This window comes from Chlorocebus sabaeus, chromosome 3 (genome assembly GCF_047675955.1).
Source record: "Chlorocebus sabaeus isolate Y175 chromosome 3, mChlSab1.0.hap1, whole genome shotgun sequence".
In the NCBI taxonomy this organism is placed as follows: domain Eukaryota; kingdom Metazoa; phylum Chordata; class Mammalia; order Primates; family Cercopithecidae; genus Chlorocebus; species Chlorocebus sabaeus.
In genome coordinates, this window is record NC_132906.1 from 31125904 (window position 1) to 31197992 (window position 72089).

The 72089-nt window shown below is 42.4% G+C and overlaps 1 protein-coding gene across 1 annotated transcript; it reads left to right on the forward strand.

The window, feature by feature from the left end:
- The first annotated feature begins 28915 nt into the window (after nucleotides 1-28915).
- OLFM4 (olfactomedin 4) lies at nucleotides 28916-51853 on the forward strand. The gene is made up of 5 exons (XM_007960506.3): nucleotides 28916-29149; nucleotides 34143-34295; nucleotides 41690-41902; nucleotides 42870-43029; nucleotides 49753-51853. Exons 1-5 carry the CDS (start codon nucleotides 28952-28954, stop codon nucleotides 50553-50555), a joined length of 1527 nt encoding a protein of 508 aa, XP_007958697.1. The 5' UTR covers nucleotides 28916-28951; the 3' UTR covers nucleotides 50556-51853.
- The last annotated feature ends 20236 nt before the right edge of the window (nucleotides 51854-72089 follow it).

Genomic DNA, 72089 nt, shown 5'->3' on the forward strand with positions numbered 1-72089 from the left:
TACTATATGTTAAGTGCATTCATAATGTCATAGCATTTTATCCTCTTAACTGATATGGTAGATTTTGTAATCTCCATTTTATGGAAAAAAAATAACTCAAGGTCACACTGCTCGTAAATGGCATAACTGGATTCTCAATATGACTCCAAGCCCATGCTAGTCCCATTTTACTCTGCTGCCCCTGCTTTGTTCAGCGCCCGGCTTGAGACCCGGCACAAAGGCTCTCTGCACCACTCCATGTCTAAGTCTGGCTCTAGGACCGGCGCTAAGATGAGGCTCTCTGGCCTGCAGATGGAGCAATGTCTGGCTGGAGCCTGCTGGTGCTGTTGGCATGCTGGCTTGAAGCCCTGCTCACGCACTCTCTCTGGAGCAGGAGGAGCAGGCACAGAGGCATCCAGGCAGCATGCATGGTTTATAAAAAGCCATCAGGAGCACCGTCCTGGGACTGCAGTCATTTATCTGCACTTTTTCCTTGTAAAATGTTACTGACTGTTTTACACCAAGGGCAGTTTATCCTGAATGGGATGTACAGGCATTCAATTCACCTCTACTTTTTGCCAACTCTGCTTTTTTCCCCCTTGCTTCTGAAGTTATATATGGTACTGAGAGAGGAAGCCATTTTCTATCTGAGGGAAAAAAAGAGCTGACGGCTTTAAAGAGAAACCTTCCATCATAGGAAAGAACATTTGGTTGAAGAGATAATGCCTTTTGTTTTTAAAAATGGAATCCTGCATCAGTGGTATTACAGTCTTCTAAAATTGGCCCCCTCTTCCGGTCAGATGCTAAGAGCTTTACCGAGATGATCAGTATCAGTGTACTTTTCTAGGGTAAAATGGAGGATAGATATGATCAGTTCCATTTTTCAAATGGGAAAATTGAAGCTCAAAGAGGTTAAATCTCTTGTTTAAGACCACAATGGAAGGCTGCTGGAGCAAGCAATTTGCCCCAGCCGCTAGGTTAATGGAAGGGGCAGGGGAAGAGAAAAACTCCTCTGAGCCAGGTGGCCCTGCTCTTCCACCTCTACCCGCCACTGTCTCATGTACTTCTTCCCTAGTTTGTGAAACTGATATTGTAGTGCTCAATTTGCACATGAGGCTTGAGTTTCTGTGACATTAAACAATTGGCTGAAAGTCACACTTAGTTATTGCAAAGCAGGTCTCAAACCTAAACCTTCTGAGTCTGAGCTTGTTGCCTCCCCAGACCTTCCAGCTGCCTTCATTAGTATCCGCCACTCGCCTGCCCTGGCTTTTGCAGAGAATCTAAATATAATGGATTGCTGCTGCAGAATGCCAGGATATTTTAATTTATAGAAAAGAATAATGGGGTTCAGGTGAATGCCCCTTTCTGTATATTCTCTTTGGAATGAGGCTTAGCTTTATTGTCCTTTCACTTCCCGTTAGTTCTAGCTAAAGTGATTCCATAATGACATATAAACCCAAACATGAGTAATTGATGGCAGCCTCAGGAGCTTGAGCAGGATAAAACCAGACTGACTAGAATCTCCAGGGTGAAGAATTAACATTTATTGGTTTAATGAAATGAATTTATGTCCCAATAAAGCCAGTTACGGACTAGACAGTGATTTAATGAGGTGCCTTTTGTAAAAAGAACAAATATGAACTTCTGGGCTTGGGTTAGATTATAACTAATATGTCGCCCACCAACCAACCAGTTTTCTAGATATGTTCAGAAAAATCTATGACATTCCCTTAATTCATTAAATTTGTGTTTTAACCCATTCTGTCTAGACAGTTGAAAGTTGAAGGGGAATAGAATCAGCATCTCTGGAACTGTGAATGGTACATTTGTTCATCACTCTGCAAGATCAGAACTCCAAGTGCTCCCGGAAGCTTGAAGAATAAAGATTAGGACAAATGCCACTATAAAAGAAAAATACTGAATCTAGATAGTAAGATGCCCTTTAGGTCTAAGGTGACCTAGGTCTGCAGAAAAGGGAAGAGGGGCAGAGGGAATAAAGATCTTTGGTACCTTTCCTGGGGTGGAGCTGTAGGCAGAAGAGGACATTCTTTCCTATGATCCCTTTGATCCCTTGGTCATTGGACAGCCCACAGCTGCCACTACAAGCCATGTCAATCCCTGCTGCCACTACTTTCTTTGCTTCTTCATGGAAAGAACTGAGGAATTGGTTGTCTTTTTTTTTTTTTTTTTCAAGACAGAGTTTCACTCTTGTTGCCCAGGCTGGAGTGCAATGGCATGATCTTCACTCACAGCAACCTCTGCCTCCCAGGTTCAAGTGATTCTCCTGCCTCAGCTTCCTGAGTAGCTAGGATTATAGGCATGCGCCACCATGCCCGGCTAATTTTGCATTTTTAGTGGAGGTAGGGTTTCTCCACGTTGGTCAGGCTGGTCTCAAACTCCTGACCTCAGGTTGTCCGCCTGCCATGGCCTCCCAAAGTGCTGGGACTACAGGCATGAGCCATCGGTTGTTTTTGATAATAAAATTCTCAGGCCAACAACCTCAGAGTCATCCTGGAGTCTTCACTTTCTTTTGTATCCCGTATCTAATTCATTAGAATATTCCATAGGCTCTACTATCAAAGTATTTCCAGAATCAGGCCACTTTTCACCATCTCTGCCATTATCTCCCTAGTTCAGACACTATCCTCTTTTTGCCCGGGTAAGTTCAGTGGCATCCTCATTGATCTTTCTGCTTCTGTTTCTGATTCTCCACCCAACCTACACATACATATATAATCTGGTCTTAACATAGCAGCCAGAGGGAGATGCTTTTAATATAAAGCCAGATCCTGCCTCTGGTCTGCTTCAATCTGCCAGTGGCTTCCCATTTCACACAGAGGAAGGCGAAAGCCTTTATAATGGCCAACAACACCCTACACTATCAGGCCCTCTGCCACCCACTCCCACCCTCTGACCTTAGCCCCTACTGCCCCTTCCCTGGCCCATTTGGTCTTGCTGTTTCTTGAAGGCAGCAAGCACACTAACCTTAGTGTTTCTGCCTGTATCACTCTTCTAGATATCCATGTGACACACTCCCTTACCAGGGGCAAGTGTTTTGCTCAGTCTCACATTCTTGATTAAGTTCACTCTGACTACCCTAGTTAAAACTGTAATCAGCACCCAACCTCCTAGTTATCTTGACCCCGTTATCCTGCTCTATTTTATTCAGAGCTCTTATTACTTTGCAACCTGCTGTGTAACTCACTGACTTATTATGTTTTTAACTGACCCCATCATTAGTATAGAAGCTCTGCAAGGATTCAAATCTGCCTGCTTTGTTTATGAATGCAGCCCAGGTGTCTATGATGGTGCTTGGCATATAGGAAGTGCTCAGTAAGTATTTGTTGAATGAATGAATGAATGAATGAATGAATGAACCTATGAGTAAGAAGTCTGCTGAAAGCCATCCTAAAATAGATTTAATTCTGAGGTAAGAAGCAGGACTAATTCAATTTTGTTCTCATACTCTGATCTTTTTCATACCCTGATTTTTAATATTTGTTTTGTTTTTAACTCTAGAAAGTAAGATATATCAAATTGAATGGAAGCTGTATAAAGTTTTGAGATCTGTGGAAAAAAAAATTCAACCAGATGAATAGGATTTTTAGGATTTTTATTTCAATAATTACTGTTGAGTTGTATCTCATTGGATCATATTAGAAATTTTGAAATTTGAAACTAAGTGAAACAGCATTAGGAAAAATGCAACCTTTTGAAATGTCACCATTGACACTGACAAAATATTTGAGCACACACTGGGTGCAGGGCACTGGGAAAAAACACAAAATCCATTAAATGTGTGGCACACACATCTGTGCTGCTGTGAGGCCAGATGTTCGAGTTGTGGAAGTTTTATGTTCCCAGTACTGCTAAAGAAGGATGTCGGATTTCATGCATTTAACTTAAGTTTGTGAGGAGTGGCTGGCAAGTGTAAAATGTGGTCAACAGCGAATACAGCGGAAAGCAGTTTGGTTCAAGTAGAAATATCCCATCGTACTTGGAATGGTTTTAAAAATTATACTTTATTAGGCAAAACCTAGACCATGGTTTATCACCCTAATTCACATTCCATAGCATTGTGCAGCTTACAAAACACTTGCTTATAATAGATAATCTCAAGTGTATAGTTTCTGAGAAAAAATTTGCCAAAATCATTATCTCTCCTGGCACAGTGAGTATGTAGAGTTTGGCTTTGTAGCTTGAGGCAAATGTTCAATGTAGCCTGGGTGAAGAAGAGCCACCAGGAGGAGCCTCCAATTGTGCAGCAGGCAGCAAGCCAGCCATGAGTGGCGCTGTGATTGAGAGCACAGACTCCACAGCCAGGCTGCTGGTTTCAAAGTCAGTCTTGCTTCCTACTTGCTGTGCTGCTGTGAGGTCAGATGTTCTTGGTGCCTCGGTTTCGTCATCTGTAAAATGGGGTTAGTAACAGTAACTCTTTGTAGGGTTATTAAGATAATTAAACGTGTTTATAAACAGGGTGTGCTTAGAACAATTTCTGGCACCTGCAAAGCCTCTTATACAAGTTAGCTGCTATTATTATTAAGGAACAGCAAAAGGACCTGCTTGTCCCTCACCTCTCCCATAATTTTCTGGTCAGAGGTCAGTGTGTTGGAAAATTTCTCTTTGGAGTCACTCCTTTGGAGATTATATACATTATATATATATAAAAAAAATATATAAAATATATTCTTGTAAAGTTCTCTCAAAAATGTTAAGAAATATATATAACATATGTAAACGTATATAAACATATATATATATTTCTTTACATTTTTGAGAGCTAGAACCTTACAAGAATCAGATGAAAACAGTGAACTCTTTCTTTAGAACAACATGCATATTCACATGTATAGTCAATTTTGCCCATAATTTCAGGGAATTTATAAATTCCTGAAGTGCACATCAAGAATCTCTAGGTTAGGATATTGTGTTTCCAGAAGACCCAGATTAAATGACCTCTTGTTGCGCCATCACATTAAGCTGTTGATGCCTAAGACCACATTCAGGTGAGTTATGTGACCTGTCACAGCTAGAACATGGAGCACTGGACGGGCAGACTGGAAGGCGTTCTGACATGTCCCCTGAGGGATATTCGGGAAGCAACTTGACGTAGAGAGACAAGATGCAGACAGTGGAACAGGTGTCTCCAGGGATCAGCTTTCCCAGCGTAATCCCTCTCCTGGGGCTCCTATCCACCCTACCTTCCAGCTGCTTAGCTCTCCGCAGAAGCCAGAGTAAATCTGATATGCTCTCCCCTTCTGCTTCCTCCCATGCTCTCAAAGTCATTTCTCTCTGGGGGTAGTGAGCTGCTGAGAAGGCTGGAAAGGGAGAGAGACTTCCCAGTGAAAATGAAGATGGTCTGCGTGGATCATAGCCAGGCCCGGAGAGTGATCTGACAAAGGAGCTATACCGCAGAAGCAGAGCTGCGTAATTGGTTGTCAATATATGTATTTCAAAACACAGTCTTCAGGTATCCCAGCTTCCCAGGGAGATAAAAAAGAATCTTTCAGTATGAAAGCTCGTTATATCTCACGGAGAGCACGCTGGTGCTTCCCAAGGACAGAGCGAGGAGGTAGAGTCACTAGAGCTGCAGGATGTGGGATTTTTTTGATGCCATCTTCCACCGCAGTTGGAGGGGTCTTTAGACTTCTGTTTTGTATCCTTTCCTCTTCTGCAGCTCCCCAGGTAGGGCAGGATGGCCCAATGATTGGTGTTTGGCTTGTGGACGTAGCAACCCCGTAGTTTGGGCACAGATCTGCTCTGTGAAGGAAAATGCTGATTCTCCATGTTTTCTCTGTGGCTAAAAGAGGATAATAAAATCTTCTTTCTTCCTCTTGGGGACTTGGAGAAGATTAATTTATGCTTCCTATGAAGTGTTTTAAGCTCTGGCACAGGAAGGTGCTAAGCATTATTTCTAAAGTTTGTTTCTTTAACCCATCCTGTGAAGTAGAGATCTTTATTAATTGGAGTCTCGTTCATCAGAGTCTGGTGGTACGCCTCCCATTCTCCAAAGTGAAATGGCTATAGGGTGGTGGTGGTAGTAGGGGGTTGAGGATGGGAATATCAATCAATTTAATTGGTTTACTTCAAATAGGAGGGCTTTCTATGAACCGTGGGTGAATTCATCTGAAGGAGAGAGCCAATGCTACCCAGGCCAGCGTGGACAGGGCGCCTCTGATGCCTCTCATCTAAGGAGCTGAGGAGGATGGAATCACGATTCAGATCCAGGCAACCAGAAACCCCAAGATGAGAGTTTCCACATGGCTTGGGGAAGGCATAGAGACAGACCTGGGCACTGGGCTTGGAATAGTCAGTTACCCTACTTGGCCAGGCCAATTGTTCAAATTCAGAAGTGGGCTCAGGAGTGGAGCACCTGTGCCTCCCAGGGTGTCCCAGCATGGGATGAAGGTCAGTGAGGGACTGTCTTTTCATGGGTTGCTTCTGGGACTGCTTTCCACACCTCCAGAGTGAAGTATAATCAGATATCCATCCTGAACAGAGAACAAAGTTAGTCTTAAATCAAGAAATGTTCTTTAGTTTATTCACTTAATAAATATTTGTTGGACATCTACAATGAGTCATAGTTTTAAGTATAGGGGATACAGCTGTGATCAAGACGGTCAAGGTCCCTGTTCCCAGGGAGCTTACATTCTAGCAGGAAAGACAGTCAATAAACAAGTAAACAAATTCCTCTATGTATGTACACCAGAATGCAAGCTCTGCAAGGGCAGGCTTTCAGAAAAATCTATTTTGTTCATTGTTGTATTCCCAGCACCCAAAATAGGCCCTGATCACTAGATATTAGGTGCTCAATAAGCATTTGCTTAATAAATAATAGAAATGATAATTTCAGATTGCAGGAAGTACAATGAAGGGAATGAATCAGAGTATGGGTGGGAGATGGAGATGGAGATGGAAAAATGAGTAAGAGCTGGACAAATATAAGGTCTTGCAGGCATTGGTAAGAGTTTGGGAAACAGCAATGAGTTCTAAGTATGAGAAATATGCAATGAAGCTTATATTTTACAAAGATCATCCTGACTACTGAGGGAGAACAGATGGGGAAGTGGAGCGAGTGGAAACAGGGGAGCCAGGGAGGAAGCTGTTTTATTGGTCCAGACCAGAGGTGCTGATGTTTTGTCCCAGGCAGGAAGCCAGGGAGTTGGTGATGGGAAGCGGGCCAGGTTCCAGTTGTGTTCTCAGGATAGCACTAGTGGTATTTGTTAATGGCTTGAATGTGGGGATCAGAGAGAGAGAGAAAAGTCCAAGATGACCCTGGGGGTTTTGGCTCGAGCCAATAGATATATGACAGAGTTGTTAACAGAGGGGTGAACACTGGAGCTTCTGGAAGGCTGGCCCCAGAGGTGGGTGAGATTGGTCAGGGAGGGAGGGTGAAGCCCTAAAGGTTGTTTTCCTGGGATGTGTCTTGAACACCTGGACATTTTGGCCAGACTTGTGGAGGGATTTGCACATGATAAGAATGAGAGAGATCAAAGCTTTAGAGTCATTGATTAAAAAAAAAAATTAGATACTAAAAGATTGTAAAAGTACCAAGTTGGTGGTTTTAACTGTTTTTCTCTACTTTTAAAGGCAAGGAATATTTTCTTCCATTTTGTTTTTCTTTCTTTCTTTCTTTCTCTTTCTCTCTCTCTCTCTGTCTCTTTCTTTCTTTTTCTTTCTTTCTTTCTTTCTTTCTTTCTTTCTTTCTTTCTTTCTTTCTTTCTTTCTTTTCTTTTCTTTTCTTTTCTTTTCTTTTCTTTTCTCTTCTTTTCTTTTCTTTCTTTTCTTATAAAGGGTCTTGTTCTATTGCAGGCTGGAGTGTAGTAATGTGATTCTAGTTCACTGCAGCCCTGAACTTCTGGGCCTCAAGCCATTATCCCACCTCTGCCTCCCAAAGCACTGGGACTACAGACGCATACCACCACACCTGGCTAAGTTTTACATTTTTTGTAGAGAACGGGGTCTTGCTATAATATGTTGCCCAGGCTGGTCCTGAACTCCTGGCCTCCTCCTGCCTTCGCCTTCCAAAGCTCTGGGATTATAGGCGTGAGTCACTGTGCCCAGCCAGGATTTTTTTTTTTTTTAAACTGGAAGTCCATAAGCAACCCAATATGTAAGATAATTTAATTGTTCTAACTATAAATCCAAGTCTTCTGTATTTGGCTGCCCTTCTTCATGCCTGTGCAGATGCTCTCTTAAAGGCAACAAAAATGTCTTGTTCCTACCCACTGGTGGATTGATGTTAGGAATTCCACAGGTAGAGATTAATTCTTTTGACTTAACATTTCATTCCCATAAAACACAAAGTCCATAAGGAAAAGCACAGTGGGACATTATTAAGCCTCATCAATCCTTTAAGACTTTAGTGAAACCAGATTTACATTCTTTCTTTGGAGTTGATGTTGATGGATTGAGGGAAGGCCGCTGGATCATGAAGCTTTTGCGTGTGAGGAAAGGGACAAAGTCTTGGAAGAAGTTCCAGCAGGAGAAGGGGCTCATTTGGTGGTCTTGCTGAGGCCTGTTGAATCTGTATTGTGTGGCCATTTTTGCCTTCTAGATTTGCCCCTCTCACACCATCTTCAGGAAACTTTCAGTGCCTTACTTGCTGTTGGTTTTGATAAATTTTGCTGAGACACTGTATCCCCTTTCTCTGTTCCTGAGCAATATTTTATGTTGCTATTCATGGCAGATAATTCAAAAAGGTCCTGGCCCCCTTTCAGGTGAGATACTCCTCAGGGCCAGCTAGACCACCCCATCCTGTTGTACTCCCATTTTCCAGCCACAGAGATAAGCCAGGGGATTACTGGCAAGAACAGATAAAGATTCATTTACTTGGTTAACTGTAACACCCCCTCCCACCACCCAGGGACCCTTCCGTGCCCTGCCAGATGGCTTTGCACGTTGTGGACTGGAGATAGATCTCCTCCAGGAAACAACTGCCAACCAGGTAGTTACCTCACACTGCTATTATATATTCCAAGAGAAGCTGATGAAACTACAGGCATTTCCCCCTGCATATGCACATCCACACAAAATTGTGTGCTATTCCAGGGGACCCATGGAACATTTGTAGCCTCATTTCTAGAACCTCTATAGGGGTATCTGGAGATCAGGTTAAAAATCCCTGAAGGAATCCAGACCCTAGAGGCCATCACTGCCTTGGAGACAGTCATTGGTGATTGCCACCAGTCATTGGTAATTGCCACTATTATCCAAACCCCACAAGCCAGGCTGACACAGATCGCAGAAAACTGAATAAAAATGGGAAAATCATTCACCTCTTCCCTGGGTTTCAGATTCTTCAACCATAAAGTTGAGATAATAATATTCCCCTGCTTAGCTCACAGGGTTATTGTGGGCAACAGATTAGTCTTAAACTGTTACATATTATTTGAGATTTAAAAACCTGTATGTTTCCAGCGGTAGGAATAGATGAGTAACAAGTCTGTTGATTAGGGCCAAGTGTAAGGTAATAGGGAATGGTGAGGTCTGTGGCAAACACAAACATGCATTTTGTAAAATTCAAAATTTATGAAACAAGTGGAGTCTTACAAAAACATCTGAGGGTTAAATCTAGCTTTGGCTCGCAAGTTGTAGATTCCTGAAAAATATAATGTTGGGCATTTTATTTATTAGTTATTGTTTGAGGAGTCCAGATGGGACGACCAAGGCCTAGTTTTTATGTGCCTAGAGTAGAAGACTATAAACGTAGTATAGTTTGGAGGGTCTTGTTCAAATATTACCCTTTTAGGCCTCCCAGGAACTGAAATGATAACCATTAGGACTTAGAGGAGAGTAGGGTCAGAGAGTGAGGTTTAAGGGATTAATGGTTTTCATTAAGATGCAAATGTGTTATCTATGGTGGAAAGCCTATTGATTCTGTTTGGTCATTAACATCTAAGCACTTTAAGACTATAATCAAAGACCTCTGTAAACTGTAATTATACCTTTTAGCTTTAATATTGCTGTTGGACTACTACTATGCATACAGTAGTAGTCCAATAGCATTATTGGCCCTTACTAGGGACCAGGATTATACAGATGAACACAATTTGGGCCCTGCCTTCAAAGGCATTTACAATCCATGGGAGACTGGCAGGGCCAACCTGGTGTCTTTTTGTTCACCACTCTACACCTGGGACCCCCACAGTACCCAGAACATGGTGGGAACTTAATAAATGGATGGGCCTAGGCATTGCCACAGCTCTCTGCGGAGTGTAAGTGCTAGAAGTGAGGAGTAGCAGGAACCTGAGTGAGTTTGTCAGATTAGCTCCAGAAAGGAGAAGAGACTGGGGAGATGGACATGGGTTGCAGGGAACTGGGGGTTGATAAGGAAAGAGTGGGTCTTGCTGAGACGCCTTCCTTGAACCTAGCATGTCTGGAGAGCTTAGTGGGTGGAGTTGCCAGGAAAGGAGAATGTCACAGGAGCAGGGGGAGCTGGAAAAGAGCTAGAACTTGAAGCATCGGCTGGAGCAGAGAAGGTGGCAGGATGACCTGAGGACCTGGTGGAACTGGGGGTGGCGGGCTGAGAAGGCATGGTCAGGTGGGCACTCAGCCCAGGCTGCTAGCAGGCTCCTAGCCTTGGAGGACTTCCCATGGGGTCCTGCCTATAGTTGCCCTCATGAGAACATTCTTTGGATGTGAGTCCCAGGCCTTTTCTTAAGCCCAGTGTTCTCATTCTTTCCCTGGCACCTGACAAAGTGGGTTATCTCACAATCCTCTCCCAGAGTTAAGTGATAATTTTAATAACTGCAGGATTTTATGTTGGTAATTGGTCCCTCAGAACAGAGCTGTTAATTGCAGCTCTTATCAATGCCTGTTAGAGCAAGCTGGTTTGAAGTGAGAACGATGCTTTCAGGTGTAGCTTGGACTCTTTCCCAGGTTTGGCAACTTGACTTAGTTCAAGGTCAGAATATCCTGTTAGAGTCTGGAGGCGAAGATCTGGAAGCCTGACTCATACACTTGTGGTCAACATCAGCAGTTTTTCGTGGTTCCCATAGTCTCACCCCCCCTTTTTTTTTTTTTTTTTTTGGACGCAGTCTTGCTCTGTCGCCCAGGCTGGAGTGCAATGGCGCGATCTCAGTTCGCTGCAACCTCTGCCTCCTGGGTTCAAGTGGTTCTCCTGCCTCAGCCTCCCAAGCAGCTGGGATTACAGGTGCCCACTACCATGCCTGGGTAATTTTTGCGTTTTCAGTAGAGATGGGGTTTCGCCATGTTGCCCAGGCTGGTCTTGAACTCCCGACCTCAGGTGATCCACCTGTCTTGGCCTTTCAAAGTGTTGGGATTACAGGCGTGATCCACCGGGCCCAGCTGACCTACAACATTTTAGCCTCATCTCCTGCCATGTAAACACTCAGTACAAGGACCCAGAGTATTTGCAGTTACTGGACATGCCTGATGTTTTCGTGTCTGGAAATAGCCTCTTCTTTCATCTCTGAAAGCCTTGATTTGCTCATCTTAAAAATGGGTCAATCATCCCATATGCATAAGACTGCTGTGTGAAAGTGTGGTATGGTTCAAAGAGAATGGATTTGGGGCTCAGATGAACAAAGTTTTAATTTCTTCTCTCCTGTTTACCACATTATTGTGTGGTCATGGATAATAACTTCTCAACTAATAAAATGCATATAATCATATTGATTTTATTTGACACATCAAGGCAATCTTAGGCAATATTTTCCTCCCTTTCTTCCTCACCCATGTGTCTTGTCCTGAAAGTCTTAACTCCCTTGTGGATATGTCATGGTGGCTCATTATGGAATTTTTATGCTCTCAGGCTCCTTGGGCTCTCAGAATACCTCTACTCCAGGCCACACTCAAGCAGTTCCACCATTCTCAGCCTACCATTCCCCTTTAATGCAAAATGACCACTCCTCTCTCCCTCATCCCACTCCCCCAAAGAGGCTGGCCTCAATTAGGTGTTGGGAGGAAAGCAATCTGTTTAGTGGAATTCATTATCAATATGCTAATGAACCATCGATCTTTAACCCTTACAGGAATATTTCCCCCATGGGAATATTTGCGTTTTCCAGCTGAATTCCTAATCCACGGAAGAATCACCCTGGTAGAACTTCTGGCTGGAGGATAAAGGAAAGTGTAGAATTGCAGGCATTATGGGAGAGACATTGGTAATAAAGTTGGAGAGGTAGTGTGATGTTCAGGTTGGTCAATTATGCCTTGCTCTGCAGCACCTCAGTTCCCTGCAATGCCTGTACCTAAAGCTATCCCTGGGCAGTGTGTGAACAGAGAACACAGGAATTCCAGATCAGAATCTACAGAGAGATGCTATCTATCTGCACCCCAATACTGTTCTTTCAAAGGTCTGAAGGATTAAGATCTGGCCTATTGTTAAAGTTATTGTTTAGAATTTGCATGACCCATTTTATTTTCAGAGTTCTTTTTATTCATTAATTAGTTATTCATTTATTTAATGCAGTTTTTAATTGTATGCTTATTCCATCTTGCAAAGGTGGAATTATTCAGAGGAACATTTAAAAGAAATTAACAGTATGACAGAGCTTATAATTGTGCTTTAATCTTAAATTAATATTCCTCCTGTTTTCACGTTACCAGAACAATTATCCCAAATGGTACCAGAAGCAGGAAATTATGTATTGTCCTATATATGGCATTCCCTCCCAGAGAGCATGCTGTTTATCACGGCTTTTTAATCTCCTCTGTGTGCAATGGAAGATAAAACATCTCAACAATATTTCAGTGTTTGGAGAAGATTAAAGCACCCGCAAACATTCGTGTTTGTTTCATCAACTTCCTCTGCTGTATCTAAATGGGTCAGAGTTTAGGTGGGTTCAGCAATGTGGCTGTTTATTTGGAGTTTCTGGGGACTCTCTGAAAAAGTCACATAAGCAACCCTAGCAGAAGAAACTGGAAATATGCAGGTTTCTCTCAATATTTCCTTTTCGCAGTACTTCCCCTTTTTCACACTGGTGCTAGCTAGAGTGTGCCTGGTGACATTAGCTGAAATAAGAGTAAAGAGGAAAAAGCCAGCATTTAGATCCCTGGACTGGCTGGGGATTTCTTTTCTCCTAAAGAAGAGCTCCTGACTTGAGGCTGCAGCCCTTAAACTGAAGTGCTTTCCCACCTTGTTTGCTTTCATGGGAGGCCTGAGAAAGATGATCTGGGCTTCTGGAGGAACAGCCTATTAGAAATTGTATTTGGGTTCTCCAGAGAAATAGAACCAACTGAATATATACATACAACACACGCACACATACATACACAAGGAATTGGCTCACGTAATTGTGGGTTCTGGTAAGTCCAAAATCTTTAGAGCAAGTTGGCAATTCTGTAAGAGTTGACGTTGCAGTATTGCCTCTGAAGGTTGAAAACTCAGGCAGAATGTCTGTGTTGCTATCTGGTGGTAGAATTTCTTCTTTTTTCAGGAAACTAAGGCCTTCAACTGACCCGTGTGTATTATGGAGGATAATCTGCTTTAAATTCAACTGGTTGTAAATGTTAATCACATTTTTAAAATGCCTTCACAGAAACACCCAGATTGTGTCTGACCAAACAAATGGACACCATGGTCTAGCCAAGTTGACACATGAAATTGACCGTTGCAGAGACCACTTGTCCTGCTTACTGTGGAGTCTGTGATGCTTTCTTCACATGACAAGCAGTGGGCTCTCAGGTGTGCCTGCCCCGCCACTGACAATGCATTGTGAGCTTGGTTAATTGGTGATTTCTTCTGTCAACCAGATTCCCTCCTTTGGAGAAAAGCTACATGTGGCCCTTGCAGGATGGCCGGGGTTTGGGTTTTTTTTCCCTGTGCTCTTCCTTTTCTCTCTCTCTTTTTTTTTTTTTTTTTTTTGAGACAGAGTCTCACCCTGTCACCCAGGCTGGAGTGCAATGGCATGATCTCGGCTCACTGCAACCTCTGCCTCTGGGTTCAAGCAGTTCTCCACCTCAGCCTCCTGAGTAGCTGGGACTACAGGCACCTACCACCACACCCGGCTAATTGTTTTTGGTATTTTTTTTAGTAGAGATGGGTTTTCACCATGTAGGCCAGGCTGGTCTTGAACTCCTGACTCAGGTGATCTACCCATCTCGGCCTCCCAAAGTGCTGGGATTATAGGCGTAAGCCACTGCACCCAGCGCCCCCCACCCACTTTTTTTTTTGGCCATCACTTCATGTCTTTCTATCCAGCTCTCCTGACCTCCCATGCAAATATGCAGGGCCCTCTCTTACAACAGCATTTAAAAGTACATTTTTTTAAAAAAAAATTTTTGTATTTATTTATTTATTTATTTATTTATTAGGGATGGAGTCTCACTCTGTTTCCCAGGCTGGAGTGCAATAGCACAATCTTGGCTCACTGCAACCTCTGCCTACTGGGTTCAAACCATTCTCCTGCCTCAGCCTCCTGAGTAGCTGGGATTACAGGTGTGCGCCATTACGCCCGACTAATTTTTGTATTTTTAGTAGAGATGGGGCTTCACCATGTTGGTCAGGCTGGTCTTGAACTCCTGACCTCGTGATCCACCCGCCTTGGCCTCCCAAAGTGCTGGGATTACAGGCGTGAGCCACTGTGCCTGGCCCACTTTTTAATAAAAGTATTACATACTTGCAGAAAAATGCACAAACTGTAAGACTGCAGTTCAGTGCGTTTTCACCAAATTCATTATGAGCCTCCTTACGTAACCAGCCCCAGCCTGGGACATAGAGCATCAGCACTCCCAGAAACCTCCCTCCTGTTGCTGCGCTGGTCCCCTCTCCCCAGCCCCAAGCCCCACCTCTATTCTAACTCCTAGCACCAGACACGTGTTTTGCATTTTCTTTTGTTGAATTTTATGTAATGGGACAATGCACTGTTTTTTTTCTTCCACTATGGCATAGTTTTGCATGTGGGAAAGATCATGCTGGAAATACTCTGAGCAACTTTGTCCCCTCCTTCCGTCTGTCTTTGCAAGCGTGGCTTCTCTGTTACACATGGGACATTGTGCCAGAGACTGTGGACATATGTCGTTGCCCAAGAGATGTTACAGAACAGCAATCAGAGGCTCTGTGGGGAAACTGGGAAGGGGCCCTGCCTCAGCCAGGCAGGCTCAGGGCAGTTCTCAAAACAGGCTGGCTTCAGCCCGCTCCTGCATCCTTTGAGGAAGCCCCTGTAAGGGAGAGCAGTCCTCCTGATTGACCCTGTGGAGAAGCAGTGCTGCAGGAACTTGCGGGAACTTGTCGTCCTTGGCAGAGTCCCAGCTAAGTTGCTGTCACCCTTGACCCACCTGTTTTCACCTCTTGGGGACCTCTTGTTCTCTGTGAGCTGCTGGTCCCTGATAGACTAGTTGTTGATAAGCATTGTGGTTATCAGTTTCCCACATTGCACCCTCTTGATAAGGCACCGTGAGCCAATGAAGCTCTCTGCTCCAGTGGGGCTGCCTGTGTCTTCATCTCCTTCAGTGCCTTCTTTCCTCTTCCAGACCCTAAGTAAGCTATCACCCAAGGTTGTATCCTCCTGTCCTTTATTACATTACTTTTCATCACAGATCTTAGTTCCTCCCATACCTCCTGCCATCCCATCGTTATCCCAGGCCCAACCTGCATTTCCACTGCCAGTGGGACCATTTCTCATAGGCTTCTGGCCGGTGCCTCAGACTCCTGCTCCTAAAAACATCCTCTTTTCTCCTGCCATCATTGTGCCACTGTCCTTGCCCAGCTCTCCCCAACCCACCAGTCGCCAGTCCTCTTTCTTCCGCCTGCAGAATCCCCATGTGCCGCCCCTCTTCCCAGGCCGCTCGCCACCACCCTTTTACTCTCCCTGCGTAGCTCTGTCTAGAGCGCTGACAGTGTTGACTGCCCTTCCTGCCTCATCCCTCTCCATCTCCAGATTCCCTTCCTCATCATCTGATGCCTTTTTAGGGTCAACCTTCAATTGCTGCTCAGTGCCTAGGGGACAAAGCATCATTAGCTGGCCTGCCATCCCAAGCCCTCCAGGACGTATCCCCAGCCACTCAGCTCAGTGGAGAATCCATGATTTTCCAGGCATCCTGAGTTGCACTTCTGCCTTTTCCATGCCTGCCACGTTTGCTGGTGCTGCTTCTGTGGGACATAGCGCCTTAGAGCTGGACAGACACAGGGGAATCACAGAGCTCCAGCCCCTCCTGTCACAGGGCATCCTGGTATTTCCTGCATGCCACCAGCCCATTGTCTTGCAGGGCTATTCCGGATGGATGATCCCAGCCGGAAGTGATCTTTCCCTTCTTGAACTCCACTGCACTTAACCATGTGGCTCTTACCTTGTACTAGAGTTAATTTTGTATCTGAATATTCAGCCTTCCTGTGGTAGACAGAATAGGGCCAATTCTCTCTCCTCCCCCAAGGACGTCCACTTCTGAGTCCCTGGAACCTGTGGCTATATTATGTTACATGCAAAGGGGAATTAAGTTGCAGATGGAATTGAGGCTGCTAATCAGCTGACTTTGAGATGAGGAGATAATCCTGGATTATCTATGTGGACCTGGTATCATCACAGTGGAGGAGGGAGGCAGAAGAGTCAGTGTCAGAGTGGTGTGATGTGAGAGGTGCTACCAGCCATACTGGCTGTGAAGACGGAGGAAGGGGTCACAAGCCAAGGAATGTGGGTGGTCTCTAGCTGGAAAAGGCATTGAATGGATGCTCCTTTAGAGACTCTTTCTCAGTGGGGAAGGAACGCAGCCATGGCAACACCTTGATTTTGGCCCACTGAGATCTGTGCCAGACTTCTGACCTCCCTAACTGTAAGATTAAAAATTTGCATTGATTTTAACCCCTAATTTTGTGGTGATTTGTTACAGTGGCAATGGAAAACTGATACTCTCCAGCTAGATTTTAAGCACTGAGACGGCAGAGACATTCCTTATGCTTCTTTATGTACCCCACAGGGTGTGCCATTGTGCCTTATATACCTTCAGCACTCAGTTAATGTTTGCTGTATGGTTCCAGGAAGCTTGGTAAAGAGGGCAAAGCTGGCTTTCTTGCCTCCTTCTGCCCTCAGAGCCCCTTAATGCCCTCCTGGGCTGCCATTCTGGCCCCTGGTCATCAACCTTTTCTGTGTTTCATTCCTGATTTTATTTAATCTCTATTAATGAATGATATCTCAAGGTTGGACCCTTCCTGGGAATATTTGCATATAAAAGGCTAGCCCTGTAGTTATAAACAGACCCACACTCAAAGGCACTAAGGGATAGTGGTGGAACAGCCAGGTGATGATGTGGATGGCATGGTCCTAACCCTCTGGAGGATAAGGAGACAGAAGACATGGACCCTAACCTTCGCTTAACCTAACATCCTGGGTGTCATTAGAGAAACCACATAACCTTTCTGACCCTGAGAAGAGCTCAAGAAGCTCTGCTCATCTCACAGGGCAGCCGAACGGAGCACCTCAGACTGGGGTAGTCTTACCCCACTGTGCTGAAGAGTGTGGAAAGCCACAGGATAAATGAGGTGCATCTTCCAGTTGTCTCTATTATAAATGATATTTTTATATTAAAACAAACATGAGTACGTTCCAGGCAAATTGCCTCATTTGCTGAATTTCTATGCAGGCTGCCCTATCCCCATTTCCAGAGGAGGCCTGGAGTTGCAGCCAGCAGGTCCCAGGCTGAGGGCCTTGCTCTTGCTTGCACTTTCCCTTCTCACCAGAGATGGGACTTCTCCCTTTAACCGCACCCTGGACTCAGGCAGGTGAGCAGAGCCCTGGCTGCTTGCTTGCCCTCTGGGACGACCACACTTCTCCCTTTTTTCCCCCCAAGGCTTAGTTCCTGATCCTCTTGCCTCACCTCCTGGTGTGATCAGCTGTGTTACCTCCATCTGTTGTGTGGAGCAATGGTGCTTCCCCTTCTGCTCTGACACAGTTAGCTTCCGGCACATGGGCAGTGGAAGGGCCTTGAGAGATCATGACCATGATCAGAGTTCTGGCCTCAGCTCTGCCACCAGCCAGCTGGAAATCCTACTTCTATGGAGCTCCATTCCTCACTTCTATGGGGCTCCATTTCTCACTGGGACAGACCGGGCTGGAGTAGACAGGCTTAGCAAAGCAGGCAACCAAGAACCCCGACTCAGAACTCTCTCAGGACTCCCAGCACCCTCAGGAGGAGACGCAGCCTTCTCATTATGGCTCACAATGCACTTCATGGTCCGGTCAAGCTTTACCTTGAGGCCTTTGTTTTTATTCACATCTTGAAACTCTGTGGTCTGGCAAAAATGAATGCCTTGAAGCTCCCAGAACATACCCTATTCTCCCTTATTCCCAGGACTGCTCCTCTGTTGCCATGGCTTTCCTGAGCCCTTTCTGCCTCTCAATCCCTTAGACTCTTACTTACTTTTGGGGGGCTCTGCTAAGTCTTCACTTCCTGAAGCAGCCCTTCGGACCCCCTCCTGCTCAGAATTGGTTGGGGGCTACTTTCTTGCAGAGTATGAACTTGATTTGGGTGCGATTCTTATGCCCTGTTTACTTGTCTGAGTCGTCTTTACCTCATAGGGTCTGTCCACTTTTAGAAGGCAAGACATGTGGTTTGTTCCTGTGGAATCCTCGTGCCTAGAATTGCACTATCTAGCAGGGTCACCCCTAGCTACAGGTGGCTATTGGGCACTTGAAATGTGGCTACTCTGAATTGAAATGTGGTGGAAGTGTCAAATCCACACTGGATTTCAAAGACTGTACCAAAGAAAGGTAAAATAATTTTACATTCTCGTTCATCACTTTTTATATTGACTACTTGTTGGAGTGATGTCTTAGGGCATACAAACTATGTTAAATAAAGCATATTATTAATTTTACCTGTTTCATTTTAATCTTTTGAATGTATTGACTAGAAATCTAAAATTTAAAATCACATATAAGGCTTGCATTTATGACTCACACTATGTTTCTGTTAGGCTGCACTGGTATGGAGTGTAGTGCCTGGCACATCTGCTTAATGAACAAACTGATAGATGGATCTGTGTGAAAGGGTAGGTGACTGTCTTCCCACCTCGGGCTCAGCTCATGTTGCTTTGCACCAAATATGACCCCACAGCCCGCTCATGCTCTGTGCTTAGAGCTGGGCAGCCTGGCTATCAGTGGTCTATAGACACGAGTCCCTTAGAGTTGGAGTAACCTGGGATGGAACACCCTACTTTAAGCCTATGGACTCTGACTTGCAGGAACCTTGTGCACCTGTGTCCATATTTCCAGGAATAAAATATTAACATGACATTCTAAACTGAACAGAACAGATGCTCATTTTGATCAATTGCAACATCCCATGATGCCGTAAGGGGTGTTCATTTTTACTGGCACTAGGTGAGGACACATTTCTTACTGGAAATTTCTCGTTTTGTAATATTTTGATTCTGTAATCAAGCAAGATGTACTGATTAGCTTGAGACTTTTTCAAGGAAAGCTCTGCAACCATAAAAGAACAAAGAACCCTTTTCTTAAACAGTAACTGTACCTTTCCTTTGTGTGTAGAACTTTGGCTTTTTCCTCATTCTGTACTTTATGGGGTCATTGTGTAGGCAGGTTGGAAGGAGGAGTTTAGGAGACTGCTTATCACTATTCGGAGTCTTTGAACTCTGATTTCCTGAGGATTTAGTGATTACTTAGAACAGCTATGGGTGCAGTGAGAACACAGTTTTCTGGAGATGCTACAGCTCTAACTGGGTACAGAAATTCTTGAGTCTGGTTGACATTTTGAAAGCCATATTTTTAGTATACAACAGGTCTCAGATCTTACAATTATACTCAGCATTTACAGAGTGCTTTTACAATTTCCAAAATGCTTTCACACACAGTATCTCATTTGGTCCATACCTTCAGTCCCCTTTTTAACAAAACTCTTCTCAGAGATGCGTACACTTGCTGTCTTCAATTTCTTTCTTCTGACTCTTCATTAAACCCCCTAAATTGTGGCTCCAGGCCCACCACTCTGTTGACACAACTCTCATGAAAGGTTTCCATGATGCACAATGTTGCTAAGTCCCATTGTCATTCTCAGTCTTCTCATCTCATTTGACCCAATTTGATTGCTCTCTCCTATTTGAAATTCTTTTTTCATTTGGCTTCAAGGACGTCATGCATGCCTGGCTTTTCTCTGACCCCCCAGGCAGTTCCTCTCCATCTCCTTGGCTGTTAACTCCATGTTCCTCCCCACCTTTTTTTTTGAGACAGGGTCTCACTGTGTCACCTGGGCTGGAGTACAGTGGCATGATCTTTGCTCACTGTAGCCTCTACCTCCTGGGCTCAAGCAATTCTCCCAACTCAGCCTCCTGAATAGTTGGGACTACAGGGTCACACCACCATGCCTGGCTAATTTTTAATTTTTTATAGAGATGGGCTCTCACTATGTAACCCAGACTGGTCCAGAACTCCTTAGCTCAAGCTACTCTCCTGCTGACCCTCCCGTCTCAGCCTCCCAAAGTGCTGGGATTACAGGTGTGAGCCACCATGCCCGGCTATTTCCCTGACTTTTAATCCTGGAGCCTCCTAGGCCTCAGATCTCAGATGTCTTGTCTTCTTTAGCTATACTCACTTCACTGGTGATTTCACTGAGTCTCATGGTTTTAAATATCATTAATAAGCTAACAAGTCCTAAAGAGTTTTCAAGAGCCTAGATCTCTCCTCTTAATTCCAGTTTCATATATCCAATTACCAACATACTACCTCCACCTGGTTGTCTAAAAACGTCTCCAACTTTACATTCCCAAACTGATGCCCTGGGCTTCCTTCTGTGGTCTTCTCCTTTTCATTTAATGCCAACCTCATTCTTCCTCTTGCTAAGAGCAAACACCTCAGAGTATCTGGGTCTTGTCTTTCTTCACAGCCTCTAAAATCGTCTCATCCTGAATGTGGCCATGTCTCATAGTTTCTACTGCTGCCACCCTGGTGTGAATCACCATCATCTCCTGCCTGGATTATCTCAGAAGTCTGCATGCTGGTTTCCCATTTTTGCTCTTACTCAGCACATTCTGATCTCAACAGAGCTCTCAGAGTGATCCTGTTAAAATAAGAATCGGATCATGTTGCTCCTTTACTCAACCAGCTGCCACATAACCAGAGTAAAACCAAAATCCTTCCAGGACCATTGCATAGGACCTTAGAGGCCCTATGCAATGTGGCACTCCCCTGACCTCAGACTATTCTTCTCCACTTTGTTCCATACCAGCCATACTGGCCTCCTTGCTTTGTCATTCAGTTCTAGGTGACATGTCTGTCTTGCAGTTTTGCATTTGCTTTTCTCTGGATGATTTCTCTTCAGAGAGCCTCACGTCTTTCTCCCTTTTCCCCTTTATACCTTTTACTCAAATGTCTCCTTTGCACTGAGAACTTCCCTGACCACCCTACTTAAACAGGCAACCCCTGATGTCTACTTTTCCCTACTCCCCTTTCCTATGTAATTTTTTTCCCTATGGCACTTAAAGCCATCTAACATACTATATATTTTGCTTAATTTATGTCATCAATCATCTGTCTCAATTAAACTGTCAGATGCATGAGGGCAATGGTTTTTATTTCCATTGCTGTGTCCCCCAGCACCTAGAACAGCCTTACCTACAGGGCAAGCTCATTAAGTATTTGTAAATAAATGAACAGTCCTAGAAAATAAGCACTGTTCTTCTTTTCTCCACTACATGAAGGAATTGAGAGCTCAGCAAGACCCGAAACCAAACCAAATATTCACACATATACACACATACACAACACACACATACACACACACAGAGACACGCACAGACAGACATACACATACACATACAAAATAAAACTTAACCCAGCACAAGTATAGCATAACTAAAGTGTTTGACTTGTGGAGGGGGTAAGAACGCTGGGTCAAGATAGGGTGTAGACCGCTTGTGTTAGGTCTGTTTGGTCTGGTTACCAAAAGAGCCTTCTAAGTAAGCCACAGACTAAAAACATTCAGGCTAATGTTTTACAAATGTATATTTTAAAATCATTGTGTAAACTTTTCATTAAATATTTTCACAATGACATAAAAGCAATAGTCATTAACTCTCAGCACAATAGCAAGATTTATTTGTCATCAGGAAGTTTGAAACTTCATGGCAATAGAAGTGCAAAATTCTTAAACATGAGACTCAATTAGAGAAGCCTCAGGCTCTCTCATGCCAATATTTCTGGATCCTCGAGGTTTCAGCAGTAGGTTGCCAAATACTGCTTAACAGGCACGAGTGACAGCTCAGAGGGTACCTCTTCCACCATGATGCTGCGAAGCCCAGTTTTAGATTATACAGATGAGAAAATCATGTTTCAAGTCTCATTTTGAAATTTCTTTCCCTTTTGCTGGAAGACTTTCTTAGCCCCCCCAGAACTGATTAGATCCCCCTTGCAGTTAGGGCTGGCTTCATGGATGTGCCACCTGTGAGTCACACAGGTCCCCACCTTCAGAAGGGCCTCACACTTGGTTTAATGCTTCGCTATCACTGTTTTAACATTCTTCATCATTTTTGAACAAAGGCCCCACATTTTCATTTTGCTCTGTGCACCACAGCGGCCAACTCATACCGATAAGTCATAGCGGGTGAAGTAAGAAGCACTAAGGAAGGACCGGGACGGACAAAGCAAGAGCCAGCTTCAACTATGTTTAAACGATCATAGATGAGGTTGAGTTATTTGGTAGTTTTATGAAATTTATTTGCATAAATTTCCTGCACATGTTTGGCCATTGCTTCATTTAATGATTCATTAAATTTTGTTCCATTTAAATAGCAGTTTCAAAATTCATTTCATTATGTTCTGATTGTTTTCCAGAACTCATAAATCCAAGTTTAGTGACATGGCATGTTATCCTTGGTAATACATTTTAACATTATGCTGTTCTTCTGATGAAAGGGGGGGAAATGCAATATCCTAATTGCTACATTCTTTTTACCTTTAAATTTTCTTTGCTTCTGAAAAGCTCATTTTTCAAAGTTGAAATCTTAAAACAATAATTGCATACCCAAGGGCTTATAAAGGCTAGACAGGTCATGTACCTAAAAGAAAGAGACCAGGTGTGGATGATGGGGACTGTGGCAAACTGGAGAGCATGTGCTACTCAAAGGGGCCTCTGCTGTCACTCCAGCTCACTGAGATCATGGGGAATGTAGGCCTGGTGTTATGAGATATTTCTTTCTCTAACAAAGGGACCTCAAACATAGAAATTTATGTGAAATCTCTTGCTTTTTGAAAACATGGGCTCAAGTAAAGCACCATGTGGTTACTCTTGCAGAGGTAATTTTTCACTTTGTGAAAATTTTTCATAAGTGAAATTCATAATTCCTTCACTTTGTCCCAACTAGCACTGACATATTTTTCATTTCTCTTGTTTGATAAACTTTTTAATATAAGGAGTAAAATGCGTCTAATTTCATCTTGAGGTTCCTTAGAGAGAACTTCTGTAACATTTAACATTTGTGAAGAAATGTTAAGTTTGAAATCCAATGACAGCAACCCACCTGGTTAGCTAACCTCCTGTGAGTGGGAAGAGACATTTGGTACAACTTCCGATGTTCTGGCAACCTCCAGGAGCGTCTCCATCATGGCTAATCGTGCTATGTGCTCTGTGTAGCACTGTGCAATAGAAACATAATGGAAGCCACAAATGGAATTAAAATTTTTCTATAGCAGCCACATTAAAAAATAGAGACAAGTGAAGTTAATTTTAATAAAATATTTTAACTGTATCTAAAATATTACCATTTCAACTTGTGATCAATATAAAAATTATTGATGAGATATTTTACCTTCTTTTCTTTTATACTACATTAAAAAAATCCTGTGTATATTTTCTACTTAAAACACATCTCAATTCAGACTAGCTGCATTTCAAGTGTTCAATAGCCATACAGGGCTAGTGGCTGCCATATTGTAAAGTTCAGGTCATGCTGTGCTTTTGCACTCAGTCACTCAGGAAGTTGGTAGATTTAATAGTTTTGCTTAGTAATTTGGACTCTTTGGACTCTTTGCCCTTCTTACTCCATTGATTTGCCCCGAAGTATTAAGTGCAGAATTCTGACACCCAGCTGGGGTTTAGCATTTGCCTGGTATCTTAGTTTGGGCTCCTGTCACAAAATACCATAGATTAGGTGGCTTATTAACAACACACATTTATTTCAGATAGTTCTGGAACATGGAATTCTGAGATCAGGATGTCAACATGGCCGAGTTCTAGTGAGGAGCTTCTTCCAGGCTATAGACGGTTGGCTTTTCCTCACATGGAGGAAAGAGGACAAAAAAAGCTGCCTGGGGTTCCTTTCATAAGGGCACCAATTCCCTTATGAGGGCTCCACCTTCATGAGCTAATCACCTTCCAAACGCCCTGCCTCCTGATTCCATCACTTAGGGCTTAAGATTTTTCAATCTTGAATTTTACAGGCACAAACATTTAGTCCATAACACAGTTTGAGAATATTTGGGCAGGGAAGTAACAGCAACAGAAAAATAGAAGGTATGACTAAATTTGAAAATGCTTCAAATAGTTGCAGTGGTCGTACTTAAAATTTCTGGGTGACAGTGTCCAATAGGTGTAGGAAGAGTTTGCCTCTTACAGCGAGAGGTGTGGGGGTTAGACATGTGCAACTAACTACGGAGATAACAGGTATCACTCAGAACTCAGGTGGTTTGGATGGGAGGCAGGCAAAGGCTTCTGTATTGGGGCAGATGAGCAAGGAGAGGGTGCTCTTTGCCTCTGGCTGCAGAAACCAACTCACCTGGCCTTGGAGGAACCTGTGGGTGATTTACAATATCCAAGAGGTATGGGATATGAAAAACCTGGGTATTGATGTTGAGGTGAAGTGAAGGTGTGCTTCAATGCTTAGTCAGGAGATGGCAAGAGGAATTTAGAGGGCAGTCTGGTTCTAGGTCTCTGGGCAGATTCCATCTAGTGGGGTCCAGAGATAAACCTGAAGTTTGGTGTCTCCCTTGTGATGGTGGTGGGGAAATGCTTCTGGGCACTGTTATGGTTCATTAGTCCAAACGTTCTCTCTGGAGGGTATAAAGCTTCTCTTTTCTCTCCCAAATTAGTGTATGTTACCTTTCACCCTTTGATTATTGTTGCCTTTCTGCATTTGCATAGACGTTTGCCCTGGTTTCCATTAGTTGCCGTTTTTACTAGTTTGGTTCTACATTTTGTCAACAGGAATGATTTTGCTGCAGATTGAAAACATAAGTATTTGGCTGAAAATTCTGTAATTGGGGGTTTTAATCTTCTAAACCAAAATAACATGGCAAAATTTAGGTAGTTCTTGATATAGGATATGCTTAGGGAGTGAGAATGTTGATTTGGGGTTCAGGTCAGGCTGAGGAATAACCTTAAGAACTTGAATCCAAGTATGAGTTGCTAGAGTGGGCTACGTGAGATTGTAGGTACAAGGGCATAATCATGACCCTAGAGAGAATTTGGGTTGCCTATGTTATTTTACTTGTATAATTTCTCTTGCTTGGAAATCACTCCCTTTTCTTCAACACTAATTTTTAAAAAATAAGTATTTTCTCCAATAGCTTTTTAAGAATTTCCTTCACAATTCTTATTAAATCAATCCACTCATTCATGCATGCATGCATTCATTTATTAAATATATTCCTCAGTGTACAAACATTTATTAGACACCAAATGCCGAGTGTTGGGCTAGGTGCTGGAGATTGAAAACCAGTGAAGCCATGGTCTCCATCCCTAAGAAGCTCAGCACCTGGCAAATTCTTCACACTTCAACCCACCTTGGGTCACCGGAGTCTATCCAGTCATTTCTCAGTATTCATTTAACTGGTTTTGTGTTCAATTTGTGTTTATTCCTAGTAGAAGTGGCCTGCCTTCCATAAGTGACTAGGCATTTTCGTAAGAAAAAATTATGCTTTCTTCTTTCCTTATCATCATAGAGCCTGGTATTCTGCACAGAGTAGGCTCTAATACACATTGTTAACTGAGGGACCACTTTCTAAGGTAAATAAATGGGGCCAGCTGATTATTACTTATACACACGATTATTGATATTGCTAATAGAAATTTGAGGGTTGTTGATGTAGTCAACTGATATGAAAAGCCTCTATTGCCAATCTGTAGACTAAACACAGCCTCTGTTATCTTCGTATACACCAGATACCCTGTAGACAACCTCTTGCAAAAGTGCAGCAGTATGTTTGATTTTTAATGACAGGAGGATTAAATTAAAGTTATATCTACACGGATGTCTTCCTTGTGTGTTGCAACTGTTCAAGAAGTATGGTTTGGGGAGGTTCCCTAATGAAGTGCATAAACAGTAATTTTCTTTCAAACTGTCAATGAAGATTGCTGTATTACTCAATTGAATTTCAGTGACCCCTTACTCTAGAAGGAACCCAGGATAGAACACATTTTTACAAATAATACACTTTGCTTTCTTTGCTTTGCAGCTCTGATAATTTTGTTCCTGTCTTTGAGTCTGTCAAATAACAAGGAGGCTGCTTGTTTCTTAGGACAAAGGTATTTGCAGGGAAACTGATCAAACTATTTTTATTAATAATCTCATTAGTATTAATAATCTCATTACTGAGGCATCACCAATGCTTTTGTGCATTTGAGGGTACCAAATAGATTAAAGTTTTATTCTGGAAACTCTGGAGCCATACAAGAACAAAGAAGCTTATGAGCACAGTGGGTGGTGGTTCTTCCCTGGCTAAGGCACATTTGTGCTTGGGAGAACTGCTGTCCTATTTCTGCAGCATTGCAACCCCTCTGGTAAGGGGTCTTCTAATGAATTGGCCATAGGAGCCCTTAAAGGTAGTCATGACTACAGGCTATACTATTGTTAATGAGATTTTCTTTCTGACAGGGCACCAACATGCTCCTTGAAAAAAGGTAAAAGGAAGGCTCATTACAGCTACATGCAGAGGCTACTAGCAAATGAGAACAAATTTGCCCTTTGCTTTGGTGGGAATCAGGAGGAAGAGGGGAATTGTGATGGAAGGTAGAGATACACTCTCCTTCTTATGTCCATATTCATAGCATTCAATCTTAGAATAATGGATACAGTCTCCCAGTTTTCATTCTTATACATTCTGTACACATTCCCTGCCTTGGACTGGGCGTCTAAGTGGTTAGAACATTTGACCAAAGAGGCCAAGGCTGAATTGCTTCCCACAGAGAACAATGAACTTTACAGCCCACATTTCTCCGTATTTGTTCTTCATCACTCTCTAGTCATCCATTTGTGGTTTTCCTGTCCCCCCTTCCCCCTCCCCACCACCCCAGATTCTGAATATGTACCAGGGGTTTAAGACCCTGTTTGTCACCTTAGCACTGTGCTTATTCTGAGAGTTTATGTGGAGCTTCTGGGGAGGGTGGGGTGGTGTGGCGACAGAGTGGGGCATGAACCTTCTGTCCTTGTTTTGAACGCAACAATCTTACATATTGATCTAGTCTTTAGGAAATTAAACAATGAAAAAGCTGACATTTTTATGGCATGTCAAAGCTTATAAGCAACTTCCTATACAATATTTCATTTAATTCAAACAATTTAGGAATTGTTACAACTCTAGAGGGGCTAAGTGACATGCCCAAAGCCACTGACTCACTGTGACAAAGCTTTTTTGTTTGTTTTTGTTTTTTTTTTCAGACAGTCTTACTCTGTCACCCAGGCTGCAGTGCAGTGGTGTGAACATGGCTCACCACAGCCTCAACCTCCTGGGCTCAGGTGATCCTCCCACCTCAGCCTCTCAAGTAGCTGGGACTACAGGTGCATACCACCACACTTGGCTACTTTTTTCATTTTTTTGTAGAGAAACAATGGTTCTCACCATGTTGCCCAGACTGGTCTCAAACTCTTGAGCTCAAATCATCCTCCCACCTTGGTCTCCCAAAGTGCTGGGATTACAGGTGTGAGCCAGCATCCCCGGCCCAGAGCTGAGTCTTAATACTGAGACTAATGCCTTTTTCATTCTCCAGGGGAGAAGGCAGAGGCCACAAAGGTGTGTGAAATGTTGAGCAGGGCAAATGGATCCTGGAGCCCAGGGTCAGGGCTGCTGAGCAAGAGAAAATGCATCCTATTTCTCAGTTTTATAAAGAATAAACTTGAGATCTTGAATGCCTGGCTGGCTCACAAGAAACTGAGGGGTAACAGAGGTCAGACAAAGTTTTCTGGAGGGAGAAACTGCTCCTGGGGTCCTCCTTGACTGGGTTTGGGGCAGTGCCCTGGCCTAGGAGAGCGGGCAGTGGGTCATCGGGATCCCTTTGTTTATTTGGGTGTTTTCTCTTCCCTACATGAAGCATACAGTGGTGAGTGCTTGATAGGACAGAGTCCTACCTGGTTTGCCAGGCAACAAAACCTCCCTGATCTTTCCTTTAGAGTGGGGTTGTTAGACAACTTTGTCTAGACACAGTCACTGTAAGGGACAGGTCAACGACAACTTGGGCAGTAGGAACTGAAGAGGGGAAGCTCAGTCGCTCCTGGAGGAGAGCCACAGTCCCTAAGGCAAATTCCCTGTCTGTGGAAAGCCATACACAGTAACATGGGGAGGAGAGCCACAGTCCCTAAGGCGAGTTCCCTGTCTGTGGAAAGCAGTGTGCAGTAACATGGGGAGGAGAGCCACAGTCCCTAAGGCAAGTTCCCTGTCTGTGGAAAGCGGTGTGCTTTCCACACTAGAAGTGCTGCGAGGCAAAGGACTGAGGGTTGCTTTTCCTCCCTGGAGCCTCCAAACTCTGTCTCATCCACAAAGACTACTTCGATCCCATCTCTTTCAAGGAAGTACCAAGTGGGAAACCAAATACTGGGCTTTACAAAGCACATTGGAGTTAATGTTTGGCAGGGGATATCTGGATCCAAGGGCAGCTCACAGAGTGGGCCTCACTGACAAGGTGTGGGCCGTGACTCAGATTCCTGGGTGTCCTTACCCTCCTGGGGCAGGTCACATGTTCCCTGGCCACTTCCTCTTTTCCTACATGCTGGCCATGGGGAAATCCCCACTGGGCCCTATAAGAAGCCCCTGGGCTCTGTGCAGAGCCGGGCTCCAGCTAAGAGGACAAGATGAGGGCCGGCCTCTCATTTCTCCTAGCCCTTCTGTTCTTCCTCGGCCAGGCTGCAGGGGATTTGGGGGATGCGGGACCCCCAATTCCTAGCCCCAGCTTCAGCACCTTCCCAGGCGTTGACTCCAGCTCCAGCTTCAGCTCCATGTCGGGCTCCAGCTACAACGGCAGCTCAGGCAGCGGAGGTTCTGTGTCCCAGGTGAGGAGGCCCCAGAATCTGAATGAGCTACCTTCATTCCCTTCCTCTTGCTTTTGGGGACCTGAATACAATTTCATGGATGGCTAGACCTGGGCACTCTAAAAGAGTTACGACTCCTTGTGTTAACTATAGGTGCCCTGGAAATGAATTAAAGCCTCAGTATAATAATTAAATTGTTAGCAAGAGAGACGACATCTCAGTTCTCCAGCTGGGACTTTTGAGAAAATCTATGCTTTAGAGGAATTCTCAAATCTGGCTGCACATTAGGATGGGTGGCTGGGGGGACTCTAAAAGTACAGATGCCTGGGTTCTGTACTTAAATAAATCCTGCATAGATGTATAGAAATCAGATAGTTTAAAAAACCTCTGCCCAGGTGATTCTAATATACAGTCCAGGATGGGAACTGTTAGGAGAAAACTCTGTGGGTTGCAGCTCCAGGAAAGTTTTTCCAGTTGATTTGCTGCCTGGCAGGGTCCTGGGATGGTGAATAGTAGCCCTTGAGGGAGTGAGAGCCACAGTGCTCTAGTTGAAGCCCTGACCATTTCTCTTGGCCTGGTTTGTAAAGTAGATGGGTGTCAGAAATAAGCAGGGGAGTTACTGGTCTTTAGCAAAGTGTTACTACAAGGGGACATTTCCCTAGGGGAGTGTTCACTGTTTGCAATCTTCTTTATAGGGAATCTTCAGAGCCATTTCCAGCTCCAAACAACAGTAGCAACAAACAAAACCAAAAGTCATGCATTACAAAGAGACTGGTACAGCTAGGCTAAGTGCATAGAAGGCATAGTGAGCCCAGTTCCTTGGGGGATGGGTCCTCTTTGGATCTCCTTTAAAGAAAGGAGAATAGGCTGGAGGGCATGAGGGGTTAGGAGGTAAGAAGCAGTTATTCATTTCACTCTGGGTCTTTCTGCGGGAGCCCCACTCTGCAAACCTCCCACGCTATTCTCACTGAGGTATTACTTGGGGTGGGGGAGTCTTATCTGGGCCAAAGCTCCTCTCTCTAAACCTCTAGGATCTTTACTCACAGGTCAGGTGGCTGCTTACATGATCATGTCTGAATGGAAGGGCAAATGGGAGAAAGGGGAGGAAAAGGCTTTTATTTGTTTTCATTTTGACCACCAGAAATATGCAGATATTAAAAATTTGATAATTAACAAATGGTTTGGATAGGGCCTAGATAGAAACAGCAGCAATAACATTTACTGTGTGTCTAATACGTGCCAGGACTAGGTTAAGTACATAATATATATCTTTTTTTGTTTGTGTGTTTGTTTTTTGTTTTTTGAGACAGAGTCTCATTCTGTCGCCCAGGCTGGAGTGCAGTGGCACGATGTGGGCTCACTGCAACCTCTGCCTACCAGGTTCAAGTGATTGTCCTGCCTCAGCCTCCTGAGTAGCTGGGATTACAGGTGCATACCACCATGCCTGGCTAATTTTTGTATTTTTAGTAGAGATGGGGTTTCACCGTGTTGTCAGGCTGGTCTCAAACTCCTGACCTTGTGATCTGCCTGCCTCAGCCTCCCAAAGTGCTGGGATTACAGGCATGAGCCACCGCGCCTGGCCTATATTATCTTATTTAAACCTAAGAGGTAGGTAAAATTAATAGTCCCATTTTAGAGATCTGAAAACTGAGGCTTAACAAGGTGAAGTCATTGGCTTTAGGTCACTAAGCTAGCAAGTTATATAGCTTGAAATTAGTCTGTCCATTCTCTTCACATGTCTGTACATGCAGGTTTCTATATTTCCAAGGAGTATAGATGAAAATTGCTTATTTTTTAGAGGAGGGAGTCTTGGGAATCATAAGTAGGCACAAGGATTCTTTGCAGTCAGAAACCAGATACATAATTTTATTCCGTGATACTCAGTGATTTCTGGGGATGATCAGAATTGGCTAGCACTCTTTTTTGAACTGAGGTTAACAATAATCATTTATTATGAAGCTCCGTCAATATTTCTCCATCAGAAACCAGCATTTGGGTAAGATTATCAGCTATAATAATAGAAAATATAGATCAAGAAACAGAGAATCCAGAATGCCTATTGTCTGGTAAAAAGACAAATATTTAAAAGTAGATGAGACATGGTAGTTAAATTGTACTTAGAGGTTTTAATTTTCCTTTTTACTTATCTCTCCCTGGTGAGTCAGAATCACAACTCCAGCTTTTTTTTATAGTGGACTGGGAGTCAATTTCACTATCAACCTAATTTTCTGGGGCTGGCTGTCAGCTTGACGAGCTCTTTGGAAGGTGGTGGAAAACCCTTTTATAACTGTCACTGAGTAAGTTCCAAACATATCATTTTCTGTACTTTGAAAATGTTGAGTACCATTATTTTATACCTTGAATCTTTGCTGACGCCTAGCCTTGGCTACTAATTAGAGCCAATTGCAACCTTAAATCACCTTAAATGTGAGTTGCACCTTCTGTTGTAAGCACTCGGAGCACTCTCTGCCTCAGACGTCTGCCTCCTGAGGAGGGGCCTCTGCAGGGTCCTCAATTCGCAAGACTAGGAAAAGGCTCAATGCTCAGCTCCACACAGTAACTGGTATAGTCGGAACTGCAGCGAGTCACGTGTTTTGTTCTCATCAGGCTACAAGGCTGGTTTGAAAAAACAAGTAGGGCTTTCATAGTGACAGTGGGCCTGATTCCTGGGCAGAAATTGAGTCTTAATCATCTCCCTAAAGCCAGAGCCTGGCATAGTGTAGACATCAGTAAATGTTAATTGAGCACACGCTTAGTGAAAACCTACCAGTATAAGGTGTCTTGTGGGGAACTCGGGGTCCTATTTGCCCTACACAAGGGGAATCGCATATTCTTCCAAAGGCCGAGGGGACAAGCGCTTGTCTTTGTCTCCCATCCCCCAGGCTTCGTTCACTTGGAGTTTGAGCATTCACCGCAGAGAGAGACTCATCACCATTAGCTTCATTGTCTTTGAATGCGAGGAGCAGAAATATCTCTAATGGGAGACACTGATCAAACTTATGGACCATTTTGATGTCAGCTGAGCATGCTGGGCTGATGATAAGCAGGATGGAAGCTGGGGGAGTCCACAGCACTGGGACAGAGATGTTCAATAGAAACCGATGGAATGGCTGTCAGCAGGGCTCATAAGTATTTGCCTGTCTTTCAAGTGAACTTCAGTACTAAAAGTTGTTAGCTAGTGGTTCCTAGTTGACTGTCTAGAGATTGCTTGATGATATCCACTGTTTTCTCAGTTGGCAGAGTTTCTCAGAGAACTCTGAGAATGGCCCAACCCTGTTTTGTGCAGCTAATTAAACTCCCCTTGTTAAAATGCAATGCAAGATTTTTTTTTTTTTTGCTAGACAGTTATTATAATAAGCTATTTCTTCAAAAGTCCATGATATGTTGGTCTTTTCTGTAAAAGCCTTGGCATGCTTGAGTTGGAGTCCTTCTGTCTTTGGAGAAATGAGTAAAGCTGGTTTCAAGGGAAGCTGGCCTCTCTGATAGGTTCCTGGGGTATCTTGTCCAATCTTTATTCATCTCTGGCAAAGACCCTTGCCCTATTCAAATCCTACTGTCCACCCCTATGTTCGACATAAATCTGCTTGTTTCTCCTCCCCACTCCTGAACTCTTTCCCGTGTGGGGATGTGATTGGAAAAGAAAATTGAGGCCAAGGTCATAAATTTTGACTAAACACATATAGAGACTTTTGGATACACACACATATATATTTTTTGCTCATCTTGAAACTTAAATTAAATTAAAAACAACTTAGGTGCAAAAGCCTTGATTGGCCCCGAGGCCAGTGATAAAATAAGTCTTCATTATAGAAGCATCTAGACCCAGCTTGTTCAGGCGTCATGGAGGTTGGTGGCCATTAAATACACAGGACATATGACACCACCTGCAGCTGGCTGACCTGAACTTTGAGAGACATGGCCAGAGTCTCTTCTAGCTCTGAAGATCATTGCTATCTCCTTAGCAGTTTCGTAAAAAGTCCCTTCAGGCTCATGTTCCACAGGTGAGCTTTGGGTTGGCCTTCAGATGAGATCATTAAAAGGCATAGCAAATTGGCTGCCAAGGGTTACTCTGTAAGGCAACAGTAGTAATGAAAAAATGTTAATTGTGCTGGGATCGTCTTGGGGAAGTTCAAAGGGGACAAAAGAAAAACAGGATCTTTCAAACGTGTCATTTAAAAATATGCAGTGGCACTGAAGTGTGAGTCTGAATATCTTAAAGAAACATCAAATATTTTAAAATGACTTTTTCTGCAAATGGTAAGCTGGAAAAAAACTTTTACTAAAAAAATTGCACAAAACCTTCAAGCTCATATGCTATTCAGTTTCTAACAAATGGCTGGCTCTCATTTTGAAGGATGTTAATTTACAATTTCCCAGGCGATGAGAGGATATGAATTTGCATCATATATTTTCATTGTAGCCTGTATCCTTGGTGATTCCCTCATTCTGATGAAAAGGAATTGGATTGGGGTTGGGGTGAAGGTGAGGAAGAGAAAATGAGCAGTAGAAGGAAAGAGAATGTGACATTTTCTGATCACCTACCCTGTGCCAGAGACTTGGCTCACATTACTCCGTTAACACTGAGGACAACCCTGTGAAGTAGGTTATCTCTATTTTACAGATGAAGGAACTAAGAATTAAGGAGGTTTCACATCTAGCAAGTGCTAGAATTGAAGTTCGAACTTAGCACTCTCATAGCTTCTTTATTTCCCTTTCCTTGCATAGAGATAGGAATAATCTCCTTTAAGACTCCGGAATGGAGAATCTTCCTTTTGGGAAAGTCTGTTGACATAGTGGTTTTCGTACAACCAGTGGCGATGTGGCTAAATGCTGTGTGGTCCCCACCTGTGAAAACAAAGCTGTTTTAGCTTGTTTCTATGATTCTATTCATTTATGTATTGGACTCCACTTACTTGCCTGTAAGTACTCTTGACAAGCCAATTTCTGTCACTCCAGTTGCCAAAAAGCTCAGATTCCAGCTTGTTACTGATGTTCAACTTGTTATTATTTGCAGTTGTTTTCCAATGTCACCGGCTCCGTGGATGACCGTGGGACCTGCCAGTGCTCTGTTTTCCTGCCAGACACCACCTTTCCCGTGGACAGAGTGGAACGCTTGGAATTCACAGCTCATGTTCTTTCTCAGAAGTTCGAGAAAGAGCTTTCTAAAGTAAGCATTTTCTTTTCAAACAATATTTTGATAAAAAGAAACAAAACAAAATGTGTTTTAATTTAGGATTTTATAAGCAACCATTCTTCACTGTATCAAAGACATCACATTTTTATTCTATGGTGATTTTAGTATTTATTTTAGAGGACACCAATGGAGTTCTTATTAAGGCAGGGGAAATGAGAACACAGGAAGAAAGTGGGGTTCAGATTGTTCACTCTGTGGATAAACTCACTATAGTATTGTGGTATTTATGCAGTTGGAAAGAAGCTCTCCCTGCAAACCCCAACTTGCAATTTTTATTTTGTTTTGATGCTGCTTCTTCCTTTTGGTCTTCTAGATCTTTCCTCAAGCTTTCATTTCTTTTTTTTTTTTTTTCTTCTCCTCTATCCCCTCTAGTTCTATTCTATCTCCCTTCTCTTTTTCCTTTTCTTCTATTTCTATTCCATTCCTGCATCTTTTACTTTCTTATTTCTCTTGCCTCAATCCTTGCCCTTATTCATCCCTTCTAATCTATCTTTTCCTTTCCTGGTTAATTCTTTTTTTTGCGGGGGGACATTTTTGGGTATTTTCTTACTTTTAGATGATCTTTTTTTCCCTCCTTCTTTTCCTCTTCCTCCACTTCCACTCCTTCAAATCCTCTCCCTCTCATCCTCCTCCCCTCCCTCTCTTTTCTTTAACCCTTTTACAAATTGCTCACTTCTTTCTCTCTCTCCCTCACTCTCTTTCTTTCTTTGTGACAATAAGTTGTAGTCTCTTTTATTTTTTTCTATTTTCTCCAAGTGAAACCCAAGGTTGTAGTCTCTTTATTTTTAATTTTAATTTTTTCTGGGTATATAGTAGGTGTATATAATAATGGGGTACATGAGATACCCTGAGACAGGCATGCAATGCGTAATAATCACCTCATGGAAAATGGAGTGTCCATCCCCTCAAGCATTTATCCTTTGTGTTACAAACAATCCAATTAGACTCTCTTACTTATTTTAAAATGTACAATGAAATTATTATTGACTATAGTCACCTGTTGTGCTATTGAATACTAGGTCTTATTTATTCTTTCTAACTACTTTTATTTTTTACCCTTTAACCATCCCCACTTTCGTCCTCACCCTCCATCTCTCTTTCTTGATGGTTATCTTCTATTGTCTCAGCAGGAACATTACATTTGATGTGTCAGACAAAAATTGAAGGCTTCCCTGGGAATTTGAATCAAGACTAATAGGTTTCTCAGCCTTGGTGAAAACACTGACTTGAACTCTGATTACTGTTTTTTTCTTTAGCCAGAGGAAGTTATCTTAAAGGGTTTGCCTTTCTCTGGGCTGGCTGGCACAATGTGACTTGGTGTTCTAGTTTTGACCCCTTCCACCTTTTCAGCCCAAGTTAAAAATCAATTAGAAAAGTTCCTATTTTCTGCACAGGTGAAGTCCAAGCTAGGCTATAATCACATTATGCATTACTTAATACAACTCCATTAATTTACAAGGAGCTCTGGCTTTACTGCAAGATTCAGAATAAGTTTTCCTAAGAAATTTAAGCTTTTCCACCTCAACATCCAACATAGTTATCCTTTAAAACAAAAATTATGATGAGGCTGAGACCCTACTTTCAGCCTGAATTGGTAGATAAATATTCTAAGTTTAAATGAGTGTCCAGGAAAATGTGTTTGACTACTCTAGAAACCTAGCTGCTTAAGAAATAAAATGTCCTTGAATTAATCAGCAGAAAAGGCACAGCACTAAATTATAAATTCTAACCATTAATATTCATAGCCTTATTCCAGCATAATCAAGTACAGATAAGAAGTTATGCATAAAAACATAACAAGTAGAGGAAAATCCTAGGTAAAGATTTTTTCAGTTAGAGTCATTTGCTTTGAAAGAGTGGGAACTACTGATTTACATGTCATCTTTGCTGGCAGCAGTGTGAAGGGCAGTTTGAAACCTTATGCGCTCCAGGGAGAGTATATGGCTTGCCAGGTTTGTGGATATGGGACATTCAATTCCAATACTGTACGGGGGACTGGTAGGATCTGCTTTGCTAGTAACAGCTAGGGATGAAATGCAGAATAGGTGAAAAGTTTTAGTTCTGAATGTGTCAGTGGCTGTTCTGATCCTAAAAAAATCTGTGATTGTGGCCTAAGGAAAAAGTTTATCTGCTAGCTAGGATTTATACAATCTATTTAGTGTGGCAGGTGATAATAACAACAATAATAGCAGCAGTTTGTTTGTGCTTTTTCAAATGCTTCCAGTTCTATTCTCCTCTCAAGTAACCCTTTAAGGCAGATAGGCCAGGTGTTGTCTCTCTCATTTTAGAGAAGGAAAAACTGCGGTTCATAAAGGTAAGGAGACTTGCCCAAGGTCATTCCTCTCTTGGCGGGTTAAGCCAGGTCAGAATTCGAGTCTTCAAAATCATCCCAACTCTCTTTCCTCTTGGCCATGCTGTCAGTATTCTCCAGGGTAGGCCCAGGAAGAGATGCAGTAGGTCAGTAATGCCTTCAAATCCAAAGTTATCTGTTTAGCTGAGGGCTTTCGAATTTCCAAGTGAATTATTACAGCTGTCCCTAGGTTGCCTTGAAAATCATCGTTTAACTGGGGGCCTGGGAGAATGCCCGTTTAGGACAGGCCAGTAGAAAAGGTTTTTGACTGCCTTACGTTGATTCATTATCTGTCAGTACGCAGAGAAGACAGGGAGCTGCCTCTGCATAAGATGCTGAAAGCATTTTATACTTTTCTGTTGTTTACGATATGTCCTTTTGTGACTATACTTAGGAAAGGGATGGCACAAAAGGCAGCTCAAGATTTTCTCTTTCTCTGGAGGCTTATGGTCTTTGGGGTAAGTTGTTTAATATGACACATTTGCTAGTAGATCCTCATGCATGGGAAGGTTGAGGCAGCCTAGGAGACATTAAGGCAACCCATAAAGAAACAACATTGATTGAGCCATATTTTGTGTAGTGAAATAAAATAAATTAAAAGGTCAGATTGAAAAATGCTGAAATTACTGTTTCTCTACGAATTTCTATAATTCATAGGGCCTCCATTAGCTAGGCACTTAATGTACATTATCTCTAGTCTTTATGATAATCTTGTAAACTCAATATCATTACCCCCAGTTTACAGGAAACTAAGGGTTAGAGAAATTAAGTGATTTGCCCACTAAGTCCTGAAGTTAGATTTGAGTCTAGTTGGGTCTACCTCCAAAGTACTTTATATGTCTTTACAATCACTTCAGGCTCAATGAACCCTGTTACATTTACTTTGAAACATATATTGAAAACAGTAGTATGTTGCAAAGTAAACTTACTTATTTCAAATAGTCTGGCCATAGTTATAATCACAGGTTTTGAGAGACTGGCAGAAACAAGAACCAGATTAATTCTTTAGCTCACTAGCACTACATCCTTATTTATGACAAGACCACATTAATTATAAAGAACAATAACAAGCACCCCAAAACCAACCCTCACACAAGTTTTATTCCTCATCAATGACATAGTATGTGCATAACAAGCAAAATAAAATGGAACCTGTGAATGTTAGGCTGGTGGCTTAAAGACTCAACTAAAACATAGATAAGCCGTCTAGTGCTCAGACTTGTCGTGATGAGGAGCTTCGAGGTAAAGATGTTGATACAGGACGTGTCCTCTCAAGGCTAGACCCATATTCTTGATAGAATGTTTAGCAGCGTCCCTGGCCTTTAGATGCCGATAGCACCCGCCCACCCCCCAGTTATGAGAACCAGGACAAAATCATCACCACTACCACCCTCCCTCCATTTAGAACGACTGTTCTAGATCAAAATACAGCCACAGGTCTTCTAAAGACAGGGATATATTCTGAGAAATGCATCATTAGGTGATTTTAACATTGGTGAACATCACTGTATGCTTACACAAACCTAGAGGGTGTAGCCAACTACACACTCACTCAGGCTATATGATATAGCCTATTGCCAGGCTACAAACTTGTATAGCCTGTGACTGTACTGAATACTGTAGGCAATTATAATACAATGGTAAGTTTTTGTGTATGCATATATATCTAAACATCGAAAACGTACAGTAAAAATATGATATTTATAATCCTATGGTACCACTGTCTTATATGTGGTCTGTCATTGACAAAAATGTTGTTATGCAACAAACGACTGTATTTTCTAGAAGAAGAAAAAAATGCAGATAGTGTCCCAAGTGCCAAGGATGTGGGACTGGAGGCTCCCAGGCAGGCTGGGCTGCCTCTCCCAAGACTGCACCTCCTAGGAGGAGATGGCTTGTGCTCAGCCTTGTCCATGCATTCCCAAAGCTACAGATTTATATATGTGAAAGGTTCATATGAATGATTTACTTACATTAGTAAAGTTCACACTCTGAAGTCTTTCTGGCCCATCCCCAAGCTCTTTTGTGTCTTCTCTAACTCCATGGATTATTGCCGTTTTCCTGAACACCACCGAGCGTCTTTTAAGTGTCTACTGAAGAACCTTGAGATTTTTTCCTTAGATGGATCTGTACAGACCCTTCATTTTGTCTGCACCAGGATAGGCACACCACACATTTTAATAGGTAACAAACTTCAGAATATGCCTTGCTTTTTTTGTGAAAATCTGGGAGAACCACATTTTATTTAGCAGAGATGACAGTTGAATCACTCATTTTTGTAGAACAACAGCTGCGATGTGCCACCAAAATGTTCCAGAGAAGCTGAGGGTGTTTCATTTGTTCCAAGAGCTGGCAAGGCCAAATGCCAACAAGCATATTTATTTCTCAAACTTCCATTTCTGTAATGGATTGGCACTTTATTTATTTATTTTTATCATAGTCAAGGTTTTATGCCTGATTTTTGTAGACACTGAAACCTTGCAGTCCTATACCTGCAGTGCACTTTTGAGGGGGACTTGTTAGGTTTTATATACAGTCAGCCCTCCATAGCCTTGGTTCTTCATCTGCAGATACAACCAACCTCAGATTGAAAAATTTCACAGAAAAAAACTAATAAAAATCACCGTGTAACAACAGAAATTATACAAATGAAAGCAATACAACAACTATTCATATAGCATTTACATTGTTTTAGGTATTATAAGTAATCTAGAGATGATTTAAAGTATTTGGGAGGATGTGTATAGATTGTAGGCAAATACTGTACCATTTTCTATCAGAGTCTTGAGCATCCTTGAATTTTGTTATTCTTGGGAGGTTCTGAAACCAGTCCCCCATGGATACAGAGGGGTGGCAGTATATATGTTTAAACCTCCCTATCCACCAAAATATCACCAGCCTTGTCATCCTCCGAGTTATGGTACATCCGATGGCAGTGAGCATCAGTTGCCTGAGGAGATACACTAGCAGTGCCAAGGGCTGTTTTTTCAACTTTCATTAAAATCCTTTTCGCCTGAAGCCCTAGCTCTTTAGGTCTGTGGTCTATGAGTCTACTTTAATTTGCACAATGGGGTTAAGTGGAAGCTCTGAAATGACAGAAGTTAGGATTGCTTTTGGTATTAGAAGGATTAGAGGCCAACATCTGGCTCTAAATTCATCCAGGCACTGTGGATCAGCTACTTGATATTAGTGTAGTTTTGGGAAAAGTGTCACTTCTGTTCAAATTTTTAAAAGCATATAAAGCCAGCAACTTTTAATGAGCAGGTCCTTAAAAAAGCCATGGCATTTTCTTTAGAGATCAGACACAGAAAGAACCACCAACTGTGTTTATTAAAATATCCATTTGGAGATTCCAATTATACACTAAACCGCCAAGGGAATTTTTGGAAGTATTTTAACTTAATGATCAGACATTCAAATATATGCAACAAATGTGTAATTTAAAGGTCTGATTGCAATAATCAGTTCTTGGAATAAATGTAGGTGCACTTAATGAAATGTGTACTCTACAGGGCACACACACTCACATATTGTGTAGTAGGTTGGATCTTTATGCCACTTTGTAAAAGGCAGAGGGGATCAAAACTAATTGCATATGGTGATCAAAGAAGGAATTCGGCATAGCGCATTTCTCCCTCTTCCAGAAAATACTTAGATTTAGAGCCGTGGTTCTAAATGGAAGGAGGTGGTGGTGGCGGCGGCAATGATTTTGTCCCCAGGGAACATTTAGCAATGTCCAGAGACATTTTTGGTTATCATAACTGGGGAGTAGGTGGATGCAACTGGCATCAAGAGGCCAGGGATGCTGCTTAATATTGTATAATTCACAGCACAACCCCCACAAGAAATGACAATCCAGTCCCAAATGCCAACAATTAGAGTAAGTGTGTTGAAAGGAGGAGAGATGGCAGGAGAATATGATACAAACCAGTTTAGTTTGGGGAGCTAATGTCTTCAAACATTAAAATGGAGATTAAGAAAAAAGAGCTCAGTATCACCTGATCATTAGAGAAATGCAAATCGAAGCCACAGTAAGATACCATCTCACACCAGTCCAGAATAGCTATCATTAAAAAGTCAAAAAATAACAGATGCTGGTGAGGTGGCAGAGAAAAGGGAACACTTATACACTGTTGGTGGGAGTGTAAATTAGTTCAGCCATTGTGGAAAGCAGTGTGGTGACTAGAAGAACTAAAAAGAACTATTATTCAACCTAGCAATCCCTTTACTGGGTGTATACCCAAAGGAATATACATTGTTCTCTCATAAAGATACATGAGTGTGTATGTTCATTGCAGTACTATTCACAAGAGCAAAGACATGAAATCAACTTAAATGCTCATCAATGGTACACTGGATAAAGAAAATGTGGGCCATATACACCATGGAATACTTTGCAGCCATAAGAAACGATGAGATCATGTTCTTTGTAGGAACATGCGTGGAGCTGGAAGCCATTATCCTAAGCAAATTAACATAGGAACAGAAAACCAAATATCACATGTTGTCACATATAAGTGAGAGCTAAATGATGAGAACACATGGACACAAAGAGGAGAACAACAGAGGCCTACTTGAAGGTGGAGGGTGAAAGGAGGGAGAGGAACAACAACAAAAAATCTCTTGGGTGCTAGGCTTAGTACCTGGGAGACAAAATAATCTGTACAACAAACCCCTATGGCGTGAGTTTACTTATCTAACAAACCTGCATATGTACCCCGAACCTGAAAGCTTTTTAAAAAATGAAGATTAAAGTATATCTGCAAATGATGATGCTGACACAAAATTATTTTTAGTCTGGCAAAATACAAAATCTACCTTCCTTCAATTGGAGTAATAAATTCTTTGTATATGGATAGATTTTAAAAATCTAGTTAAATATAGTTTTGATCTATTTCTTTACAAAAAACAATGATTGGCAAGAATCAAATAGTTCTCAGCTCAAGGGCTTGGTAGTGGAAGAAGATGGTGTGATACTACTCAGGGAATTGGCTTGAACCTTTTGATTTTCTTTCAGGTAAGGGAATATGTCAAATTAATCAGTGTGTATGAAAAGAAACTGTTAAACCTAACTGTCCGAATTGAGATCATGGAGAAGGATACCATTTCTTACACTGAACTGGACTTCGAGCTGATCAAGGTAGAAGTGAAGGAGATGGCGAAACTGGTCGTACAGCTGAAGGAGAGTTTTGGTGGAAGCTCAGAAATTGTTGACCAGCTGGAGGTGGAGGTAAGGAGTGAACTCACTTCTTGGTAAATTAATAATACACTCCCTTCAGTGACTATAAGCAAGTACTAGGACCAGGAAATAAAACTCTCTCTTCCAACTTCTAATTCTCTACTTTCTCATGGCCACCTGGCATGTCACTATGTTCTATTTCGGATAAGGGCCTGTGTTTGAATAGTCAGTTAAGCACATTGGGAACGTGCTGACTTAGGAGCAGGTATCATCTAATGGTCAGAATCCTGCCCCAGAATAAAATGCCCTTTCAACTTCTCCGAAAAGGAGGTGACACAAATTTGAACAACTGTTCATGGCCAAGCTATATGAGGTGTCTTCTCTGCTCTCGATTGGAACTGGAAATCCACAATATACCTGATTGTGGTAAACTTGCTAGGTTTGTTTCTCCTTTTGAATAACCTGGAATCCTTCTCCACAAACTGGAAACCTCCTTTAATAAATTTCTTGTATATTTCTGTGAAGCCTTTTAAGATCTGTGGATAAAGACCATCACATTTATGGTTGGGTAATTTATATCAACGAGAATTTACTAGCACAGTCATGACATGGGCTATAATTGAGAATTCTAGTTACATATTTTAGAATTTAAGCTTTCTCTGGCCCTCACCATTCATTAGAATCTTAATTATAATACAACATGAGTAAACACAAGTTTATAGGGGAACGTTATTAGAAATGAACTTTAATGGACATTTGTGGATGCTGAGAATGAGCTTGGGCTCTATTATTAAAGCTGTTAAAATCTTTGCCATTTTCTTCTTGTCACACACATCTGCCTGAGATCTGACAGGCGTTCACACTAAACCATAAAATGTATTCTTCCAAATGAAACCATTCAGAAGAATCTCTGGTGTATTCTCTGGCAATGTTTCACTAAATGACAAATTCAGTCCTGGAATGTTTATGAAAGAAATTGACCATAATATAAAGTCACTCTGAATTTTTATTTCCTTAGATAAGGAATATTACTCTCCTGGTAGAGAAGCTTGAGACGCTAGACAAAAACAATGTCCTTGCCATTCGCCGAGAAATCGTGGCTCTGAAGACCAAGCTGAAAGAGTGTGAGGCCTCTAAAGGTCAAAACACCCCTGTCGTCCAACCTACTCCCACTCCAGGTAAGCATGCTACTTTTTTAACCACTTGTGCCAGACCCCATAAGCAGCTGTGAGTGGGGTGGGGAAGGGATTGGGGATTGCAATGGTGAAAGAAGAAGGTGGTTTTTTGTTTTTTGTTTTTGTTTGCTTTTTTTTTTTTTTTTTTTTTGCAGTTCTCAGTTTTCTCTTCCATGTTTTAAAAGTCCCTTCCTCCCGAATATTCTACATGCTATCATATTCAGGGTTTCACAGAGAAAGAGCACAAACAATGAGTGATTTAAACAAAATCCACAAGTTACACGTATTCTCTTTGCATTTTCTAACAGGGAACAGAAATCTCTATGGTGATGGAGGCACTGTCAGGGGCCTCAGGGGAAAGCCTCTGGAATCTGTGTGTGGCATCCACGTTCCTGTGTATTTAAGGGCTGATTGGCTCACTTATCTGATGAGCTGGGTTTATGCCTTCAATGCTCCCATCTTTTCTCTCTGCTTCCCTTTCTCCTCTTTAATTTTTCCTTTTTTCTTCTATAAATGCATGCTGCATACCTGCTGTATTGTGTGTCCTGAGATTCAGTGAGGAGTAAAGGAATGACCCCACATATCATGTGCTTGTGGGTGTGTCTTGCCATTGCTCATGGATTGTGAGTGCTTGGAGGGTAGGGGTGGCATGTTAGTCTCTAATGAGTTGTCACTGGGGTAAGTACAGCACAGAGGTGGGTGTTCTGCAAATATACCCCTAAATGGAGGCAGGGGAGTGTAGGGTTCAAGAGCATAGCTTTAGAATCCCAAAGACCTGAGCTTCTCAGCTAGGTGGCTGCAGCAAAAAGGATCGTTAATATCCTCATTTGCAAAATGGGAGAATAATAATGCCTGCCTTGCAGGGTGGCTGTGGGGATTAATGAGTCAATGCTTAATGCTCAGAGCCTTATGATCGGCATTCACACGCTGGCAATGGATATTATTAATAATGTTGATAATTGAAGCGAAAACCTTGCAACAAAACAAAAGCAGTGCCAGATCACTGTGCCCTGCAATGCATCCCTCCAGGTAAACGAAAACCTCTCAGCCACAGCGTTCAGCCCCGTCCTTTAGAGATATCGATGACACAGGGACTTTCTCTCTGCAGGTCCTGAGCATCTTAGCCTGAATGAGGACTGTATCTTTTCATCAAATCATGCAACCCTTTTATTTTTATTAATTCCAATCCTCACACCTGCTTTCTTTTAGGTTGTGTTTCTGAATTCTTGTCAATGTAACTGATTTTTTTAAGGCTTCAATTATTAAATAGGTATAGCCGTGGATATAAGCCTCTTGGTCTTGTTCAGGCGGATCTTTTCCCTCCCTCTACAAATAGGAGTCTATCCTACTACAACAGGTGTCATCTAATGGTCAGAATCCTGCCCCAGAACAAAATGGCCTTTCAACTTCTCCAGAAAGGAGGTAACATAAATTTGAACAACTGTTCAAATTTCTCAACCTGCAGAGGAGGTTTAGGGCAGACAGCACGGTCTGTCCTCTGTAATAAACTAAGGCTAAATTTAGTCTGGGATTAGTGGTGCAAAAGTGTAGCAAATGGGAACTGTTTCTGCTGGACCACAGAGGGCTCACTGAGGCAGAGGCTGAAGCAATGACAACTCCTGATAATACCTGAACTAGCTCCCCAACACCCCTTGCAAATCTTCCTCATGGAATGGATTTTTCTGGCACAATTTTCTATGCATCCCTTCGAATGAGGACATTTTAGATGAAGGAATATTCAGGGCCATCTAACTTAGCCCCATCTTGTCTCAGAGGAGAAGACTTGGATAGTAAGGATGCTGCTTTTCCTGAGGCCACACAAGTAGTTAAAGACAGAGCAGAAGGTGCAAGGCAAGGGTCTTTGCTTCCTGGTCAACTCAGGACTGAGGGTGTCAGGCACCAGCAATCCAAGGACAATGGTGGGGAGAAAATGTATCGCTTAGTACCCAGGGAAGAAAACAAGTGAGCCTGTTGGGTTGTTTTTGTTGGATTTTTTTTCCCCCAGAACTTTCCCCTAGGCCCTCACACTTAGACTTCTGTGATCCACCCTAACCCAGCTGTGTTGTTTAAGCAAATTGGACCCAGATTTTCACTAACTTTCCCACAACCTTGACTGTACCTGAATCCCTGCCAAGCCACTTGGCTGTCTTCCAGCTTTGTTCATATTATATTTATGATGTTTATATTAAACTGACTTTTGGTCATGTTTTTAAATCAATTTCTTTCACTTGCTCTCTTTCTGTTTGGATTGGTTGATAACGCAGAATTGGAAAATCCCCAGGCACCACAAACTTGTGAGCCTGTGGAGACTTTAATTAAAGTTACTCCCTATTATGGGACTTTAAAATCTGGCCTGTTTGCTTTTTTCACTGCGGAGTTGCACAGAATAAAAAAGACTATATGCAAGTCTCAGCTCTAAAGTAACTCTGTGCAGTCTGGGCCCCCTCCCTCATAGCTACAGTTTGCTAACCCAGTGGTCAGCTTGAACTTAGAACAAGTGAATGTATCCCAGGTTCAATCAAATATGTTTCCTATTTGGTTTTTGCTTCAAACAACATCCTTTTTCTGCCTCATTTCATAGAACTTTCTAATCTAAAATAATTGGCCTTCTACTCATTAACGTTTTTTCCCTTCGAACTTCAGTCTGTCTCTGTTTCGCCTGTGAATCTAAATGACTGCATATAGGCCAAATGTGATCGGAGTGCTCAGGGATTGATCTCCATTTTGCTTGGGTATGCAAGGTTCTATGCTGGTCCCTAGTGATGCTCAGTAAGTAGCTGATGATTGAATGGGGTCTGAAAGAAATGGGGTGATCTGCTAAAATCTCAAGCTTAGGGAAGAGCCACGTGTTGAGCAGCATATATCCAACACTTCAGAGTCAATTTAGTCATTTTGTGACTGATTGTTTTAATTGCCTAATTCTTATAAGTCAATCATATTCTCCTCCTGGCTCAAATCAAGTTTAGTTGCCCAGTTGACAGAGTGCATTAATAGATCCAAGATTAATTTTCCTCTGCAAGCATATAATTATTGGCTTTAAAAAATGCTGCTAACCATGATACTTTAAAAAAGCCGAGTCAGAATATTTTAAAGTCTCATGATTATGGCTTCCTTAGATATTTTCAGAGAACCATGGTGCCATCTAATGAACTGCATGATGAAGAGAGTGCCAACCAAGGCTAAACTTGTATAGAGGGTTCCTTAAATTATGTTCCATGGAGTAAATACCAGGCTTTTTGAAAAACCAGATATGTAGCAGGGTGGAAGGCTAGTGTTTTATAAATAAGGGTAAGCGGAGTTTAGGTGATTTGATTAATCTTTCCTTCCTTTATTCCACAAACATAATTTGGTGCCACTGTGTGACTGGCCCTGTTCTGGGTACTGGGGTTACCAGCATGAGTAAAGAAACCCCCAGAAGCCACTATCTAGGAAAGGAGAGATCTAAACCTCCAGCTGTAACATGATGTGATTATATTGAGATATTTACCATTTACTGAGTAACATTTACATGCCTTCTCTGTATTTTTCATAACTATTTTGCAGAGTTGGTATTATTTTTCTTCTGACACGAGGAAACTGAGGCTTATAAGGTTAAGTAACTTGCTCAAGGATACACAACTGCTATTGGAATCAGGCTTTGAATTAGAATCTGGCTAGTAGTATTTTTCATACTAGGCTGCCTTTCATAGATGCTCTAACAGAGAGGTGCACCTGTGGTTTCTGGAGTGAAAAGAAAATTCCAACAGCTCATCTATCTGCTTAACACCAAATTATCTTTGCCTCCTTGCTTGTGGAGTAGGTAAAAGGATACTTTTGCTCCTGACAGTTTTGTGCTGTGTGTTCTCTTCCACAAGAAAATGCAAAATGATTCAATGGTCTTTCAGAATTCTTGGATCATGATTGGGCAATGGGCTGTTGCCCAAGTGTCAGGAAGTTGGGCTGGAAACTGGGTATGAAGTATGGAATGAAGTATGTCTAAGACCTTGACATGAAGGAAGAGGCTGGGAAGGAGTATAAGATAAGGGAGGGTAGTAAGAAGCTCAGTGAAGATGGGATGGGTGGATGGGGACTCTGAGGAAGAGTGGGAACTAGGCTGTCAGTTTCAGTATCGTGTCCAAGATGGTTTGCTGCCAGGAATCGAGGAAGCCTGCCATAGCATTTTTCCTAGTCTGACATTGTTGTGGCCACATTTGTAGCACTGGCAGCAATGTTGAGTTCTCATCCCCATTTCTGCTTCCTTTCTACCATAGCCAGGACCCTAAAAATGGCCCTTTATCCTTACCCGTAGAGGATAAAAGAAGGATAACAAATGAACAGGAAAGTGTTTAGGAATGTTTGAGGGGTGAGAAAAAGAAAGTTTCATACATTTTAATATTTACACTGGGCAATTTGAATTTTCTGGTCAACTTATGAAATGATGAGCCACTATTATTATTAGTAGTAGTAACAATAGTAACAGTACTAATACTATTATACCAATAATAGTGCAATTAGTATAATGGTAATAGTAGTAGTAATAGTAATTTTTTGAGAAGTTTATTTTGGGTCCTTCATGTCTAAAAATTTCCACATCTGGGGACAGAATAGTTTAACCTCTTGGTAGTGCTTGAATAGGTGATATGCATCATAAATTTTCCTTAAATACTTTGTTGCTGTCGATTTGGGATATTTCCTTTTCAGGAAGGCAAGATTCAATGAAGCAAACAATTCTATCTTCCAACCTGAAAGAAAAAAGTGACTTTCCTCAGAGTGAAATGTAGTTAAATAAATAAGTTCTCAGGAAGATACTTTAACTAGAAAATCCAGTTTGTAGCATATGGAAACTTGAATAGTTTTTGTTATCATTAAACTGAACACACCACTAACTTTATTTTAATAATTCATGCATTGTTTCATAAACAAAAGCAAACAAGGATTCATCTGAGAGATCACTTTTAGTAGAAGAAATAATAATTTATAATTTTATTTATTATTTCTTCAGTGGAGAATAGTCTCTTGGCTGAACACACGTTGTTTTTTTATTTATGAAATGGCACATGCATTATTAAAATAAACCTGTGACTGTGTTCTGCTTAATGATATGCAAAATTATTTTGAGGTTGGGTACAGAGTGGTTTCATTTCTCTACCTGTTGTATGGTTGGCTGGTTTTCTCACCAACTGCAGATTTATGAGACCATTTAAGGAACACATATTTAATTCTGGGACCAAAAAGCCCCAGCAGATCAGAAAAATAAAAACAGAATTTCTAGTAATGGTTTCACCTTTGAGCAGTCGTTGGGTGAGGAGGATGGGGAGGGAAGGCATTTAGCAAGGAAAGGAATGGGTCTTTGCATATGGAACACAGCAGAGACCCAGAGACAAAGGCTTTGCTCTGCCTTCCCAGCCTCCATGCTAATCTCAGGCAATTCTTTGGAGCTCTGCTTTTGGCTCCAGCTCACCTCATGTTCCTCAATGGCTCTCTGAGTCCCTGCAAGCATTTCAAGCCAGATCCAACAATTTAGGTTCTGCTCCTTTCCTGTCTCACCTGCTCTGCTCTGAACAGCAGGATGAGGGAAAATGGCCTCAAATATACTTGAAGTTGGGTTTTCTTTGTTATCCAATAAACCATCTCACGAGTTTTTTTTTTTTTTGAGTGTTAAGGTCCCAGAAAACGTGTGTTCAACTCTTTGGATAGTTATTATAAAAATACTAGAAGAACTTTATTTTATTTTTATAGCCCATAAACTCCTGGGATGGCAGGCATTTCAGTGGGAGTACAATGTGAAGGGTTGATCGCCCAGACTGAGTCATTTACCCAAGTGTTACAGGGAATGTAGATTCAGTGGCCCAGTGAATCTTGTCCCACTTGATTGTACACATTGTGACAATGACAGTGTCTGGATGGAAAGATGAAATACTTGCATGTCATTCTATGGCACAATAGCATGTGGGTAATGAACGGCAGGACTCACCTTGTAACTCTGCAGCAGGACGGTCACCAAGTGATTTATCGATGGGCTGTGCATTGGGTACAGAGCAGGCAATGTTGTCCCAAAATAACTTTATGGCTTCTCAAGGGTGAAATCCCACCATTATAGGACCATCTTTCTGGATCTATAAAATGCTATATTTAAAACGTCCTCTTCTGAGAATAGCTTGAAGCAGAATTGGTACCTGGCATGGATGTGCAGTTGGGGTCCCAAGGAAGGGGAGAACGAGGAAGGGCATGAAGCCTTGCCTGGGAAAACCTTCTTCTTCATCACAATTCTTTCTGGGGCTGACCCTAGTGAATAACATCTTGTGGATTTATAGACATAGGGTAGGATCGTGGAATAATCTTGCTTTCTTGATTTTGCTGTAAGAAAAATGAAATAAGATAATATTTGCAAAATGCTTTCTGATAGAAGGAAATACATTAAATTCACTAAGTCTCCTTTTCCTCTCTCTGGGCCTCCAAACATTTTAAATATAGTTCTTGCCAGTTTCATTATTCCTATTTTCCAGATTGAAAGCCCACCCATGGAAACAGAAAGTAGTTCTCTGTAGAGCTGACATCGGGTTTGCATTGAGACTGAATGCACTGAACTAAGAGGAGGTTTGGCTCTTCTCCATCAGAACCACTGTTGTTATTGAACCTTGACAGGAAAAATATTTATAGATTCCTTTGGTGCTTAGGATATTAAACGACTTGTATCCTGTCATTCCTTTTCTCTAAAAATGCCTTTTTATTTTCTTGTTTGCATAGGGAGCTGTAGTCATGGTGGTGTGGTGAACATCAGCAAACCGTCTGTGGTTCAGCTCAACTGGAGAGGGTTTTCTTATCTGTATGGTGCTTGGGGTAGGGATTACTCTCCCCAGCATCCAAACAAAGGACTGTATTGGGTAGCACCATTGAATACAGATGGGAGACTGTTGGAGTATTACAGACTGTACAACACACTGGATGATTTGCTGTTGTACGTAAATGCTCGTGAGTTGCGGATCACCTATGGCCAAGGTAGTGGTACAGCAGTTTACAACAACAACATGTACGTCAACATGTACAACACCGGGAATATTGCCAGAGTTAACCTGACCACCAACACGATTGCTGTGACTCAAACTCTCCCTAATGCTGCCTATAATAACCGTTTTTCATATGCTAATGTTGCTTGGCAAGATATTGACTTTGCTGTGGATGAGAATGGATTGTGGGTGATTTATTCAACTGAAGCCAGCACTGGTAACATAGTGATTAGTAAACTCAATGACACCACACTTCAGGTGCTAAACACTTGGTATACCAAGCAGTATAAGCCATCTGCTTCTAATGCCTTCATGGTATGTGGGGTTCTGTATGCCACCCGTACTCTGAGCACCAGAACAGAAGAGATTTTTTACTATTATGACACAAACACAGGGAAAGAGGGCAAACTAGACATTGTAGTGCATAAGATGCGGGAAAAAGTGCAGAGCATTAACTATAACCGTTTTGACCGGAAACTTTATGTCTATAATGATGGTTACCTTCTGAATTATGATCTTTTTTTCTTGCAGAACCCCCAGTAAGCTGTTTAGGAGTTAGGGTGAAAGAGAAATAAAATGTATGTTGAAAAAATAGTCTTCTCCGCTTACTTAGATATCTGCAGGGGTGTCTAAAAGTGTGTTCTTTTTGCAGCAATATTTAGGTGCATTGTTCTACCACACTAGAGACCTAGGACATTTGTCTTGATTTGGTGAGTTCTCTTGGGAGCCATCTGCCTCTTCAGGCGCATTTTCCAATGAAGTCTGTCTAGGGTAGGATTGTTAGAGTTCTAGGGGCACTGTGGGCCTAGTGAAGCCTACCATGAGGAGGCTTCACTAGAAGCCTTAAATTAGGAATTAAGGAACTTAAAGAGAACTCAGTATGACTTCTAGGGATCCTTTGTACAGGAAAGATTACCCAGTGACCAGTCCTCATCCATGAGTCCCACTAATTATTTCATGCCTGGAAGGAACCTGGGGGCTTAGTTAGGTAGATTAATATCTGCAGCTCCTTGAGGGACCAAATCACCAACTTTTTTTTTTTTTCCTCACTAGCACCTGGAATGATGCTTTGTATGTGGCAGATAAGTAAATTTGGCATGCTTATATATTCTACATCTGTAAAGTGCTGAGTTTTATGGAGAGAGGCCTTTTTATGCATTAAATTGTACATGGCAGATAAATCCCAGAAGGATCTGCAGATGAGGCACCTGCTTTTTCTTTTCTCTCATTGTCCACCTAACTAAAAGTCAGTAGAACCCTCTACCTCATAACTTCCTTCCAAAGGCAGCTCAGAAGATTAGAACCAGACTTACTAACCAATTCCCGTCCCCCACCCCCTCTCTACTGCCTGCAGTAAAAAAATTAATAGTTTTCTGTGGAACTGATCTAAGATTAGAAAAATTAATTTTCTTTGATTTCATCATGAACTTTTATTTACATGGCTCTAAGAGTATAAGAAAATCTGATGGCAGCGATAAAGTGCTAGCATTTATTGTTACATAATAAAGACCTTGGAGCATATGTGCGACTTATGAGCATATCAATTGTTGCATGTCATTTTTGCCTTTGTTTAAGCCTGGAACTTGTAAGAAAATGAAAATTTAATTTTTTTTTTTTTTCTAGGACAAGCTATAGAAAAGCTATTGAGAGTATCTGGTTTATCAGTGCAGTAGTTGGGAAACTTGCTGGTGTATGTGATGTGCTTCTGTGCTTTTGAATGACTTTATCGTCTGGTCTTTGTCTGTTTTTCCTTTGATGTTCAAGTCCCAGTCTATAGGATTGGCTATTTAAATGCTTTACTCCCCCTTTTTAAATAAATGATTAAAATGTGCTTTGAAAAAGGTCATCATTTGTTTTATTTACTTTTTAATATTTTTTAATGCTCTTAACGGAGTAGTCCATATCTTTCAATGAGGTTCAGAGAATGGCTACCTCCCAAACACTAGTGCCAGGAGATTGCACACCTAAAAACAGATCATATCAATAACTTTTATAAGAGTCCAAAGTTAGCCTGGTTCTTTAGTTTTTCTTTCCCTTTAAAATCTACTCTTTCTGGCAGCTTTTATTGTACAAGACTGCCCTATTATCTTTTGGGATATGACCTTATGTACTTATTAATTTGCATGACTGATCTGATTATTTCCAATGCTAGACTACATTTATGTGGCTTATGTTCCTTTTCCAATTGAGCTATTAACATGGATCAGAAGCCTCTGGATCTTCCCCAGACAGGAGGACTTGGGCAGAAAGCAGAAGGACTAACTGGCTGTACCAGGAGGAGAAGTACCTTTACCAAAGAGAATGTGTAAGAAGATAGGTGACCTACAGCTGGAAGGACACACTGGGCTGATGTAGTTAGTCTTACTGAAATGCTCATTTTGGATCCTTGCCAAGCTTTTTGAGACAGATGACAGCTATAATATTTAGTATTTTAGTAAGATTTTCCCCTATCTCTTCAGGGCTGAGTGTAGAGACAGGTATGGCCTTCAAAATGCAACAAGATATGAAGATAAAGACATGTATGTCATGTGAGATACAAGTTAAAAACCAGGATGTTATATTTAATCTGGCTCTAGGCAGCTTTCCAGATGAATGTTTTGTACCAAGTACACAGTATGACCTGGGTACATTCAGGAAAGGAGACAGGAAGCTAAGGTAACCCTAGCAATCAGCTTCTCATTTGAACTGCTACAGAAGCATTTGCCTGAAAAAATTCACTTCCCAGCCTCTTTCCCACTGGACATGGTGTATCAGCCTGCAGTGACTGCCTACAGGAAATCTCCCTGCTGGGAAGGCTGAAGGACTCAGGAATTCAGACTCCTGGGTTTACTGCAGTGCAGTTACACAATGGAAATTTTAGCTCCAGATTCATCAGCTACCGCCTGTTTGAAATTTACATATATATATATATATTATAAACATAAATTACATAAGATATAATTCACATGTGATAAAACTTGCCAGTTTTAAGTGCACAATTCAATGAGTTTTGACAAGTGTATAGTCGTGTAAAGGCTACCACAATTAGGAAATAAAACACTTCCATCCTCCGTGAAATGTTCTCTTGTGTTTTTTTTAATAGTTAACTCCTACCCCCACACTCCAGCCTCCGGCCACCACTGATCTGTTTCCCATACCTACGGTTTGCTTTTCCCCCAAAGTCATAGACATGGAATTATATAGTGAATAGGCTTTTGAATCTGCCTTCTTCAACAAGGGAATTAGTCGGTTCAAATTACCCCGGAGGAGAACTGGGCATTACCAGTGCTCTTGCTCTTACCTGCATTGTTTATTATCTTTCCTGGGGTTGGGTAGGGGATTATGGAGAGCTGTGGTGACCTACTGCCCATATAAGTGTTCCCGAGTGGCCTGTAGGGCCATGGGAGGAGTCTAAATCTGTGCACCAATCAAACTTACCAGGCAGCGCTCCCAAAGCATGAGGTTTTCTTGTTACCAGGCTTGTTGAAGGTTTGTTCTCCAATCTTCACTCCTGTACCACAAGCATCCCTAACATTGCATAGAGTGGTTATGAGCACAGGATTCAGAGTCATGCAAAATGGATTGGACTCTTGGTCCTACTACTTGCATGTGGTATGGTTTTGGGAAGGTGCCTTAACTTTTGTGAGACTCAGTGTCTTTTTCTGTAAGATGGAATAAAACTAGGGCCGGGCGCGGTGGCTCACACCTGTAATCCTAGCACTTTGGGAGACTGAGGCAGGCAGATCACGAGGTCAGGAGATCGAGACCATCCTGGCTAACACGGTGAAACCCCGTCTGTACTAAAAATACAAAAAATTAGCTGGGCGTGGTGGCGGGCGCCTGTAGTCCCAGCTACTTGGGAGACTGAGGCAGGAGAATGGCGTGGACCCAGGAGGTGGAGCTTGCAGTGAGCCGAGATCACGCCACTGTACTCCGGCCTGGGCAACAGAGTGAGACTCCATCTCAAAAAAAAAAAAAAAAAAAAAAAGATGGAATAAAACCACCTACCTCACAGGCCTGTTGGGTAAATTAAATGATATTAAGTGTATAAAGTGTCTAGGAAAGTCCTTGGCCCATGTTCTGCCCTTTATGATAAATTTTTAATCTCTGTTTTTCATTTTGAATTTTAGGTTCAGAATAGGCATTGGGTTGACAAGATATAAAGCTAACTGGGATTCAAGTTTACATTTCCCCTTATAACGGCTGTTGCAACTAGTGACTTTTTGAAGCAGGGGCCATTTTGGCATGAAAGAGTTCCAAAGGCTAGAATGTCCTCTCTTGGTCCTCAACTCCAAGATTGATCCTCAGAGCTGATATTTTCTATGCTTTGACTCCAAAAGATTGACCAAGGTGAGCAGCAGAAACGAAGCCTGTTTCCCATTTCTTTTGGGCCACTGACAACCTAAACGAAGACCGGCTGTCATGAAGCCCTATGGATAAGACTCAAGTAAACGCATATGTTTTTCTACTCACTTTGCTGTAGTCCACACGGGTATTGGCCTTTTCAGAACATGCATGGGTAATTACTTTGTACTCCACTTTTAGTAAAATATATTTACCTCTTAAGGTTTATTTATATCGCCAATCTAAAGGGTCTATTTTTCTCCCCTTCTTGTTCATGAACCACTGAACGGGAGAGCTTCATCCTCTATCCTGTGACTGTGTGGACTGCCTTCAGGATGACATTGGGAGGTTCTGTGCCTGAGCCTTCAGTCATCTCAAACAGATGTCATGCTATGGGAGGGTGATTAGCCTCCTGTGCTCCAGAATGTTCCGGAACAACAAAAGAGTAAATTGTGACACATCAGAAAATAAAAGGCAGGCACATTTCTAAGGCATGCTTTTAGTCAGTGGAACAGACCAGCTGGCCTGGCTCGTGGGTAAGAGATGCTATTTGAGCTGTCAGTTCAGTTGCCAGGCCCCACATCTGTAGCTTGGGATGCGCCCACTTGTCTCTGAGATCTGCATATGTTCCTGGAACTTAATCAGGGGGAATAGCCCGTGGAATCAAGGTCCAGTAGGGAAAGATGGCCTTCAGTTTGTCCAAAGGGGAGATTTCTTGGGTGGCACCCTGAACCTCTTGGAGCCAAAAGTTCTGCTGTAGAAGGGTTTCTCAGACCTCGGTTGCTTCGAGGACTGTTAAGGAAAGACCTATGGTATGTATGAGGACTTCCAAGGGGTTTTTCTAGAGCTCAGTGTATGTGGAGGGTGGCAGAGGATGGGTATGAAAGAATGAGTAGGGCCCAGGGTTTATATACCATCAAAGGAATTTGATTTCTGTACCTCCATCCATCAAATTTATAGTAACTTCAACTTTCTCAAGTCTTCTCTTTTTCCCCAGCTTTACTGAGGTAAAATTGACAAACAAAAGTTGTATATATTCAAGGTATACAACATGATGCTTTGATATATGTATTCATTGTTAAATAATTGCCATCATTAAGTGAATTAACATATCAATTGCCTCACATAGTTAACCAAATCTCTCCTCTTTTTAGATTCTGCCAACTCATGTGTTCTTTTTGGTTGTGACCAACAATATTTTTATATCAATATTGCCTGTGATTTTCTCTTTCACCTTGGTGGCTGTTGTCAGGGTTCAGTGTAAGAACAGAAACAACATCTTTTAACTGGAACTGCTAACTGCTCTATTAGATAAATCTCATGGTCTCAGTGACTTGGCATAAGTGGGGTTTTTTTTTTGTCCCTCACTTCAGTGACCACTGCTCTCATCATTCTGTCCTTGGTCATTGCTTCTTTTAGCATCTCTCTCATCCCAACACCCTTTTCCCCCCTCATTCCCCAGTTGTGGTTTTGTCTGGTGCTGCCACAATGGGAGAGAGCTTCTCTTCCAAGATGATTCTCTTCCAAGCAGTGAGTCAGGACCCAAGCTAGTTCCATCTCGTGTTATCACCATCTCCACATATAGCTTCCAAGGTCACTGTGCTCATTTGCATCGAACAGCTAGAAAGGAAAAGAATGGTGAAGAAGCCTATGTGAGAGGTTGGTTTAGGTTTGACCTGAAAGGCTCATTTCTGCTCACAATTCATTAGCATAGGGTCATGCCTAGCTGTAAGGAAGGCTGGGAAACATATAGTTGATGGGTACACAGGAGAAAAGAAAATAGGTTGGTGAACAGCCAGCCAGTCTGCTTTACCACTGCAGGTATTGCAAGAAGAAAAGGATTTAATACAGAGAACCCAGTGCTTACAAAATCACTGGAAAGGCTGAAGGTGCAGGGCAACTAGGGGCTGCAATTTAACAATTGGTTTTGAGGTCACTCCACTACCTACAACCTAGAAATCAAGAAACTGCATCTGCTGCTACTATTGGTGTGTCATCCCCACATCCCCCACACTGGACCAGATGATGGGCTATGGACTCTATCTGCCACAAGCACTCATCTCTGCTGGTGCTCATCTATCCACCCCACTCCCTTCCACAGTAAGCCTTCCACCTTTCAAATCGAATGTAAGTGGATCTCATGGACTGAATCTAAAATCACCCTGAACTGTATCTACAGAGGAGCCTGGGAAATGTAGTTTTAATCTTCTTCCCCTGTGACACAGTGAAAATGAGAGGAAAGGTTGAAAATTGATGCCAGTGCCAATAGACAATACCTGGCACAACAACTTCGTTCAGTAACCCCTGTTTTCATCATTGCTGCTGTTTGGTGATTGCTCTTTTTGCACCTACTGAATCCCCTGGTCATTTGTCACTATTTTATTTTATAATGCTCATACTCCAGTGGTAGCTTAGCCTGATACCACCATAATAGGGGAGACTTTCTCCTCCAACAGTGAACCTTTCAAACAAACTTTTTTTTTTTTGAGATGGATTCTTGCTCTGTCACCCAGGCTGAAGTGCAGCGGTGTGACCTCGGCTCATGGCAACTTCCACCTCCAAGGTTCAAATGATTCTCCTGCCTTAGCCTCCTGAGTAGCTGGGATTGCAGCCATGTGCCACCATACCTGGCTAATTTTTTTATTTTTATTTTTAGGTGAGACTGGGTTTCGTCATGTTGGCCAGGCTGGTCTTGAACTTCTGACCTCAGGCGATCCTCCCACCTCGGCCTCCTGGGCACAGTGGCTCATGCTGGGGTTGTGGGTATGAGCCACTGTGCCTGGCCCCAAATGAACTTTTGAAGAGGAGCTGGGCTTTAAAATTTATAGCCCCTCCACCAGACTTCATCAGAGTCACATTGCACCACATGGCGAATTTCTCTCTGGTGACCCATCAGTGTCCTAGGAGAACTTCAGGCCCCTGAAAAAATTCTTTTTTGTCTCTGGGTAAGAATCTCTTCTGTTTCTCGGTAGAACTGAAGTGGTGGTGCTGTCTGGGGCAATACCCAAGGTTTGTTGTCTCATACCGAGGAAATCAAGGATGTGGACACACAAGAAGTGAAGTTAAGAGTGGAGATGTAATAGGTAAAAGAAAGAAAAACTCTCTCCTGCAGAGACAGGGGTCTCAAGCAGGTTTTCCACTTCTGAAGTGAAATGCAGTGGATTCTATAGATGAGCTTGAGGAGGCAGTGTCTGATTTACATAGGGCATGAAAGATTGGTTGGACCAGGTGGGCCGTTTGCATAGGGTGTGGAAAGCTGGCCTAATCTTTAATTATGCGGATGGGTTCTCTACCTGGCCAGCACCATGTTGCCTGTTTCTTTACTGTGCACGTGGTGACAAAGAAAAGGAAGATGGCGCCTCCGTGTTGAATATACCTGGCCCTCAGCTAGCCCTTTTCTATTGGCACAGCTGCTGGCATTCCCCCGTGCAAGCTTCCAGCTTGCTTATCTATGTCTACAGCTCGATTTTTCAGGCTGCTCTTTGTTAGAAAAGAAATGATTTTGGGTTGCTTTTCTTGTTAAAAGGAAAATTCTGCCAAGGGCTCTTTTATCTTCACTATCTGCCTAAATAATTTTTTTCCATCTCCTGTATCAGAACCACCCAGAAGCTTCCAGAATTTGGAATATCCCGTACCCCCTATTTTCCCCTGTTCATCATCCCTGAAATACTGGCTGAAGTTTTCTCCAGGAAGAATTATGCGGTTATTTGGCCAAGAGGCTACTGCTTTTGGGAGGTGACAGTGCAGAGGGGGACCACCCTGGGGCCTTCCACAGTCCCTCATCTCCACCTGAAGAGCATCCTGATGAGTTATGGCAGTGTTCTGATTCTTTCAAATGATACCACGCAGTGTATTGGTTTTCTCAGAATGATTCGGGGTGGGGCTGCACCATTCTGAGTTTTACAGCCCCACTGAGATGATCTGTTGCTTGCTGGAGCCTGGGTGGCAGATTTTCTAGCAGGATCTGAGAAGTCAATGAGTGAAGGCAGAACTGCCCTGGAGAGGAGGAATTCTGGCAGCATAAGCTCAGGGAATTAGTTTGGGAAAGAAAGTTTGTAATAATAGTGTTCTAGTTCCTGCTGAATAAAACATTCAGAGAGCTTTTCTTCTCCCAGCAGAAAAATAAAATACTCTGGAGGCAATAGGATAGTTGTTCTTTTTAAATGTTGTTTTTCATAAAACTCAGATGGTTGCAGTCATCTGACCATGACACTGTTCTCCCTCCTGCTCCTGCACTGGGCATCTTGTGGGTGTGTATGAGACAACATGTCCTGGGGCTGTATCATGGTTCTCTCATTTAAGCAGATGGAGAAATAGCCATTTAAACGAATAGGGCATGAGCCCAGAGAAGGTATAACCAGCTGCAAACAGACCAGTAACTATGGTTGTTACACATCTGGTAGGTAGTTCTATAGTGAAGCAGCTAATGGGACTGGTATTTAAATGGCCATTAGTAGACTCCAACTCTGTGCACCCAATCAAGAAGTACCCTGGAAGCTCTCTCTCAGTGCCGCTCTGCTGTCATTTGGCTGCAGATTGGGCCAGCAGCAGAGCTCTGTCTGCATGGCTGTCATCATTGCCGACAGGGAGAAACTTCATTTTTGTCGAACTGAAATAGGGGGTTCTGGAGTGGACCCCCCACGTCCTTGAGGCATCGCAGAGGTGTGCGTCCTGTGGCCCTCTCCTGCACAGGTGAGAGTGCCAGCTTGGCACATCATGCACCTCCGGCGTCTGTCTCTCATTAACCTTGTATCGACAAAGCCGAGAGCCAGTTAATCCTAAGGATTCAATCCGCGTGAGTGCCAGGTTATTCCTTTTAAGCCCTCTGGCAAAGTGAAGAAGGGGGAGGTGCTTTTTCATTATGAAGGGGCCTCAAAAGAGAACAGAGGCGGCCTCTGCCCACCTGGTGTACAATTCCGATTCCGAGGCTGCTGAGAGCCATTCCTTTGCCTTAGAGATTTGTTCACAGTTAAAATGCAAATATCTTTGGCAAAGAGAATTTATTCAGAATGCTTTTTAAAACTTGCCTGAAAAGTTTGAATAATGAGGAGCATAAAGATTTTGAGGAAAGCGGAGCTTGGTATTGATGAGGAACATCTGGACAGTTTAAGGGAAAGGAAAAGGAGACACAAAGGCTGGAGAGACACCTTTTCCTACATTTGCTGGGCCTCCTTTCTCTACCCTTTTTCAAGAAAAAACTCTTTTATTTCCCCTTATTTTTCATGGGTGTTAACAACAACAGGTCGGGTGCAGTGGTTCATGTCTGTAATCCCAGCACTTTGGGAGGCAGAGGCGGGAGGATCGCTTGAGTCTAGGGGTTGGAGGCTAGATTGGGCAACATGGTAAAACCAAATCTCTATAAAGAATACAACAACAACAACAAAAATTAGCCTGGCATGGTGGCGTATGCCTGTAGTCCCAGCTACACATGAGGCTAAAGTGGGAGGACTGCTTGAGCCCAGGAGGTCAAGGCTGCAGTGAGCCAAGATCACACCACTGCACTCCAGCCTGGGCAACAGTGAGACCTTGCCTCCCTCTGTTTATGCTTGTTGTCCTGGTATAATTATTAATAGTGAGCACCTTTTACTCTCAGAAGGGTTCCAATTTGAACAATAAATCATATAATCACCCTATTGATAGGTACCTCGTAGAAAAAGGATATTTGTTTTGGCTCTTGTTTCTGTCTTCATTGCTTTTGGTCTGGTTTTGGGGAAGCTGCAAGGAGACACGTGCTTCTACCGTCACATAGCAATTCAGTGACAAGTAGAAACATGAATCAAGTGGAAAAAAAACCAAAACAACAACAAAAAAAACCCCAAGGCAAGCCTAAAATACATCAAACTGCACCAAAAATGCAGATTAAAATGGAACGTGTTGTCCGTGGGTCCCTGATTCCTCCTCAGGCCCCCAATGCTGGCTGTGATCACTGCTTACCACTAAAGCCATTGGCCTGGCAGCAGGGACAAGGCTTTGGAAAATGGCACGGCAGGTTAGTATACTTGTGGCCCGTGGCCTGAATGGAACTTTTTGGGAGTACAATATGCTGAAGATGTGGCTGTGTGGTAGTGTAGCTGCCCAGTGGGTTCTTGCCCACTGCCTAGACAGTAGGGGTATTGTGTGATGGAGGTACTCAAAGTAGGGGGAGGACACAGTCACATCTGCTTCCAGCACCAGCAAAGTGAAGGGTGATCACTCGTCCTGGCCTCTCTGTAGAGGAGGGACTTTGGAGATATGTGTACACACACACACATGCATATACATGCACACATACACACACACATAAAGCAGGAACTCAGCATATGGGTGAGCTGACAGTATGACATAGTATAAATAGATCTGGTTTTGGAGGCAATCAAACCTGAGTTCAAATCCTCCCAGCTCCACAATTTATGAGCTGTGTTACCTTGGTCAAGTTTCTTAAACACTCTGAGTCTCAGTTTCCTTTACTATGAAATGTAGTAGTTGTGAGGGTTAGCTGATACAATATATTCCAGTTTTTAGCACCGTGTCTGCCCCATAGGATGGTCAATAAATGTTAGTTTCCAATTTATCCTCATCCTGCCTTCCAGCTCTAGTACTTAAGAACCTTTAAGCGCAGCAGGAGGAGGCTTACGGAAGAGAAAAATGTGCTCTCTTCTGGCCAAGGGAGCATGACCACAGTCAACCTTTTATTTCGTTTCAGTTTTTATACTCATTACAGGCAGCATCCAGGTTTAGCCCCACTCATCCAACTTCATATATTCCGTAGGGATGGCCTGGCTCCCGGCTTACGAAATGGCAATTGTTGTATGGCTGCTGAACAGAGGAATACAGTTGGGTAAAGAACAGGGAGTGTTTTGTTTACCAGAAATCATGCAGCTCGGAGTTATGTTTTGATTCCTTGAAGTTCCTGCAGGTAGATCCTGTAGTGATTTGGCACGGGTGTATGCCTTTCAAATACTGCTGAAGGCCTGCTCCTCTTTCTACTTCTTGCTATCTCCAAGAGGGTAACAGGATCTGTCTCCCAGAAAACAGCCTGCTCTTGGCCTGTTACTATTGTGCATCCTCTGGGTTTGGCCTTGACTCTCCTGTGTGCAATGCTGTGAGCAGAATATCAATTGGTGTAGAGGAGAAGCAAGCCAGGCACTGCCAGCCCAGAGCCTGCATTATCGGGGAGAAATCATGCTACATCACAGAAAATAACTTCTTTTTCTCACTTTATAAATTAGCTTGGCAATTGCTAGAATGATGAACCCTTAGTCTCACAGATCGTGCTTGTAAAGAGTAGGGAAAAAGGAACCAGAATGCAATGCTCTTTGCCATTCCAAAAAAGAATCCTGAGTGGGAATTACTCTGGCAATCCCTGGGATACCCTATTCTCTACCCTCCCTGACTCCACTTTTTTCTCCTTAGTTGCATGCCTGTTTTTGTTGATCTATTGCAGAAAGCTTTGGCTAAGACACGGGATCTCAGCTGGGGCTTCCAGGCTGGGGAGAAGGACAGGGACCCTGCTTTTTACAAGAGAAGGACCATGCAAAATGCTAGATTCCTGTGCCTGGTAGTCGACTAGCCTTTTCAGATATAGGTTTATCCTGTATATTGATTTTGTCACAGAAGCATAAAAGCAGAGATCATCAGAGCTAGAAATGAACCAAAACATCATCTAGACTCACCCCTTTGCTCCATAGATAAGGAAATTGAGACCCAGAGAGGATAAGTGACCTACCCAAGGTCTTCATGCAGCTGACAGGTGGCCAGGCTGGGCTAGATCAGGAGCCTGGGTGGGCATCAATGTGCTTCCCCTTCCTTGCTCTGCCTATCAAAGAAACAGGCTTAGGCTTCCCGAAGGGAAAATGGGTGGATTTTTCTCATTTCATTTTATTTCAAAGTAAAAAACGCTTTCATAATTTGTTCTTATTCTACTTGCAAACTCTAATTACTAGTTCTAATGTTAACTACTTAACATAATTTACTTAATTAGCTAATTACTAACAATGGAAAGTAGTTTTATTTGACATTTTATATTCACATTCTTCCCACCATAAAGAAGTTCATGTCTTTGGTGTTGAGTGACATTAGCATAAATGGTGAATTACTTGGCAGGAAACCATAGTCTAGCTCCTGAAGGTCATGCTTTTCTCTATTAAACACGCTGTACTCCTTTATAAAGAAAGGACAATTTTGAATTAAAAGCAGTACACACATAGATACATACTAATCATCAGGGAGAGTTAATGTCATAGTTAAGTATAGAGGAATTGGGGCTCCTTAGGTCTGATTTCAAGTTTGGCTTCTACCCTTTCCCAGATAGGTGACTTTGAGCAAATAACCGAAGCCTCTATTTCCTCAGTGGTAAAATGGGTGTGATGATTGTGCTTATTTTGTAGTTGCAATGAGGATTAAGTGGAGGTGATATATATGTAAAGTTCTTAGTACCTTACCCAGTAAATACCAAGTCTTCAGTAAATAGTTGTGAATACATATGTATCACAGGAAAATTGGGGAGCTCACACAGATATGAAGAAGGAAATAAAGTCTGCCTTAGTTCCACCTCTTAGAGACTGCTTCTCTTCCCATTATGTACAGAATGACAGAAGATGTAATGACAGCCGCATGTTCCTAACCTAAAGTATGTATCTTTTAGTAGGCTATGAGTTCCTAATGTACGTACAATTTACTAGGCTGCTTTTTTCTTTTAACATTCTTTGTGGACAGCTTCCCTTATTTTTTAAAATCATGATTTTTGACGGGAGGAGATAATTATGCAACTTCATTGTGGCAGTAGCTAATGAGTACAGGGCCCTCGATCTTTAGGTTTTATCTCATTGAGTAAACGTGATTTTTAATGTCTATAAATTATTCCATAGACATATCATAGTTCATTTAATCATTTCCCTGTTGTTGCAAGTTAGTTTGTTTTTCCTATTTTATTTTATTTTTTGACTTTATAAACTTCTTAGAATATAAATCTTTGCCCGCACTTTTGATCGTATTCTTAGGACAGATTAAGTAAATTATTGGGTCAAAACACAAACACTTGTCAGAGTCTTACTCCATACTGCCAAGTGGCTTTGCAAAAACGAGCAGTGCTTTGCTTTGTAAAGCTCATTCCTCAAAGCTGCGCAGGCCAAGGTTTCCGACTGGGCTGTTTTGTGAAAAGGGTAGTCAAAATCCAAATATTCTTGGTCAATCAAGAGTCAGTTTCCTCTTCCTTCCTCTCCTGGGCTATGTCTAGGACAGTTGGAAATATCTCTGGTTTGGGGATCGTTTCGGACCTCCTCCTAAGAAAGTCCTGTGTATACTGATTTGGAGGTTACCTAAACCTGAACTCGACCTCTAAAGCTCAGCTAATCTAATCCTAAGTCTTCTGATCAGTGGCATGGCATCCTCCATCATGCTTGTATTTAAAAGCTTTCAAAACGGTCAAGCCCATGGGTTCTTCGCTTAGTTTGCTGTTGGATGGATAATATCCCTTCTTTGTTAGAAAGTTACTGCTGAAGTTTACCCTCAAATCCTTAATGAATTTGGTCCTGGTGAGGGTACTCTCCAGGCACCTGACTTCCCTTCTCAGTGCGTGGGCAACAACCCCATCACAGGGAAGCTTTGCTGATGCCCTCTCTGTCTGGTACAGGGAATGTTTGTTACCTGGCTTGGGTATTGTTAAGCTTCTTCTCCATCTTCTCTTCCTTGAATCTCGACTTTTTACCTTTCCTGGAATCCTTTCTAGTCTCATGGCTGCTCCTCTGAATTAATTTATGCCTCAAATGTTGCATTTTTTTTTTTTGAGATGGAGTCTCACTGTATCCCCCAGGCTGGAATGCAGTGGCGTGATCTTGGCTCACTGCAACCTCCTGTTCCCAGGCTCAAGTGATTCTCCTGCCTCAGCCTCCTGAGTAGCTGGGATTGCAGACATGCACTACCACGCCCAGCTAATTTTTGTATTTACAGTATAGATGAGGTTTCACCACGTTGGCCAGGTTGGTCTCGAACTCTTGACCTCAAGTGATCCACCTGCCTCAGCCTCCCAAAGTGGTGGGGTGACAGGCGTGAGCCACCATGCCCAGCCAAATGTTGCATACTTAGTTAATTGGTTTCTCTGCTGCCAACCTCTGCTTCCTCTAACCTGTCCTGAACCCAGCTGGCAAATTAATCTTCTTTAAACATAGTCCTGAGGCTCCACTCTTCCCTGATAACCAGATTAAGCATACTGTCAAGGGCATCCACTGTGTAGTCCCTGTTTCCTGGTTACCCCATTGCATTTTCCACCCAAAAGGCGTTACTTGCTGTTCTCCAGTGGACCCAATCCTTTTCAGACTTCTTACTTTCCCCTTGCTTAATTGCCCTCCCTTTACCCGTGTCTCTGTGTTGAAATTTCGTCAATGATTAGTGGCTATCCCAAACGCTCCTACGTGAAGCCTGTCTTAACCCTCTTCACTAGAATGAAAGCTTACTCTTCATGAATACCTATTGCATATTCCTCTGTCTTCTCAGTCTGCCCCATATTAGAATGATTTCTTTGGCTGGAGAATTCTCCCTTTGTCCCAATCTTGGCAGATAATGAACTCCTGGATGGCAGGGCTGTGTCTGCTTCCTCTCTGTATCACCGGCATCACCTGAGGAGTGCTTTGTACATGGACACTCACATGTTCTGAGACAGAAGTCCTCGGACGCAGCCCTCCTCTTGTGTTGCATAAGAGCGGGAGCAGCACAGCTGCTGGATTTATTGTTTTTCCCAAGAGAGGTGATTATAACACTTTATCTTCCCCTTTTGGCTTTCAGCCAGTGGCTCTGCATCTAATCTCTAATTTTCTTTTTGTTTAAAGGGTTGTTCTGTCTTCCCAGTCAAAGCAAAATGGTGATGGTAATAATGTGAGTTGTTATTTCTTGAAAACCTACTATGCGCTAGACATTGTGCTTTACATATGATATCTCATTTATTAATCTTCACAAATATTTTATAAATTAGGTACTATTTCCCTCTTTTATGGATGAGAAAATGGAAGCCTGGAGAGATTAAAAAACCTGCACCCAAATCATTGAAGTTGTAGATTAGAGTTGGAATCAAGAACTGAACCTAGGACTGTCAGCCCAAGTCTTCTCACTATGTCTTGCTAGAAAAGGGTGACTTAAGGGTGGGGTGGATATCAGACTTGGCTCACTTTTCCTGGGACCTAAGACCATGAGACATTTGCAGTAGAGGGACATGCAAACCTCTGTTACAGCTTAGTTTTTCTGAGCACTGGCTCCTCTTCATCTGTTTCAGGACTTAGGAAAGGACAGGGAGATTGAGTTAAGCCTCTGCTCCCAGACATATCACTGCACCAATAGGCAAAATGTACCCTTGATGTTAAATTGTGGGAAACTTGACTCATTGCTATACTATCCAGGTCATCTGCTTGCTGGGCAAAGGCAGTTAAAAATGGGTACAGTATATGCCAAGATTCAGACACTCTTAAAACTAGTTATGGTGGGAGAATTCAATGCTGATTTTTAAGGAACTCTAGAAAAGAGTACCTTTGCTTAGTGATTGATGTAAAGTAGTCACTTAATAGACATTAATCAAATAAATGAATTAATTAATGAATATAGGAATGAATTAGTGGTATTTTATGGGTTTTTTTTACTGGCAAGCGATGTGGAATAATGGGAAAAATGGGATCTGCCAATCATTAGTGCTCTGACCTTGAGTAACTTATTCTCCCTGAGGTTCAATTTGTCACGTGTAAAATGCTAATGTTAATACCCACTGTCAAGAACTATGGGAAATCTGAGATTTTACCTTCTTTCAAGCTAATGTGGCCTGACAGATTTTCAAAGATGCTTGCAGAAGACATAGGTATTTTGGGTCAGATACATGGAATTTACTACTCATGGCATGACAAAACATGAACATCACCATATTTGTATCTATTTCCTTTGCAAATGGCTCTAATGTATGCTTGTTCACAGAGTGAGCTGTGTTAAAGAAGAGGGACCCCAAGCTTAGGTGTCTGGAATTTAAAATGGGCAGTAAGCATGCTTGCCTTTTTCTCTGGCAGAAGATGCTATCTTCCCTTTTTCAGGCTGTTCGCTCTCCACATGTCCTTGAGAAGATATATTGGAACAAAGGGTGATACTGCCATGCTTGCAAGACATACTGAGTGCATGAAACCAGTGAAGGATTGTCTCCCAAAATCTACCTCATATATTTTGTTTCATGAAAATTAAAGAACTAACATATTTTATCAGTTAGAATGGGCTGGGCAATTCTGCAGCAACACATGACTGTCACAGTGCCTTAAACCATGAAAGATTTCTTGCTAATGCCACGTATTCATGGGGAATTGGCTGGGGACTCTGTTTCACATCAGGCTCACTCTGGTTCCCAGGCTGAAGGAAGTGCCATGATGTGGTACATTGACATGGCAGTGGGCAAGTGAGTGTGCAAAATTGCATGCTGACTCTACAAACTCCACTCCAACTTCATCCCAGAAGTGACATGCATCACTTCTTCTCACATTTCATTGTCCAAAGCAAGTTATGTAGCCAAACCTAACCTCAAGAGGGAAGTGAAGTGTGCCCAGAAGAGCCAGAAATATTTATTTGGTGGGCGGCACAAATTACTGCTACCCAAATGCAACGTCCTTGCATAAGTCTGGACACATTAAAAATGGTCACTTCCCTCTTCTTTACTTCTGGAGTCATGAATTTGGACAAGGTCAGAAGTGTGGTTCTTTGGTTAAGAAAAAACTCACGGTGGTCATGGATTCAGGTTGTCCTGTCTGTCGGCACCCGTGGTCAAGAAAATTTGCAGAATTTCCAGTATACTATGTGCCGAAGCTTATCAATCAAGTTAATAAATACTAATTATTAATATGCATTCAAGATCACAAGTTTGTTGGTCAACATTAAAAAAGAAGAAACATAGAATTTTTCCGAATCCCCAATTATTGCACAGAGATAATAACTAGATTGAGAAAGAAAAGAAAAATGTTGATTTATTTTCATTCATGGAACAATGCAATCACAGACTCAATAGCTGAAATACTTTCTGACTTGAACTGGTCACTGCGTCTGACTAGCAATCATTGAATGCCACTAGAATGAAATAAACATTACTAATTATCACAGCCTCCATGCTTCAGAGTTTAAAGACACCAGACAGGTCATTAATTTCTTTTTTCATTCATTGAGAGCCCCTATCTGTCAGGCACTGAGTTAAGGATGTGGGGACACAATTAGAAGCAAAACTGAAGTGGTTCTTGGCTCCAAGGAGTTTAGAGTCTAGAAGGAAAAAAGATAACAGTAGAAACTAACTCTTATTCATGGCTTGCTTACTAGGGGCTGAGCATGCCACTGTGCAATACATGTGCATTTCATAAGAGAGTCAACAGCCTTGTGTTGGTTTATTACTCACAAGAACCCGGCGGAGATGGTGAGAACCATGGCCTTGACTTGGTATAATCAAGACTCAGAAATGTTATTCAGTATATTCTTGGGGTGCCAGGAGAGCTAGGTCAGAATTCAGCTCTCATGTCTCAGATTACAGATGCATTGACACCTAACCATTTTCATTAACTGGCACCACAAAAACCAGCCTTGTTTATGGGTTGGGCATCCCCACCTCCAGGCGGTGCCTTCTCTTAGTTAATATTTCCCATCAATGAATGAATTATTCAAAGAATTGGTTGCACACCTATTTGATGTCAGGCACTGTGCAAAGCACCTACTCACTACAGATTTCACACTACTCCTACAATTATCTGCAAGGGTAGGAATCATGATTTGACAAATGAAGGAATCATAGAGTAAGAGATTTGCCTATTATTTCCAGGGTTCAAAATTGGTGGAGGGAGCCAGGAATCAACCAAGCCATGTTTGAGCCAGAACTCTTCCTAGGGGCACAACTCTGCCCCTGTGAACTGCTGGCAGGTCTGGCCAGTGGATACTCTCAGACCTATAACCGTGGCTCCTGCCAGACATCCCTAAGTTCCCCGGCAATAACATTGGGTTATGAAATCTAGGCAGTAGAAACAGATCACTTTGAGGATACCTGCCTCTTCTCACTGCAGCAGCACAACTTGCTGCTTTTACTCACCTATTCTAATGAATTCAACAAACATTGACTGAACAGCTTCAATGTAGCACTCCCCGGAGGCTACTAGGGTGAGTTCAACATAGCTCTACTCTCAAAGGGTTGAAAATCAACAGTGGGAGAGAAACTTAGAACCACAGAAACTATAATGCAGGTAGACAACTCAGGGTTATAACAAACAAAATGCAACAGGAGAGAGAGAGAGAGAGAGAGAGAGAGAGAGAGAGAGAATCCTACTGGGAAATCTGGGAAGGCTTTGGGGGTAAGTGTGTGATTCATCAGGGATTTAAAGATAGATAACTCAAGTGCTCGAAATGGGCAGAGGGGAGTGGAGGGAAGGAGTGAGTGTGAAGAAGCCACATCATGCAAGCAGAAGAAGGGGCTGTTTCTTTCAGAGATTTGTAACCTGGAAGAAGAGTTGTTTTTCCAGAATTCACAAAGTCTGACCCATTTTCACAGAGCGTGAGGAGAAGGAACAACTAGTGCAAGCCAGGTGCCGTTGGAGATGCTGCCTCAAAGGTTAGCTGAGAAGAAAGGCTGTTGTGGACACTTAGAAAGTCTTTTCTGAAAGGGAGTCATCTGGTGCTTAGTACCAAGAAAGCTGCTTTCTGTTTTTCCAGGCTTCTGGGCGCTGGTGGCTGATGCACAGTTCCCCTGGGCTTTGCAAGGGTGGAGGGACTGGTGGTGGCTTCCTGGGCTGTAAAAGGCTGCATCTCATGCCTCAGGTCCCAGCCTCTGCACCTCTGCAGAGTGTGGTCCCCATGGTGAGCTGATGAGCTGACAGCTGTCTCTTCAGAGGCCCCCTGGGTCTTCATTGCCTCTGTGTGCATGTCCCCTTACGGGAAGCATGGAAGGTTTTTAATCCTGGCCAGTCACATCTGGGAAAAACAACCCAAATGTTAATCCATCTGGAGAGAGAACTAATCCATGTCTTCTGCTGTCTTTATCTTTTGTTTTTCATCTCTGGATTTTTAAATCTAATTATGAAGCCAGAATGAGCCCCCTGCAAGCCTGTCTCTTACCCTTCAGGCAGCCTTTAAACGTTCCTTTGTGCATGGTCTCCTTATGCTCCTAGCAGAGTTCCTTTCATTGGAATGTGGCACAGCTCTTTAAACAGAGAAACAAAGCCTCACTACACCCCCATGAGGAAAGAAGCAATCATAACTTGCTTTCACCACAGCTAAGAAGATGAAGGAATGGGCGGCCACTTGCTTAAGGAGTCCCAGCTACTATGGCCCTCCTAAAACAACAAGAGCACCAGCCATATCCTGCCCTTGTGTATTTTCCTAGAAGTGGACTCAGGTTCAAGAAGGAACTTTGTATATTTCTTCCTAAATGGGCTCCTCCTCCTGTATCCTGTGTTTAGAAAAATGGTATCAACCAATCACCTGAGCCTGGATATTTCCACTCTCTTGGGCAGTGGAGACTTAACTGATCTTTCAATGATCATGTCTCTTCTGCCTTTTCTCTCTCTCTGATACTCTGGGGTACCCTGCTAGTCTGGGTTACTACCACAGCTTGCCCTCCTTAGTCTCTGTTTTTATTGTACGTTCCTCCTAATCTACCCTCCAGGCTGCTATCAGACTAAACTCTCTAAAAGACAAACTTAGTTAAGTTATGCCTTTGCTTAAAATCCTTCTCCTATAGGATAAGATGGAAACTCCTTAGCCTGATATAAAAGCTCCAGGCTCTACCTGTGCAATCTCACCTCCCACCTATACCTCTCTATACTCTCTACAACCAGCGTTTTGGAACTACTTCTTGTTTCCTGGACATGATGCCGCCTCCTTTTGCATGTGGTCCATGCAGTAATCTGACCCTCCTGTCAGGGGAAATCCTACCTGTCATCAAAATCCAGCTCAAGGGTGGTCTCCACTCTGAACATCAAATGGTAATGAGTACTTGCTTCTTTGTGTTGCATTGTATTTTCACTGGTTTTCTGTTGGAGCACACAATAAGATTATTATACTTACTCCTTGTTTACATATTCTCACCTCACCCCTCAATAGCCTGTGCATTTCTCCTAGACAAGTGCTGTGTCTTACTCATCTTGGCCTTGTTGGCACCCAGTATAGTGCCTTGAAGATAGTAGGCATTCAATAAAGTTTGCTAAGTGAGTAGAATTATCACATCCATCATGGGAAAGAACATTAACAGATAGGGAAATTGAGGTTGAGGATTTTCCTAGACTCATGCTGTTAATTAAAGTACTGATGCAATGACTGAAACCCAAGTCTTCTGCTTTATAGGCCATTATACTTCTTTAGATCCCCAAGCCAACAACTGTAGGAAATTGCTTTAGGGAAAAGTTTATACTCATCTACATGTCACAGATGACAGTAATTTATATACCCAACCAATATTTTCATGGGTTTAGTATAAACCAGGTACTGTGTTAGACATTACAATTATAGGAGTATACAAGACAAAAAATATCCTTTCCTACAATAAACTTTCTACTTGGACAAACAGACACAATACAGATAAAGAGGTAAATAAATATGAGGAGAGCAGGCAGGGGCCAGATCAGTTAGAAACTTGAAAGCCATCATAAGTTTCCTGGATTTTATTCTAAAGAATAACCAGAAGCCATTGGTAGCTTTAAAGGAGGGAATTTGATGGCTATGTGGACATGAGTTTGGTACAGAGAAGATGAGGGGGACACGAATTTAAGAGTTACTGTAGTTTCTGGAGAGATATGATGATGGTGGCAGTGGAAGTGAAGGAAGGTGAACTGATTTGTTTTAGGGGTAACCTGCCAGTTTGTTGATGGACTGGTTGTGGTTAGCATCCTTGGTCTAGAATAGTCTTAAGCCATGACTATCATCTGCCTGCCTCTCAGTATCATGCTGATGGCTGCAGATGCATTGAGTTAGTACTCTTGAGTCATTGAGGAAGTCCAGCATTTGGTCATCATCAGCTATTTCCATGAACAACCCCATAACACTTTATTATGTGAACAATATTATTGAAGCCCTTCTTTGGGATTCAGACTTTTTCTTGTATTCCCAAAGGCCAAGGATGATGGCAACAGGGTCCTGGTCCTGGGCCAGTCTGGATCTGAGTATGGCCTTGAAGGATCTGACACTAGGGCTAGTATGGTATAAGAGCCTGGGACTTGAAGCTGTACAGTCTCATTTTCAAGTCCTTGCTCAACTGTTTACTAGCAATGTCACTTTGGGAAGAAATTTTTAACCTCTCTGAATCTTAGTTATCTTATTTGTAAAATAGGCATCATGAATACACACCTCACAGAGTTGGTGTGAAAATGAATGACATAAGTAAAGCCCAGGAAGGGGGAAGAGGTCAAGAAGAAAACTCGAGGACAGGCGGGAGCAGTCCTTGCATTCCCTGGTACCAGCTTGGTCTTGACATAACTATGCCCCAAGAATCAGAATTTTCACATTCCTAGATGGGTGCTCACCCAGTTTTAGGGAAACATATTTTTCCCTCCTCTGTGGTGGCACTTTGAGGAGGTATAGTATGGAGCACAAGGGAATTCTCATAACCAGTTAGTGGAATGAACTTTTCTTTGTCCCAATGAGGATGATAACAGCAGGGTAGATTTATGGCAACGTGATGAAGATATCCATCTGCAGCCAGTACTGCAGCAGCCTCTGGTGTTGATTCTGGACTTGGGGGTAAGGTGGAAGCTACAAGAGGAGATTCCTGAAAGGATCCTTCTCTTATTGACTTTCCCA

Excerpts from the sequence above, each read along its gene's own strand:
- OLFM4 (XM_007960506.3), top strand. The coding sequence starts at position 28,952 with ATGAGGGCCGGCCTCTCATTTCTCCTAGCCCTTCTGTTCTTCCTCGGC. Across the intron at positions 29,150-34,142 it reads GCGGAGGTTCTGTGTCCCAG|TTGTTTTCCAATGTCACCGG; the intron begins GTGAGGAGGCCC and ends TATTATTTGCAG. Across the intron at positions 43,030-49,752 it reads CCAACCTACTCCCACTCCAG|GGAGCTGTAGTCATGGTGGT; the intron begins GTAAGCATGCTA and ends TTGTTTGCATAG.